At 30.6% G+C, this 70,227-nt stretch overlaps 8 protein-coding genes across 9 annotated transcripts in view; 4 read left to right on the top strand and 4 right to left on the bottom strand.

Annotated features, from left to right (window-relative positions):
* Positions 1-8,473: 8,473 nt before the first annotated feature.
* On the top strand, positions 8,474-9,623 carry LOC135120347 (parafibromin-like). The gene is made up of 7 exons (XM_064044651.1): positions 8,474-8,596; positions 8,678-8,780; positions 8,839-8,999; positions 9,084-9,160; positions 9,228-9,336; positions 9,387-9,488; positions 9,536-9,623. The coding sequence occupies exons 1-7, from the start codon at positions 8,474-8,476 to the stop codon at positions 9,545-9,547; spliced, it is 687 nt and encodes a 228-aa protein (XP_063900721.1). The 3' UTR covers positions 9,548-9,623.
* Positions 9,624-9,802: 179 nt separating this feature from the next.
* Positions 9,803-10,876, top strand: LOC135120348 (uncharacterized). The gene is made up of 7 exons (XM_064044652.1): positions 9,803-9,860; positions 9,923-9,996; positions 10,062-10,113; positions 10,184-10,280; positions 10,343-10,480; positions 10,543-10,717; positions 10,772-10,876. The coding sequence occupies exons 1-7, from the start codon at positions 9,806-9,808 to the stop codon at positions 10,874-10,876; spliced, it is 696 nt and encodes a 231-aa protein (XP_063900722.1). The 5' UTR covers positions 9,803-9,805.
* Positions 10,877-14,006: 3,130 nt separating this feature from the next.
* Positions 14,007-20,899, bottom strand: LOC135120349 (uncharacterized). The gene is made up of 14 exons (XM_064044653.1): positions 20,685-20,899; positions 20,487-20,622; positions 20,344-20,419; positions 20,236-20,287; positions 20,114-20,179; positions 19,659-19,818; positions 18,241-18,348; positions 17,660-17,747; positions 17,099-17,201; positions 16,663-16,740; positions 16,440-16,500; positions 16,152-16,283; positions 15,266-15,399; positions 14,007-14,156 (listed from the first exon to the last, which is right to left on the bottom strand). The coding sequence occupies exons 1-14, from the start codon at positions 20,883-20,885 to the stop codon at positions 14,007-14,009; spliced, it is 1,545 nt and encodes a 514-aa protein (XP_063900723.1). The 5' UTR covers positions 20,886-20,899.
* Positions 20,900-26,930: 6,031 nt separating this feature from the next.
* Positions 26,931-28,034, bottom strand: LOC135120350 (SAP30-binding protein-like). The gene is made up of 5 exons (XM_064044655.1): positions 27,729-28,034; positions 27,561-27,616; positions 27,414-27,509; positions 27,305-27,352; positions 26,931-27,239 (listed from the first exon to the last, which is right to left on the bottom strand). Exons 1-5 carry the CDS (start codon positions 27,910-27,912, stop codon positions 26,931-26,933), a joined length of 693 nt encoding a protein of 230 aa, XP_063900725.1. The 5' UTR covers positions 27,913-28,034.
* Positions 28,035-29,798: 1,764 nt separating this feature from the next.
* Positions 29,799-38,150, bottom strand: LOC135120335 (vacuolar protein sorting-associated protein 4B-like). The gene is made up of 14 exons (XM_064044638.1): positions 38,080-38,150; positions 37,868-38,026; positions 37,652-37,796; positions 37,380-37,477; positions 36,525-36,634; positions 36,163-36,278; positions 32,753-32,847; positions 31,493-31,546; positions 31,286-31,367; positions 30,989-31,120; positions 30,542-30,602; positions 30,104-30,194; positions 29,963-30,036; positions 29,799-29,900 (listed from the first exon to the last, which is right to left on the bottom strand). Exons 2-14 carry the CDS (start codon positions 38,004-38,006, stop codon positions 29,799-29,801), a joined length of 1,299 nt encoding a protein of 432 aa, XP_063900708.1. The 5' UTR covers positions 38,007-38,026; positions 38,080-38,150.
* A 15,994-nt stretch (positions 38,151-54,144) lies between these two features.
* On the top strand, positions 54,145-57,398 carry LOC135120351 (uncharacterized). Its single transcript, XM_064044656.1, has 18 exons — positions 54,145-54,193; positions 54,250-54,329; positions 54,461-54,537; positions 54,609-54,649; positions 54,726-54,760; positions 54,819-54,902; positions 54,952-55,074; positions 55,530-55,745; positions 55,894-56,079; positions 56,195-56,285; positions 56,342-56,415; positions 56,475-56,609; positions 56,666-56,729; positions 56,781-56,851; positions 56,899-56,945; positions 57,016-57,032; positions 57,083-57,177; positions 57,279-57,398. The coding sequence occupies exons 2-18, from the start codon at positions 54,306-54,308 to the stop codon at positions 57,396-57,398; spliced, it is 1,500 nt and encodes a 499-aa protein (XP_063900726.1). The 5' UTR covers positions 54,145-54,193; positions 54,250-54,305.
* Positions 57,399-57,505: 107 nt separating this feature from the next.
* Positions 57,506-59,490, top strand: LOC135120354 (cytospin-A-like). The gene is made up of 10 exons (XM_064044659.1): positions 57,506-57,692; positions 57,851-57,921; positions 58,005-58,067; positions 58,119-58,172; positions 58,230-58,310; positions 58,611-58,656; positions 58,806-58,901; positions 59,045-59,167; positions 59,222-59,262; positions 59,435-59,490. The coding sequence occupies exons 4-10, from the start codon at positions 58,164-58,166 to the stop codon at positions 59,471-59,473; spliced, it is 435 nt and encodes a 144-aa protein (XP_063900729.1). The 5' UTR covers positions 57,506-57,692; positions 57,851-57,921; positions 58,005-58,067; positions 58,119-58,163; the 3' UTR covers positions 59,474-59,490.
* A 5,557-nt stretch (positions 59,491-65,047) lies between these two features.
* LOC135120342 (cysteine desulfurase, mitochondrial-like) overlaps positions 65,048-70,227 on the bottom strand; it is an 11,229-nt gene continuing 6,049 nt past the window's right edge. For both annotated transcript variants that reach the window (XM_064044645.1, XM_064044644.1), the window contains exons 12-19: positions 69,113-69,192; positions 68,092-68,151; positions 67,869-67,914; positions 67,202-67,279; positions 66,955-67,008; positions 66,833-66,897; positions 66,124-66,198; positions 65,048-65,116 (exon numbers count right to left, since the gene is read on the bottom strand). In XM_064044645.1, the coding sequence (XP_063900715.1) occupies positions 65,069-65,116; positions 66,124-66,198; positions 66,833-66,897; positions 66,955-67,008; positions 67,202-67,279; positions 67,869-67,914; positions 68,092-68,151; positions 69,113-69,192 (506 nt within the window). In that variant the 3' untranslated portion in view covers positions 65,048-65,068. The remainder of the gene's footprint in view (positions 65,117-66,123; positions 66,199-66,832; positions 66,898-66,954; positions 67,009-67,201; positions 67,280-67,868; positions 67,915-68,091; positions 68,152-69,112; positions 69,193-70,227) is intronic.

A 70,227-nucleotide genomic window follows, 5' to 3' on the forward strand; every position in this document is an offset into this window, starting at 1 on the left:
AAACTGGTAAGCAGGCTTATGTACGGTCCTTGTCCAAATTTGAGCGCCACCCTACCTCCCTTTCCCTATGCATCATACTATCCTGGGGGATTTACAGGGTTACTTCCATTTTTGAAGACTCCATTGTCAAATTCTCGAAGTACGCGACCGTCTTCGAATCCTTTGAAAATTTCAAACTTAATATTCTTTATCACATCAGAAAAATTATTCTTAAAAAATGCCGTTCAAAGAGACAGCACATTGCAGGACGTGCCCTAGTGAAAGACTGGTCTTTAAGATGGTTATCAAAATTGTTAAATGAGATCTACTTTAGAAACTAAAATTAGAAAGATATAATCTTATAATCCCACCCACATTACTTTGTGGAAAATGCATTCTTACCTGGAAAAAAAAGGTCCTAGGTTTTGGAAAGGCCATCTACGGGAACTTTATAAAGCTGACGTCCTTCCTTACTGAACTTTTATACCGGCAGTGCTCGACGAACACATACACAAGGGCAAAATTTTTCCTCCGCTGTGCGAGCTCCATCACCTACTTTGGTATTTATTTTTATAAAGTTGAGGCCCCTGAGGTGAAAGATGCCATAGAGAATATGCATATTTTTTAAAGAACGAGTAAAGCTTTAAGTGCAAACATAGGGTGTTTTAAAACGACAATCACCTTTTGTTTTCTTGAGAAGCGGAATAAGTCGTTCTCTCTTTCTGTGTCCGCTATGTTCGATGGATGCAAACTATATAAACTGGGGTATTATTATGGCCAAAAACAGTTAAAATAGATATCAACCCGCTATGAATATTGCAAATGGAATGCCTACAGTAAACTTTTACATTATATTTTGTTATGGTTCAACTGACTGATGAAGTGATCCTTTTAAGATACCGCAAGAGGTCCTCGCATGCTAGTCGGACAAGCCTTGAGCGGTAAAAAGTTTATAGAATTTAAAAACAAAATAGTAAAGAGGCAATAGAGTTTTTGCGCAATGTAAGGGGTCAGGGGAGTATTAATGGTATGATACACTTACTGTGCGCAGTTAGATTCCACACAACCGAGAGCAAGCGCTTGCGTTTTATTTAATTTTAATTGGATAATTTTATCTATCAAGATCATCCTCAAAGTTATATATAATTATTTATAGCAAAGATTTGTTTTTTTTGTTTTGTGCATAAAGAATTTTCAGTTTTGTTGTCCGGAGGGCAAGTATATTGTATGATCTTGGTCTATAGGCCGAACAGAGTGTTGTCAACAACTATCTATAGGATGGTTTATTAGGAGCTTAAAATAACTTCTAGAGGTCGTGAGCATTATTCAAGAGCATAAAGCTCAAGAAATTTTTTGATCTATACTTGACAAACTTAACACTAGGAAAAGCGTGTGTCTTGATAAATTTCAAAATAAATGCTTAAAAATCTTCCTATTACAGCAAATATTTATCTTTCAGAGCTCATTAACTGGATTATTACACATGCTTATCTTGCATTAAAATATAACAGCTGATATTGTTTTTATACGAAAAACACTGTCCAAGCAACCACGCTAAATGTTATAACCCATACCCTTACATTCCTGCTTAAAAAAAGTCGCAGAAGCAGTGCCTTCTTCTAAGGTTACAAAGTTGTTGACGATGGTGCTATAATTATTTAAAATCTTAAAATTGGTGGAAAACTCAATTAACGCTTTCAACTACAAGAAAAAACTGTTTAGCATTTTGTAGAAAACTTTTAAGAAGGCACGGCACCATGGTATCTCATATAAAAGGATCAACTGCGCATTTCGCACATGTTTAATACGAGTTATAGAGTCCTACCTTAGCTGTAGATCCTCTTTGACCCAAAGAAATCCATGCTGGACTACCGGACTCTAAACTGCTTAAGCTGGGAAATTTAATTATCGTAAGTTCCCCTTTCGCTCAAAATTTTGGCGTTGTAGGCCGATGACGCTTTTATATATAGCAGCTCAAATTCTCCACCTCTTTCTATTATATACATATGCAGTCCTATTCTAACCTACTTGAATATTGATTAACAACTGACCAATTACCCTTTAAAACCCACGTATTACTTTTTCCTAGAAGAAGAAAGAAAATGATACCAGAAGATTTAGCTCTTTTTCAGATCCCCCTTCCCTGAAATAATTAAGTCATATAGCTTGGGTGTCATTAGAGAAAATAAACAAAGATAAAATACGCAGTTTACATATTTGTATCTTTATTCATTTCGCTTATAAATTAATGCAACCTTACATTAGTGCGTTGTTGCAGGTACCAATCCAGTAAGATTACTGCCATGCGCGTGTATATAAACCCTGACTATACAATAAAGTCGTGAGCTTTTGTTCTCCAGTTACTGGCCTCTTGTTCATAGTTCTAGGTTATAATGTCTGTCAGTCGGTATTGTTAAACTACAATTTTAACGAGAATGCTCACATTGTATATTTGGTTAAACTATTTTAAAATACGATGTACGCTTTATATATCCAAAGATAGTGCACTTAGCCTTGATAATTTTTTTTTACAAGCTATTTTGAGACTAGTAATAAGTACGCATTAGTAGTTTTCTTTAACATAGATAGATTGCCACTAATACAAAACTTTTTAAAAAATTTTAACTGGTGATCGCGTTATATGACCCAGTTGCATCGTGACTGCAAACTTGAATCATATTTGAGGTTTACCCAGCGCTAAGCAGAGAGTTGCATAGCATCTAAAAAATATTATAATGGATTACCAATTAATTAACCTAAATTTATGAACCACCACCACTTTTTTAAATACAGTGTACCGAAACACCTTCTTACAATGTTAGGTAATAACTTTAAAAAAAAGCAAGATTTTAAAGAGAAATAATAGAGAGTTCTAATTTAGTGGTAAACAAAATAGTAATTATACTTATTAATAATAGTATTAATTAGTAATAGTGCTAATACACTAGTAAAAATGTTTAATAATATAGCCATAGTTAAGCAATAATAACGTTAGTAAATTAGAGCAATTATGACATATCGATTGCTATAAAAATAATAGTGAATTACGTTTATTAATAAATCTTTTATAAAGATTTACCCACTTGTCCTAAATTAAAAAAAATGTCCTTATAGATGTAATTTTCTATATGGCACTTTCTCTTTTTAATTAGATACGGCTTTGAAGGCAGTATCTTGCAGGAAGAGAACTCTCCCGAACCTCACTTCGAATAATGTAGATTAAGCAGTTTAGATTATAAACTCATAATGACTGTAGCATGCCAGTACAATACTTGCTATTTATGAAATGATTTATCATTGTCTTATATCGCTGACTGGTTTTTTGTTTATTTTATCTACAACTTTTTTGTATATAAAACATATATAATACTTGGTTCCGTTAGATAACTCATACGCTCATAAATACTAACGAAATATTATATAAACGTAAATTTACCAAGTGTACACCTGTACTATAATTCTTTATAATATCTTTATAATAATAATAAAATTTATAATTTTAGCTTTGAGTATACTATACAATGTATTAGCTCCTTTACGTGCCCACCTTAAAAAAAATTTTAAATTACTTAACTCGTACAAGGTTAGTTGTGTTAGGAGCCTCTTTCACGGTGATTAAGCTGTTACAACAGTCAAATAATCAAGGAACCCCTATACAGTGTCAGGTGTGTGGACGAATTTTTTAAGCCATAAAATATTTATTATAATAAATAAAGTAAAAAAGGCAATGGTAGAACCTAAATAAGTTTTAAACGCCAACAATTTATAAACTTAATAATTTCGTTCTTTTCATAATGGAGGACATTAAATTTTTATAAATATTTTACGCCACTAGCGTTAAGTTCTTTATTAAGCTAATGTCAAGTTGTTAAAAAGGCGTAATCGTACCTTCAAATGACACTTCTAACACTATACCTACCAAAAGCTCAATTTATAGTATATTTGCTTTCAGTATCCGTCCGCTAAACTGTTTATTTTTTTTAACTGTCTTCATACTTCCGAAATGTTTTAGGTGTGCTCTATTGTGGTTGGGTCTTTTGAGATGTTGCTAATTATGTTGTTGCCTCTCCATATTGCAATAATATATTAGCAAGAAAGTATAAGTAGCTAAAAAAAAATGGTTTTTATGAAAAAGCAGTTCATCTATTTTTTTTTTAAAATGAAAGCAAGTGGTGTGTTTATCTGCGCTATAAGTGCGCGGTCATCACTTTGCTAACACTTCTATCATTTCGACTTTGTGAAATACAGGACACTCAGCAGTTTATTATAGGCGCAACTCTCATGTAAAAAATATATTGCCGACTTTAATTTTAAGAGCTTCTCTGCATAAAGTACATCTAGATTTGTTGAGTACCTTTTAGTATTTAATCGTAAGCAAAAATGTCGGCTGCACTTGATAATTACAACAGCGATGTCAATTCTTGGCAATGTACGAAAGCTACACTAATATTATAATGTCGAGTTACTAGTCCCGAAACGCTGAAAAGTTCTCCAAGGGGTTTTCCCCTAATAACTTTTTCCTTGCTCTGAAGCGTACATTACAATGTGTAATGCTCTATCGATAAACTATATTTTTTAGAACTATCAGGTTACCAAAATTATAAGGTTTCGTGCCACCTGAATTTAATTTTACAAAGGTTAGTATCTTAAAACTTAAAACGTTTTCAATACTTTTTTGAACAGCGCTTAATAGCTCTTAGACTTAACAGTGAACCTGTTAAAGACCTATTTAAGTGTTTAAGGTTTCTTTCATATTTGTATATTAATAGTATTTCCTAGTGCTTGCGCGGGTCTTATAAGAAAACACAGAATTTACGAGCTCCCAACAGGTGATAAAGTACATATTAGCTTTATGCTTGCGTTAAAGCAATCTCATATATATTAAAAAATTATTATACTAGTGACCTTTATTATATATAGAGCCCATCCCGAGGTCAGCAATAGCGTGCACCGCCCCAAATTTCGTAATTGACCTTGCTTGCCAGTAAAACGTTTGATGTGCTGATTATTCGTAGGGGGCGTTAGTATTGCGCCGAAAAACGTTACCCATAGGTTCAATCTGAAGGTCTTGGTGTAAGGCATCGTTGCGAACAAACCACTACGCACTCGTCGTAAGGCGTAGCGGCATGATTGTTTCACTTGATGCGAAGAGACATCGCCGGCGAGTCGTAGACCCCAAACAGTAAACGCGTATGGCATGATCGACCGGATACACAACACATACGCGTCGTTTCTTGTGCAACCAGAGTTTGCTTTGGGGATAAAGTGAAGGATAGAGAGGGTGAACCGCTGTCTTGACTTTGGCCGCAATATAATTTACGTTTTTGGTCACCATGAGAGCTTACTGAGAGTTACTGTCAATAATGACCCCTTATTTGGGAGGTCAGAGGCAGTAAAGGTGTGTTGCGCTTCTTCGTGATGAAAAAGGCTTTGCTCTTTTCCGCATTCATAGTAGTTTTCAACGACGACAACAGTTGGCAAGGGTCATTTGATAGTACTGCTGATGCTGGCGCAATAAGGGAGGGGCTCTGACGAGGTATAAATCGCCGTATGCTCCGCATAAAGTGCAAAGAAAAGGGGCGATAGAAGAGATCCCTGTGGAACTCCGGCTCTTAGTGGCCTTAGAGGTAAACGCACATCGCCCACACATATACTAAGGCCGCAGTAAAAAAAGGACAGGAAGGATTATGGCGCGCGATAATGAAGCAAGCCCTTGTGCCAAACTAGGTCAAAAGCTTTATCGAATTTAAGATAGATGCCCCTTTTTTAAAATTGAAGGCACGGGTCTTTCACTCTTTTAGGCGAAGGAACTATTGCGTCTTAGAGTGTCCTAGTCCAAATCCAAATTTGATCTCTGGCAGGGCGTGGCTTGTGTCGACAAACACCTACAAGTGACTGAGAAGCCTTATTTGCTTGGCATAGTTGCAGGTCTTGCCGTCTTCCAGAGCAATGGGAAGGTACCAAGAGCCATCAAAGAGTTGAGGAGAGCATAAACGTTCTACCGCCACCATTGGTAATTGCTTTAACATCACGTGATACCGTTCGGGGCTAGTTGCTTTTCGTCGATGAAGCGTTTATAATCTTGGTATCAGCTAATGGTGATTAACTCAAGCTGTTCCTCAGTATCAGCTGAGAAGTTTGATTTACAAAGCACCCTAACGCAACTAAATAATCAAGTACCATTCACTGTGTCGCATTGTCAGCCTCATTTACCGCCACAAAGTTGTCGTCTCGTATGGTAGGTAGTGGCAAAAATGCGCTCGATTTTTGTAATTCCTAATAAACTTATAGAAGAGTCGCGACCTCACCGTTATCTTCCGATATATTACTTAATTTTGTCCCAGATCGTTCCTAATGCGCCGGTGTGTCTATTAAGCGCTAATTCTTTTTTGGGGTGTGGTCACACACCGAGGCCACTCTACTAAGATATCGTCGCTCGAGATAAGGGCTTTCTTTTTTCAGTACATTGTCTTTGCGAAAAATGTTAGGGTGAGGTATGTCTACTCTTTTTCGGCTCTTTGTAACTACTCATTAAAACCTTCTTTCTCCGTTGTATGAGAGCGTTTGCAATTTATTTGAAATTAACATGTTTTACCTATCGCTGTACGGAATAATTACTTTTGGTCTCTACTTCTGTCACGACATAAAAGACTGAGTTTCCCCCTTATGCCCTCCTTGCTACTGTAAAACCTACTTCGCCCACCAATATTAGACTTCCCTTTTAATCCAACATAAGTCTTGAGTTCGTTTCGCAATAAATAAAACTTCCTTTAATAACATTTACTTTCTATTGAGTATTCAAGTTTGTCCTTTTTAATGAACAGTTTTATAAAGCCAAAATTCTATTTACGGTGCTTGACGAACCCATTGGCCAGCTGACTTTTAAAACGGCCATGACAGTTTCTTCAAGTAAGGAAAAAGTCTTCGTGCACCAAGGGGCGTACCTGATACTATAACACAACTATTAACGTACAAAGGGAAGTACACCTAGATTGTCTGCTTTATAGTTTTTCTCTTTATCGACCATAATAGCAACGTTTTTGCAGTATAACACTAAGTTCGACATAAGAATTTTTTTAACTGCTTTTACATAACCAGTCTTATAGACTAAAGTACTTTTTATTAATTAAAGTTGAAATAAGTTTATCTCGTATTTGAAATAAATTAGTACCCTAACACTTGCAGTGGCAGAGACAATGGTACCCGTAAAATTGTACTTAAATTCAGTCAAGCATCTGTTTTCAATTGACAACGATGCATTAGACAAAATTTGGAACCCCGGAAATTGTAAATTGTTAAATTAAATAATCGATCGCAAATTGTGTTGCGCTATTAAGTTCATAGAAATAAAAGTTGACAAAAAAAAAACTGAGATTTAGCATGCTGACGTGTGCGAGATAGCCGGAAGCTGATTTTATAAGTAACGCTTAAGGGTTTTAATTGGACAAATAAGTCAGGAATAATTTTTTTTACTATGCCGTATCTTTTAAACTTTTTAAAAATCAAACAGGATAGATATCGTGACAAGGGATTACGAAGATGTTTATTTAGTGTGTTGCAAGTGAAAAACAAAAAAAGCGTTTTATGACCTAATTGGAGAGGACAACTTTAAAAAATTCTTATTCCTGCAAAAATCCGTAGATTGGTTAGGAAAGGTTAATAAGGAATCAGGCAGTGTATAAACAAAAACAGGTTTTAAAAAGGAAGAGATTGATGGAGCGAGAACTGCTTAGAGGAGATGCAGCTTTGGGAATCACCTGCAGCGTCACAGCAGCGCGCCTTCTTAAGTTCACTGAAATAGTGCCGAGGGCCATTGTTAAGTTAAGAAGGCAGCTTAGACGTTTCATTGAAGCCAATGCCACGGGTTCCAACTTCGCATTGGTGTTAGAAAGCTCGGTTTAATGACTTACTCTATAACTTAAAAGTGCAAGTAGCACATCGAGAAGATCAAAAAGTTTTGCTTTGTCCGCGTTGCTCTCGGCTTTGCCTTAAGCAGAGATGGTAGAGATAAGATTTTATTGTACCTTTTAATAAACTGAAAAAAAAAAGGGCGACCGTCGTGGCCTTTTGGGCTTCCAACTGTTGGTTTTGTTGCGCTACTCTAGCGTCTATCAGATGTCAGCAATGACTCCATGGCTAACGTGGATAGACTTCGACACTCGCAGGTAAGAACCTTTAGTCCGTCAGTCAGAAGATTGGGAAAATATGTAACTTCGCGTATCTCCTGTAGTGCCAGACGTGGTAAAAGAGTCTTTCGAAGGTGTACAAGTCGATTCAAATTACAATATTAACGAAAGGGCTTCTAGAAATGTGGAACAGCAGGAAGAGGATGGTGATTGATGGTTGGCGCACCACCGTTGGATACACGACACACTCGTTTTGTGAATAGTTCGATTTTGTGAGCTGAAGTGCTTATATTATGATTAATGCTTAGTTATTGGTTTTGCTGTACTATTTTAGAGGTATATGTTTTACAAGTACATAAGAATTTATCATGACAGATCCCCTGTCTTTGCTACGAGAATTTAATATCAAAAAGAAAAAGGTATACGTGGATGGCACTCACTTAGTTTTTGGAAACTTAACCTGTCCCAGGTCCACAGAGACAAACTTTAAGGTCAATTTCTCTGTAAAATATTAAAGTTAAAAAGCTTTTTTTAGTTCATATCTTTTAAACTATACATACTCCTTCTTTTAGCAACAATCGCGTTCCAAATATTACACAATTGAGTCTATATGGTTTTTTTTAAAAAATATTGATGTCCCTCACTTAAAATACGTTCTTCTGGCATCTAACGAAAGTTATTTTCTTTTTTTACATTTTTACTTACATTTTTATATTAAATAAAATATTTTCAGAAATTAATCCAGTTAGTCTTCCGGACAGAAATTTACTTGCCCAATATTTAAGAGGGCAGATTTCTACTTGTAAAAGTATTGATCCCAATAAATTTCCGGGAGTGCTAACGAAAGTTTATAAGAGACAATCAAAAGATTTAACCGAGATTTCGGAGCCTCAGGTTTTCAATTGGTTATAGAGCTGGGTTTAAAAAAATTTATATAATTTTTCCTCAGATTTTATTCATATTTTTAAAATCATATAGGCCCCATCTCAGAAACTTCTAAAGGAAAAATTTTCACTTATTGAACAATCAGAGGATCAATCAGTTAGCACCGTTAAGTAATTTTGTTTGTGTTATATACGTTTGTCATTTTAGACTGCACTTTCTCTACTTTTTAATCTGAAGACCACTTAGTGAAAAGTTAACAGCAGAGAAAATCTTAGAGCTTAAGGCTCACCGGCAGGCTCGAAAGCAGTTAACTGGCGGGAAGACGGATGCAGAGGACTTAACAATAGTAACTGTATTATTTTTACTGCTGCTTAGTTAAATTTTTGTCTTTTGTAGGGGTCTAGTTTTATACAAACGGACGCCTCAATTTCGCAGAGGATCATATCTCTGGAGCGCTCTTTTCACACTCGCGATTCTGTTATGATGGCGCAAAGTTTGGTTCTCTTGTTCTCGCGCTTTTATTTAGTGATCACTTACGCTTGTAGTTAGCGGTTTGATAAAGATCTCCTTCCATTCCGGAAAAACCAACTGAAGGCAGAACCTGCGCCCCTCGCTGAAACCTGGAGTCTTAGCGGAGGAAGACGAGTATACTTAACTTGTATTTGTTTTTGGTCTAAATGTGACGGTCAGTACAACCTTTTTCGGTTGTGATTTTCTTTTAATACTCGCTTTGCTGATACCAAATTTCTTCTGGTTGTTTCTTACGACTTTTTAAGCTGATCTAACTGGAACCTATTCCCTTGAAGGTTAAGAAAATGTACGACAGATACGATGTTTCAGAGGATCGGCATTTTCAGGACAAAGGAATTGGTTTGTTTTGTTAATTTTAGAGTTTCTCCCTTTTTTTTACTTTAACTCTGCGTTGCTACAAGGCGTGGAAGACTTCCAAATTGATACCCGCGGATCGCACATGGCGCCGTTGAGCATCCTTTCGCCGCATAAAGAGGTGATCAAAACTTAATAGATATACAAGTTTTTGGGGAAGAAAAGGTTAAAGTGTTTGAGCTAAAGGATACTGCAGTACAGGAGTTTGCCGGGAACAAGAGCGACTCCGTTAAAAAAAGTAAAACCGGTGTAACAACCTGAATCGGCCCTTCAGTTTTTCTCCTATTGATCACTTTAAATTTATTAAGGTTCCCGGGAGAACACCATTCCGATTATTATTGTTCCGTCTGCTCCTACTTCATTGTTGACCATTTTCAACGTCAAGGATTTTCTGGAATCCGGCATGTTCGTTTAAAGCGCTTCCTATATCCTGCTGTCTCATATTGTAGTAACTGCTGCTTTTACAGCTTTACACCTTCCAGTGAAGCGAGGGCGGCTATGGGACAGAAGCCCCCGATGGTCGTTGTATACCGCAAAATGCATGGCGGGCGGACGGTGCCCTTCCATGTGTACGACCAGACCCATAAGTTCACTCAGGAGCAGTGGTGCTTGCGTTTATCTTTTCTACGCTTCTACCGCCGGTATATTTTTTCATTCTCCTTTCCAGGGACCGGGTGTGCGCCATCTTCATTGTGGGCATGGCCTGGCAGTTTAAGGGCTTTCCCTTTAATTCCGATGCAGTCAAAAACCTCAACAAGTTTCGCGGTTACTTCTTGGCCTTTAACGATCCTCTGTTTACTATTCCGGAAAACATCCACAAGTGGGACGTGTGCGTGCTGAAGGTGCCGCCTTCTTAGCACTCAAAGCTTTCCCAGCTATGAACTTTTGATTATTAGGTAAACAAACGCGATCGAGATATTGATGCAACCGCCTACACCGAATTCTGGGAAGACTTGGATAAGTTTTGGTCTCATCGGACGGGGAAACCCATTATGAATTGATTTTAATTATTAAACCTTTTCTTATTTTTTGTTTTTACACCTTAATTTTTTTGTAAAATTGTACTCCGAAGAATCTTTATTATGTAGCCGTGCGAGTATTTTGAACATTTTGGAATCACTTTATTTCCTGTCAATACTTGGCTCTTAATACTATTTTGAATTAAAACTAATTAGCCATAACAGTTTCACATGCCTTCAGTATTGTGAGTACCAAGCTTAAAGATTTAATGAATTAATTAGACAAGAATGGGCTGCTTCAATTGTATTTTGGCATTGCCATCCTTTGTTTAAATAATCTGCCCTAATCTTAGCTCCTTTAAGTTATTTGTACGAACAATTTCCGTCTATAAGAAGAAAACTTCAAAGAATGAACAGGATCGAAACCTTCTTCCGGCCTGGGTCGTTAAGTATTTAAGGTTAGATACAGTTTTCTTTTTTAAAAAAAGCTTTCTATCTAGGATAGGGTCTAGAGCCTTACTAACCTACTTTTTTTTACTAAAAGGGTCATCTTTTGGCTTAAGCTAGGTTCGCCTTTATTGGAGGAAGCCAGTTCTGTGCCTTCCAATTTTTAGGTTGGCTTTGTTAAACTAGTAAAATACTTCGCAAAATCGACAGAACTTCTGTTTTTTTTTATTCGAAATAAGTCTCAGTGAAACAAGCTCTCGATTACTGGTCATCTTTTTTTATACCATTGGGTCGGTTGAACTTCAGCAAAGTAACAGTATCCTTCGAGACACTCTTTTGAACCGAGATTATATGGGAGGTAAACCATCTGGGAAAGGTTGTAGAGGCTATAGATTTCTAATCAGCTGTGTTGTGTAACATCTATCTTCAAAAATACACACTTTCTCCTGATCCAACTAAAGGGGAGCCTAAATATTAGTAAACCTCAAAGGCATACTTATATGAGCAGGCAAACATCTTTTAATAACTTTATGTTAAAGGCGATTAACTAAACGGGATACAAAAACTTCGCTATAAAGTGTATGTAGTACAACCCAACTTTGACTGTAATAATTACTTTCGACAGTACCTCCTTCCTAGATATAATGACTTCAATTGATCCAGTTGATTAAACTAGAGTTTGAAGAAACCGTAACAGTTTAGCAGAAATTAATACATGCAAAATATAAGAATCGTTCCTGATAAGAGCAATTTTGACAGAAAAAAATATTTTGTAATATAATTTAAAAGTTTTTCTTTAGTTAAAAATCTTGGAAATAGTATTAAGAAAATATAGCTAGGGTTCTTTTGTTGAGTTTTGTCCATAAAACATGTATAAAGCTTTGGTTTTTGCCTAGTCTTCCCTAACTAAATAGCTGTATAAATACTGACCACTTTGTTGTAGCTTTGAATTTAGTTCACTTCCTTTCATATGTAAGTGTTGAAGTGCCTTCTTTCTTTCGATATAGGAATCTTGCGTGTTTGACTTTTAAATAAGGTAAATACAGCCGACCTAAAGCCCATAAAAAGCCTAATCAAACTAAGTTAAAAAACCAAATTTCAACTACTTTTACAAAGGATTCAAGAATAGCTTGAGTGTTTAGCTTAATTAAGTTAGTTCCTAATACTAGTAAGTAGCCTTATTACAAAATACCTTTCGCTCAGAATAGGAGTATAAGAAAAACTCAGTTATTGCTTGGTAGTACAATGTTAGAATTACTACACAGGAACTGGGTTCTTAGCCCTACTTAAAGAACCTAGAGAATGATTAACAGCATTGGGTGGCAACACTAACTTTTCTAAATTACCCTATATTGCGCGATTAAGGTTCACAGCACAATTACTCACACAGAGTAGAAAAAATAAATCATTCTATGTTGCGCTCGATCATTCCTTTGGGACTTAGGAACCTCGCTTAGACTGCAACCACCGCGAGGTAAGGTGGTAGCACCTTTATAGGTCAGGTCAACTGCGCAGATTTGGCTCTTATAGTAGTCTACTGTTTTGCTCATAACTTGGAAGCTTTTATTTAGCGGATACAATCTTTAGAGGAAAAAGAATTTTTTTTTTTTATTTAAAGTGGTCAAACGCAATACGCGTCAGCTTAAGTGGTTGTATCTTTGCGAAAGGGACATTAACAATTTGTTAACGTAGAACCTTCTTACCGGAGTCGAGAGTTGTCGCAGTAGCTCAGCAGTTAAGGGCACTGACGCGCATATTCAACACCGTAGGCCGATTCCAACCGACTCGACTCTCTTAAGACCTTGGATGTCCTATATCGCAGGTATAGATTTTAAGTTTTAAGTTTTCAACTTTAAGTATATACCTGCGAAATGAAACCCCCTTTCCTTGAGATGTAAGACCCCAAAAGGATAAACATCGTGTCTTTCATGAGCAAGAGATATGTCTATGTTTAGCTTTTAGATGGAAAGGCACGTATAAAGAGAGGAATTAACATTAACGTAGACTGAAAGTCTGTGACTTCATAGGGTTCATAGTTTCACTAGATGGATATTCCTTGCACTACAGCTTTTGTCCAACTTAGTACTTGAAACTGCCTTTGACACGAAACATTTTAATAAAGTTATCTTCTTAGTCAAGTCTTGGCTTTGGGTCAAAATATAATGCATTTAAATTAGGGTTCTTAAGCGCGGATCGAAAGGCTCACTTCAAGAATAATGTTAAGTTATTGTATTTTGCTAGAATTTTCGGCAGGTTCCACCATATTTGTGTAGCTACAAGGGCATTCTTGGGGTAAAGAACATTTTATATAACTTTTGTGGCATTTGTGTGATTTAGAGTACTCAAGAGTTTACCCTGCATCTTATTTATTTCAAACAGTGTTCTTTTAATAATATTAGAAATGGTTTATATCTGCCGTCCTCTAATGTGATAGTGAACCCGTTTATTCTATACCTTTGGACTACGGAAAGCACTCTGACCTACACAGAATATCTTTTATAACTAGACCTTGTAAAAAAAATTCGATTGAAATTTTTTATAAAAATCTCACTTTAGAAACGTATTTTTTTAATGGTCTTATTCTATAAGTTAAGAATAAAACTCAATATTACCTCGAGATAACATTTTTTTAATATTTAAAATTACTACACTTAACTTAAGCCAAGCAGTTTTATAAAAACAAATATTTAGAAATGTTATTATATATATAATTTTAAGAATCTGTTTATTTATTAAAAGCTTCCTTAATTTGCTTTTTCTTTTCATCTTTTAATTCGATCCCGCGGTGCCGTACTTTTTTGGCTAATTGTTGATGAGCTCTAATCACTCGGGTGAGTAATGCAAAGCCATCACCCATCAATTTTTCAAGGTGCTCCTAATTATGCAATATTTTTTTATTTTACTAATTAAAATCTTTTAATTAAATTTTTTTTAAAAAAACTTTTAGATTTAGTAAAAGCGTTAACTTGCAGGCTGCAAATCTTTTCATACTTTTACATAACTTATAGCAAGAGATTTAAAAATTGTTAAATAGTTTATAATACTGGAAATGTAAGATAAGTATTAAATTAATTATATAATTAGCGTTTACGGAACTTTTATACATAACTTAGAGAGATTTTTTGATTAGCACAAACGCTTTATAGCTATTAGTGAAAATTTAATTAAAAACTTAGCGAAAAATATAAATTACTGGGAGAATGCCCACAACGTAAAGACTTTATTTTTATAGAAATTCTGATTTACAAATATTTTTAAGCATTTTAATTAAAATTATAACTTTAACAAAGAAGCCTTACTAGCAATTAAATTTGGAAATAAAAGATTTTTACTAATTATATATAATAAATTAATTTTATTAATTATTAATTTTATAAAAAATCAAGTTATTAATCAATAATTAATTTACGAATGCATTATTTTTGCAATCTTTTCTAATTTTTTAGTAAATAGTTTCTTTTTAAACCAGTAATTATAAAATACTGCGGATCTAATTTTGGTTATCATTAGATTCTGTTAATATAATTACTATTTACTTAATTTTTAAAACTAATTTATAATAGTTAAAATCGATCAAGGCATTGAAATAAATAAATTTCCGTTGAAGTTATATTTATAAAAACAATTTCTTAATTTTTTTTGTTAATTTTGTTCTAATTCAATACTTGACAAACTTTTATCGTTTATAGTTTTAGAATATACTGATTATTTAAAATCTATAACATTCATTCGTAAAAGGATCAAAAAATTTAATTATATTTTTTTTAAAAGAAATATAAAAAAGGTAGTATTAATAATATGAACTTAAAAATTTTATTAAATTACAGTAACCACAAAAAGAAACGGATAAACCAGTTTAAAATTTTTTTAAAAGAAATTTTTAAGGAAAAAAATCTAAATTGTTATAATCTAGAAAGGTCTAAGGACTAAGTTAATATAAATCTACACAAAAAAGATTTTCAATTTTTTAAAAATTTTAAATACCGAAATGTTTCTTGAAACAGTTTCACGAAGAAGTGGATTTAACCAGCGGCTGAGGACGTTAAAAATTTTGTCGTTTTTGACATTCTCGTGAAAATTGACGTGCATGTCGTGTATCTTACAGATTACTTTTCCTCCTTAAAAAATTAATTTGAATTATTAAGAAATTACAAATAAAAAAATTTTTTATAGCGATTTTATACAATTTTTTTAAAAATTGAATTTACTGATTTTTAATTTTATTGAGTATAATTAAATTTAAAAATTAATATAACACTTTATCATATAGATTATATAGGTTTTGCTGCTAATAATAAAAAAATTTTAAAAAATAATAAAATTTAAATTTCTAACTGCTAAAAAATTTAAATTATCTCAATAATATATAAATAAACATTACTTTTTTAAAAAATTTAATAAATTAGTTATTAAATTTTTTAATACACTTTATTATAGTATCACAGAAAATATGAAATTATAATAGTTATGCATAAAGAGTAATAATTCAATTAAATTAAGTGTAAACATGAATTAAAATTATTTTATAAAGTTTAAAAATATCATTTTTTCATATTATGAAATAACAATAAAAAATATAAAAATATATAGAAAAATAAAATTGGGGTAAATTGCAGAAAATTGTTAAAAGTAAAATTTAATTTTAAATTAAGATTTAAAGCAAAAATAATTATTTCTGAATATTTCAGAAAATTTTGAATTTATCGTTAAATATATTTATTATTAATTAATTATTGCTCGTGTCTACTTAAAATTTCAAGCCCAAAATAAGTTTTATTACTAAATTACTACTCAAAATTTTCAACGTGTAAATTTTACTATTAAGTTGCTAATAACGGCCCAAAAGAAAATTTCTTAGAAAGTATCGAACCTTTAAAAGTCACAGGAACTTCTTTTCCTCGCACTTGCGTAATGATGACGCCAAACGACAAGTCGATTCCCGGCGGCAAAATTTTAATGTCCAAATCTCCGGAATTACTGAAAGGCGGGAAACTTTTCTTATCTTTTTTTTATATAAAGTTTTTTAAAAAAGTTATTGTGCTTTTTCTTGTAACTATAATTATTAAAAAGATATATATACTTTAATTGATACGATTTTTATTTTTTTAAATATAAATCTGTTCCACACTTTCATCATAAAAAATAATTATAATAGTACCGATAGAAAAGTTTGTAAAAAAGCAGTCCGCTGCTATCCCATTGGCGCTTAAAACGGCTGTCTGATTTGTAAAAATAAAAGTGAAATGAAAAATTGTATAAATACAAAAATAAAAAAACCCCACAAACACCAATAATATAACTTTTGCATACCACAATGGGCCAATTAAAAGCCTTTACATAGTAATCTGACCATACTTATTTTATGGGTTAAATAACGAAACCATTTCGCTGCCGCCATTGGACATATCGAAACCGTCGATGAGCATTTCGATGCAGGACCGCACGTCCAGCCGTACACTCTTTTATATATGATAATTAGTAAAACTTCTTTTGTATATTTTAAAAATATAATGAAAAGAGAAAAAAAATAGTTAGAAGTTTTGAAATATAAAGAAAATAAAATAAAAATGAAAGGAACGATAAATAAAAATAGTTTCCATATAAAACAATAATCGTGAAAAGTTTAAAAATCTGAAAGGAAACAAAAAATTTATTGAGTAGAGCAAAAAAAATTAATGGTATAAAAAAATTCCACAAACTTAAAAAAAAAAAGGGCCCCACAACACTATTAAATATATTAAACTTTTTTTATAAAGTAAATAATAACTGGAAACTCTTGATATTCATTATAAAAAATAAATCAAATCAGATATTAACTGTTGGAAAGTTTGTGACTTCGATAGTCATTTTTTGTATTGAGTAACTGTCTTTCTCAGTCTCTTCGTGAATATTTGGAATCTCAATCTTCGTTAAGTGTTCTCTAATTTGTTATTATTTAATAATTGTATAAGACTTAAAATATTTCTTTAAAAAAAAAATATTATAAACTTAACAAATAAAAGTAGAAGCTTAATTTTTTTAATATATTTAAAAAAAATATATAAAAATTATTATATTTATTATCTACTTTTATATTTTAAAATATTATTATAAATACTTGTATATATATATATTTATTGTTATTTACTTTACTATACATTGATAAATTTATTTATTTATTACTTTACTTCATACTATTATAATTGTTAATGGGACTGCAAGTACAAGTAATATTACGTATAATACGCTAAAAGCTAGACAAACATGCCCAGCGTTTTATGTGACGTTATCGGTTATAACCTTCACTAAAGTTCTAGGGCTTACTAGTCTAATTTATCCTTCTTGCAAGCAATAAAATAAAAATTAATAGTAGTAGTAATAATAATAACATAAGTATACTTTAATACGGGCCATAATACAAAGCGGACAAACTGCTCAGCAAAGTTTATGGGGTCTTGAGCAGCGATGCGAAGGAAGTCTTTATTTTCTTGCATAATCATAAAAAGTTGAAAAAGTTTAGAAAAATACAAATCCAAGTGTTATATAAGAACTTTAATAGGTTAAAGTATTTTTTAAACTTGACTTATTTGAAAAATTTTAAACGTGTAGTTTACAATATAAAATATAAAATAGCTAAAAGTAACCAAATTTTTGTTTGGACAGTGCGCGGTTTTTATTAATCTTTTTGACTAATGAAAGACTTTGGGAAATAATAACCAATGAAATGATAAATACAACTGGAAAACTGTCAATAAAAATTTAGAAAACTTTTCTTTTGTTAATAACAACAAATTACTTTCGCGCTCAATTAAATTAACTTTTAAAAAAAAATTAAAATTCAGCTTTTGGTAATTATATAATAAGTTATAAAAGTTTTTAAAATTTTATACATTTCTAAAACTTTCAAGATAACCAACGAAATTAAAAATGATTTTAATGCAACTTCCAAATAAATATGAACTTTTTTTTTACATCATCACCTTTTTTAAATATGTCTCCAAACTTCTTTAAAATCTTTGAAATCAACGAGTGTTGGTCACTCAAAGTTCGCATCTGGTTGGCGAGATCCTTGACGGCCTGTATACAACCTTGAAAAATATTGAGTATTTGTCAAAAAAAATATAAACTTGCTAAAATTTATAATATAATTATGTACTTTCTTTAGTAAAAGTTGTAAATTTCGTTTATTGCGTTTAAATTTTATCTTTTTATTATAAATTAAAAATTAAAATTAGTATGTGCATTTTTGGAATAATAATTCATAATTCTTTTTAATAATAGTTTATAAAAAATGTGAAACTTTAAAATTTTTCCAAGTTAGAATCAAAATTTAAAACTTATAGTTCTAATTTAACTTTTAATATTTTCGTTACTATTGAAAACCTTTTTTCTAAAAATTTTAAAAAAATTGCTCTTTATTTCTATTTTTTAAAATATCTTCAGTTTAAAAACATTTAAACTTAATTAACTTCTGCTTTAGAAAATTATAAATTTAAAATAAATAAATTATTTGCAGTGAATACCAGTTTTTCAAAGTTTTATGAATTTGAATAGCTCAATATAAATATTATACTTTTAATAATATTTATAAAATATATATAAAAAGGTTTTAAAAGTATTTATTTATGCGCATAAAATTATATATAAAAAACTTTATTACTAAATTTAAAAAAAAAAGTTAAATTAGTTTTTACTTTACATTTAAAAATTTAAGTTTTATAAAGTTTTATAAAAATTTGGAAAATATTTTACTGGTTAAAAAAAAAGTATATAAATAACTAGTTCTTCACGTTCAATTTTAAATTAGTAAAGAATAATTATAAAAAAATTTTAAAATTAAATTTAGAAAACATATTTTTTTAAACTATGATTTAATTTAAATTATAAATTTACTACTAAAAATAAATTCTTAATAAAATTTTAGTATTGCTTAATCCAATCATTTCTTGTTAAAAAATATAATTAATATTATTAACACACGAAAAATATAATTTATTAAATGTACTTTTGTTTAGACATTTAAGAGAATCTCAATTATTTTTTAATTTAAATTTAATTATATTATTATTCATTACTTTTTATTTTATTTTTTTTGTAAAGATAAAAAGTTTTATAGTAATTAATGTTTACTCATTATTATTACATACTTCAAAGTATTATTTTTTTATTATTTATATAACAAAGTAAATGTTTTTTTAATTAGTTATTATTATGAAATGTTCATAATAATTATTACTTCTTATATTTTAAAAAAATTCATAGTATTAACTAATTTTAATACCGTTTTTCAAGCGCATATATACTTAAAATTTAAATATTACAAAATCATTAAAAACATATTTCCTTGCTTAATTAAAAAATTAAAAAAATTTACTTCAACTATATTTTATAAGAAAACCTGAATGCTTTTTAAAAACACGAACAATCTCATCAACAGCAGCAGAAACTTTATCTTTATTGGCTTCTTCCAGAGACTTTATAAAGTTTTGAAGGGAAGAAGTTACTTCGGGATCCTTTAAAGCTTCGCAGAATAATTGTTTGGCTCTTTCATGAAGGCCCTTCAAAATTTCCAAAAGAAAAAATTATAATTTAAAAAAAAATTATAAAGTTTGGCTCAGAAAAAGTATTCACTTTATATGAAAAAATTAGAGAAAAATTATAATTTAAAACATTTTAAAAAAGGGAGAGGAGCAAAAAGAATCTAATTTATATATTTGCATTTATCAATTTGCAGTTAAAACTAAATCATCAGTTATTTGAAAGTATAATTTTGAGTTTTTTTTTTATATGAATATATACTTTTTAAGTTAAAGAAAATTTATTAACTGATTATACAATAAAAAAACAAAGTACTTTCGTTCCCTCGGCCGCGCCTGCCTCGGAAATGCTAAGGACGCAATCTATAAAGTGTTCAGCTTCCTATAGTTCTATATTAAGAAAAATATTTCTATTTTAAATTTATTATAAAGGCAAACCTCAGTTCCTTGAGCGCATTTCAAAAAGTTTAGGATCTTGAACAACGCAGAGCTTTTATTGTATTCAAAATAAAACTATAAACCAGCAATAACGAAAAAAACTTGGACCGAGTTTTTCTTCCTTCTTCTTTTTCGCTAGCCGAACAAATTGCGTCAAGCCATTCTTCTTTAGACCTTCCCGCATCTTTTAAGTAAAGTATTATTTAATAAAGCAAAATTTAGAAGTTCTCTAAAAGATTTATAAACAAAACCCAAAAACTTCTTAGCGCTTTCTTTAGTGCGCATGTAGGCTGTTTCCGAAGAAGTGGCTTGAACTGGTTTGGAATCAGGTTGCTGAATCTTCACAGCAATGGTTTGAAAAAGGTGGAATATAGCAATACGAGTTGTCTAGCAATTGTTTAAGTTTATTAAAACATAATAAACACCCACCTTCAAATAGCACACTATACTTCAGAAAGTAAAATATCATTCAGTAAGGATAGCGCAGAGTATTTCTCTCCCTTGCTTTCCTCTTCACCTTTGGGAGAGTGGGTTGAATTTTTATCTTCAATACCAGAAGGGTTATTATTCTCATTTTCTCGACCTTCAGAACTCTTTTTAGAATGATTTCCTTGAGAAACTGTGTTGTTACTCTTATCTTCCTTATCCATTTTAATGAGATACTAAACGGAAGTCTCTTCTGGTGGTTGTAAACTGACCTACCTTATCCCAGTGCAGCTTGCCTAACATGGACTTATAAAATTTATTTTCTACTTTTGTACAAGCTTTGTGGTCAAATTAAAAAATAGAAACTCGTTTTTTCGTGTCCTTTTCAAGTTTGCTTAATAATTTTCAGGTTATTAAAAGTAAAATGGTAGCTTAGATAACAAAATAACTTCCTCTATATATGCTAAAATTATTACTCTGCAAGGTTATGTGAAGGGGGCATCGCATCTTAGCTGAACGTATCATTCTAATTACCTTAGGCGTTCAGAAATGCTCTTCTTATTTACTTAATAAAACGTGCATTTAAGTTTAGTATCCGAGTGATTTGCCGTTAAATGTAAGCTTGGTCAATATTTAAATTATTGAGCGTTTAAAGTTTCATAAATAAAGCGAGGACCTTCAATATCTCTTCTACGATTAATTTTGCTCTAGCAGGAAGGAGAATTTTGGCTTCACCATACTTATTTGTCATTTCATACCTGTACTAAAATTAGTATTCTAATTGTGTTGTTTGTATGCGTACCAGATTATTTTAGTTGTTAGTGGGTCAACTTTTTAATAATTAAAACAGGTAGATGGGCAATTTTTTTCACTCTTCCATAAGAAAAGCACAATGTCCGATGAATTAACCAAATTATGATTGAGAGAGTGCTTTTAATAGTTTACAAAAAGTGGTATTAGGAAAATATGTGCTAATATGTGTAGGTCACTTTTTATGCCTGTCACTTACATATTTTTCTGCGAATAAACATATTTTTGCTGGTCTACAAGTAAATAAGCCAAAGGAGACGACACTTCAAGCTTTTCAGATATTTTATACTTAGGGGTCATACTTAACAAAAAAGTGAGTTAGAATAAACGTATAGCTTATACTATTATCAAAACTAAAGAGGTAGTGTCTTATTTCTACCCAATAAAATCCAAAAAGCAGAGAAAAGTTCTTGGTATACAAAACGGCTAGAGGCTCACATCGCTACCCACTGCGGTTGTAAGGGTTACCCACCTACTTTAGATCTTAACTTTACCCCAACTATTATTTAAGCGGCGTATGTGAGGGGGAAAAACTCATTAAGGAAAATCTTCAATTGCTAATGCTAACCACGTTAATATGCAAAAAAGCTACTTTGCGATGGCAAAACAAGAGTAATGGTTAAATCAAACATATTTCAAGACGAATTTCTAAACTATGCTCTAACCATAAAAAAGTTTTTTACTGGTTATTTTTATCAGGTCGCCACATCTGATTATGTTCTTTAATAAGAGTTCATGAAATGCTATAGGTTAGATACCTGTGTCGTCAGCGAAAAATTCTTTTTAAATATGTATTTAACTTCTGCAGCTCTACTTCGTATCGTCAGAATCGGCTTTATACTAGCACGGAAGTGTACCAATCCAGATTGAATGAAGCAAAAAACAGTATTAAGGTAGTTAAAATTACCTTTTATTAGGTCAGGCAGGGGCCCATGTGGCTCCAGCAAACTGATAGCATCCGCTCTTAGAGTCCTTTCTGTACTTGCCTCCACTAGCTTCTTATGCGGTGTTCTACTGCAAATACCCTACGTGAACACCCAGAAACGCAAACCGAAACAGATAAACCCTTTCTGGCTACGCTATAGAACGAGGATTAAGAGTTCAGGGTCACAGCTGCCGGAACATATGGTGAAGAAGACGGGAGTAGTAAACGTACAAGGTATCGTTATAGACAGGATATATACTTTATAACCACTATTGATGTGCTGGATATTGTAGGATATTGTTTATCCTGCTCTATTTAAGGAAAAGAGGAGCATATAGGGCATTCTCTCGGCCTCTTAGGGAACTGAAGCATATTCGCTTAAATAGCTCTAGTAATCCCTCCTTCACCCACACTACTGGTATTCCCCACTTTACTAAACAACGTTGTTGCCGACTTTGAACTTGCAATGATAGGAGTTCAAATATAAGCAGCGACGAAATGTAGATACGAATTTTATTAGCCGTCTTCCTGCGTGGTAAAGGCGATATGTATGCGAGCGTCGGCGCCTCTTTTGCGTGGCCTTCCCAAGGGCGCTTTGGTTACGTGCACGCAAATTGTCGACATGGGGACCATTTTTTGTAGTGTTTTTAGTATCATTAATTTGGATCCTTTTTCAAAAACTGTTTAAGTGTATATCACTTATTAAGTTGCATTTCCCTATTATACTTGATAATAAAAACAAAAACGAAAGGAGGTGAAGAACGGGGCTACAGGTGTTGTACCGTGCCTAAAGACATGAATGTGAGGTTTCTAATTTTAATTTGATGACAACAAGGTCTTTAGGGATGCTTGCATTTCAACAACATCGTGAACCGTTATAGTTTGCTTCAGGTCAAGTTTAGTAAAGTTATCTGTAAATTTAAGAAATGAAAAAGGGTAGGGTATGTGGCTTTTACTCCACTACAAAGAAAATATATAAATTTGTATCTGAAGGCTGCTTGTGTTTTTCTTCGTTGGGTAACAACTTGAAGTGTGTAGCTAATGTTTCAAGAAAATTACCAGTTGTACTTTACTATTTTAATCTAGAGTATTATATTAAATTTGAAAAAAAACGATATTCTTTTTGATGGGTCATTGATCTACTTGTCAAGTTACTTCTAAACTGAGGGTGAGCTGGGGTAGGGGTAGAAGCTGAGCTTAAAATTTTTTTAAAAACTAATGCTTTCAGAAATAGTTCCATTGATTGCCAGGATACACCTTTTGGTTGAAGTAATTGTCAGGAAAGGTACTTTGGCCTTAAGTTTAAAAAATTATAGAATTTACTTGGGTAGCAGTTAATTGAGGATAGAGTTGTGGTCGGAAGAAAGCTAGTGCCACACAAAAAGAAAAATATGAGATGGTACATCTTTAAATTTGAGGTGTTAAAGGCGTTTTCTGTCCTCACGGCCGACAAGAGTACAGGTTCTTTCTCTTTTCTATAACAATGATGCTATTTTATGCTATTCAAACAAAGAGGGTATTAGACTTCCCTCTACGCCAAAAAATGGACGCCACCTTACGGGGGCAAAAAGTCATTTATTAAGGCATCACTCCGCTACTTTGATGTATATCCTTACAGCTTCGTGAACTTCCCGGAAATGTTCTTTGAAACTTTCTGACCTGACTTCACAGCTGGGAAGTTATGTTGAGGCACGTAGCCATACGCCGGTAGCTTTAATAGTCTTATCTTTTTAATTTAACTAATGCGTGAGGAATGTCTGCTGATGCGGAGTGCTACGCTCTTATCCATTATTTTTACAATCTTGGTTGTATACATTGGAATGAGTACGGTAATTAGTTACTGTATATAAATTGGGCCTTAATGAGTCTAACTATGTAAATATTTAGTTGCATCATTAACTCGTGCAGTCCATCTTTCTTTTTACAAATTCCATCGGCATAGTAGTAATTATTGAGAGGTCAATTTAAGTTTAGTATTTTAATCGCTATATGCTGTTATTAGTGAGAATATAACCTGTTTTATAAAAATTTTAAGCAGAGAAATATGTACATCTCTGAGGACTCCGTTAAATTGGCACTTACTCGGTTTAGTGAAGTTATCCCGCCTCTTTATAAAGGGGAAACTCTTAGGAACAAAAACAGCCGCTGCAGTTAATAGTGTAGCTTCTTCCTTGGTGCAAAACTTAGCGAAATGAGCCTCGCTATATTTACATAGCGGTTGCATTACTAATTTGCTTCGTCTTTAAATCCATGTTTTTAGTATTAATACCACGGAACTCCAAAAATAAAACTTAATTCTAACGTTTATTAATAAAAAGAGTACCTGAATATTAACGTCATTCCGTCATACCGGGAATGGGAGTGTCTTCGTAGCCAAGCGATTAAGAGCTTTAACGCGTAAACTCAGCCCGAGATCTTCAGTTGATATCTTGGGGAGCCCATTAGTTTAGCATATGACAGAGTTCGTGCTTATAAGGCAGCTGAATGTACGAAGGCGAGGTTGCGAAGACCTCAGAAAGACCCGCTGCGTATGGTATTTTGAACTCAAGGCCTTGAGCTCACACACGTCAATGCTTCTAACGACTGAGCTGCGATTGACAACTCTAATTCCCTGAACTAATAAATTTTTTTAGTGGTTCTGACTGCCCTAGGTTGAATGGCGGGAGCCCGAGTTCAACATGCCTTCGCTTTCCCTAAGTCTTTTAGAATGACAAGTGAAAACGTGGCTACAAACTTTATCCGACAAAGCCCTACAACATCCAGTTAAACCGCTGAACCAGCGCTTTGAATGTCTACTTCTTTTTCTTACGATCAAACAATTTCGTACGCCTCTCGCTTACACACACAGACGACTCATCGGAATAACAATTGAAACAGCAGCCTCTAACCCTATGGCAACTGCTTCACGTATTAACAACAAAAAATTTAACAACAACGCTTGTAGTAGTTAGGGACCTAAAATCAGTTTGCAATGTTTTTAGCCATTGGAACATCCGCTCTATTCAGCTTCTGTTTTATTATGCTGATTAGTTTTTCAAGCATGGGCTACACAAGTTAGTGTAGCACGAAAGAACAAAGCTGAGTGTTATTAAAGGTAGCAACCTTTTTCTCAGTGTCTCATTATAGTTCTGAAACGTCCAGGCTACTACCAGAAAAAACTTGTTAGGGGCAGTAAAAGAACAGCTATTTTAGCCTGTCGTAACATTTAACGCCCTAAAAAGCATAGAGTTAGTTGGGGCTTCCCTCAGCTTAACAAGTCATTTATTTGTGTAGGTGATCGCAGCTTATGAGCCTCCCAGCAAGCAATCGGGTATCCAGATCTCCATGCTCTCTTTATAAACAGCTCTAGAACTGTTTTATGTAAGGAGATTAACTGCAAGCTTACGAGTGAAAGCTAAGCACTAACGTTAAACTACCGCCGAAGGGCAACGATCACATGGCGAAGATTGGCACATGACGGTGCTGGGAATCGCCGTTTCATAATTAGACAACGAACTTCCGTAGGACCATCTGGAGAAGGTAACAACCAAGACATTCACCCGGACCTTTAAAGGCTGGTTTAATTTCTCGAGTTATCCGACTGAAGATGCCCACTCTCTGTGAAAATAAAACGTGTCGATGAGGACCGCCATAACCCCCAATCTTATGAACTAAAGACCCTTCCTGCGAGTGTTGACGCTTTGTCAGGGTGGTTAGACAAAGTAGAGGGTTAATTTACTACAAACGACGCTTAAGAAAAGAGAGCCGCTGGAGCCACACGTATCGGAGGCTACCGATGATGGTCCGCCTCTCTGGCAGTTTATAAAGAACCCCCTTGCGAAACGGTAACTTTGTGGCGAAAGACGACATAGACGGAGGACATTTTTTGCTGATTATATTTGCTGCTAAACGTGTATTACAGCTTCTTTATCTGCAAATAAAATACTTAATACGCAAACTCCCTCGCTGATGCCGAAGAGCAGCTTAAGGCTAACTACCACAGTCGAAATTATTATATAGCTTCAGCCTTGACAGTATCACCCACGCGCTACTGAAGCAATTGTAGTTCAGGAACCCTCTTCAGCTCAACGGTAAACCTCCAGCCCCTCCCTGTTGCAAGGGAAGGGAATTACCGTGATGTTCCCCAAGATACCGCGAACCGCCTGTGCGCCGGACAAACCCCAAATCTACCAGCCCCTTGTCGACAGTTGCCTAAGTGGCTGAAGGCAGCGATTCTGCGCTTCTTAAGAGTTTGTTTACGCAAACCACGTCTCACAAGGTTCTCAGTATAAAATTCAGAGATCTTTGTTATTTTTAATTTTTCCTTCGTTAAAGTGCACTGCAAAAGAATTACTGCGTATGCATACGACAAAAAACAAAAGCCTGTTTTAAACAAAAAAAGAGTTCAAAAAGAGGCGCTAGTAGTGTATTTAACGTTTTATTAAAAAATGATAAGTAGTTTTTCAATCAAATCCAAGTTAATGTAGCATAAAATATAATTGTAATATCGGAAGCTATAATAACTAAAAAAATAAACCGAAAATTTTTCATTGTATTAATTTGTTTGAGGACCCCATTTAGTTTTTCTAGTAGTGGACCGGGAAGATGTTACTGGCTTCACTGCAGTAAAAGAAGTAGGACTTTTACTAGGTGGTGCCATAACGGAGATGGTTTCGCAAATCTTCTTTGAGTTTTGGTTCTGCAAAGCAATTCTTTTTGCAATTTCATCATAAGAAGCTTCAGGCCCAAACTCACTGGGATCAAAAACTTCTTTGGGGTAATTAGAGCCAAATTCTTCCAAATGCCACTTTTTTACCATCACCTCGCAAATATAAGGATTTTGGTAGCGCTGACGTGTTTTTAGCTATTTTAATTAAATAATTAACCAACTGTAAGGTAAAATGTATAACGACACAATTAATAAAAAACCGCTTTATTCAAGTTTTCACCGCTGGTTAAAATTTTCTCAACTTTACGCTTAATTTGTTATAATAATTTACAATAATCACGGCATTACTGAAAAGAGTATATGATAAACCTGAAGTTCTTTAGAACAAGGCGCTGTGGGAGGAGGTGGAAGAGTAACGCTTTCGTAATCAAGAGCAAACAATTCGGTGAGATTTATATCCTCTTCCTGTCCAAACTCTTTCAGAAAAACCTAAACGTCGTGAAAAAAAATTGTAACCGGTTCTGCAGGGTCAACAGAAGAAATAACAGGCTGAGGAATAGAGACTTGCGGTCCTAATATTTACGTGTATTCACAGAAAGTATCATTTTATTGTACATTAAAAATTTAAAAATTACCCTCAAACCTATCAAAGATGTATTTATCAAATAAAAAATAAAAAATTACCGGTAAGGTCAACTGTAGGTGAAAAGGGCTTGCTTTCTAACACTGTAAAAGAACTAAAGTTCTCTGAACTGGATTGCAACTTCTCTTCTTCACTATATTCTAAAGAACTTTGTTGAATACTGCTCTCTGATTCTGAATCTGATCCGTAGCCCACAAGAGAATTAAAGGAGGTAATGTGGCTCATTAGAGTTCTCAGTTTACATATTAACTAGATATACATCAAGCGACAGTAAAACCCAAAAATACATCCAAAAGGGGTTTAGTATATTAATGTTTAATAAACTAATATATAGCCTTCCACAAAAAAAAAAAAGGCCCGTCCGTCCAAGAAGCACTAACCACCAAATAGTATGATGTTATGAATTTGAGGGTGTATACATGTTACACTGTGGTAAGCCTCATTTAAAAGGTGGGGCTATCACGGTCTGAGTTGGAATAAGAATTTTTTATAGATGTTATGTTATTACAATAAATACATTAAAAATATCAGGTTTATAAATTTAAATGTTAGAAAACTGTATGTTGTGTAACCAATACACTTGTTTAATGCTAAAAAGCAAAAGTAATTTTTCTATTAAGTCACTTCAGTGGTTATGAAAAAAGTATTGCTACGGTCACTTTTCGAAAAATTCTACTGAGCTTTTTTTCAATAGAATTCATTTCTCTTATTAGAATCCTAACGAGACGACAGTTTCCATGAAAGAAGTACACGTTGCTTGCCTGATTTTAATGGCCTACAACCCCGTTTACCTCGCAAAGCTGTTAACATCAAGCTTTATAACGATCATTATTCAAAATCATACGTTTTTTAAAATAGTATTTCTTAAATTTTATTCTAATACGATAAAGTAAAGGTTTAGTTTTACTAATCTATTACCGATATTTTATTATGTTTGGGGGTCATCTCTCGCTTTATTTTATTTTTTCATATGCATATTGTTTGAAAATTACTTTTCACGAACAAAGATGAAGAATTTAAAATACCGCGTGACCTTTCAAGGGCTTTTTTTATTCTCATAATAACCTAAGCGGCGCAGGACTATTATTAATTTCGGTATTCCCACCATGAAGTGTACTGTATCTATACTTTTCATTAAATAGTTACTTTGTATGATTTATCCTCTATTTTACAATTATAAATATTTTAATATAAATTTAAAAAATTGTATATTAAAACTTAAGCTTAAACAAATAAGTCTAACCTCAGTTGCCCAAGTTATGTTATCGGCCTAGTTACTTTACTGCGTTGCATTGAGAGTCAAGAAAAGCCATCAAGAATCGTTATTACTAAGCCAAGTTAACAATTTTTTTTTCTGTACAAAACATTTATTTGTTTTTACCCGCTCTGAGAAAAATTTTAAACCATAGACGTACTGCCTTGTCAAACGCTTTAGTTACTTCAAGAGCTATCTTTTTTTTTATTCTAACCAGCCTGGAATTTGCCTAACCTTTTATTATACCCCTCGTAAAGTCAAAATTCAAATAAACTATAATTAAAATTAACTGCCTACGTGCAATAGAGAGAGCTGTGCAATATTACAAACTTGCGGTTACTTACCTAAAACTTTTCAGAAAACATCATTTTAAATCACACGGACTGCTTATTACGTAACATAATAACACAGTATAACTGAATCTCAACGTAAACTCTACAAATTTTTAGTTTGTCTCTTTTCAGTGCGTTAGTAACACTTCGCCAAATAATAGTAATTTTTTGCAACTCAACAGTGGATATGTAATAGTGTTATTTAGTATCACTGATATGCAAATCTTATTAATAAACTTAAATAATATTAAAACAGTAACTCCATGCTAATAAAATTTAAAGCATAAATCACCAAACGTAGAAAACTTATCTTCGGTTATACTTTTATAAATAAAAAAGGCCGCAATTATTGTTATGGATGATATTATAATAATTTTTAGTTTTGTATAAAGGCAACGACCTAAATTAATCAAAGCTGCGCCGGTTAACTTATTTTACTATAAGATGTAAGAAGTATTAAACTTTTAGCCTATATTATATTTTTGCACAGAATATTAATATCTTTAATAAACAAAAGATTCCCCTCAGCCTTCAACGCCAAAAAAGTTCGTAAACTCAATATGTTTTTTGAGATCCTCTTCGCTAACGCTCGGCTTTACGTGCTGTAACGAAAGAAGCACATCCGCCTATTATAAAAAAAGCAAAAATCAGCAAGTAGTTAAATTTATTAGTTAAATTCATCACACACCCTACAAACTTTAGGCTCCAGGAGTTGTTCACCATCAACGTCCATCCAATTCATTTCAATAGCTTCGGGATCGCCTTAATTTTATCATAACAGTATAAAGTTATATAATAAAAAATAATAAAAATCAAAAATCAGGGAAACCGGGAGAGCAGGGAGTGAGATACATAAAGTTTTTTGTTTTTCCGTCACGCGAAACGCCGTAGATCTTTTTAAAATGAGTAGCGGATTGAACCTGGAAAAGTTATAATTATAAAGATTAAAACTACGCTAATGTTTTCAGCCTAATTAATAGTAGAAAGATGAGAAAGACTAATTTATAATGAACAGAAACAAAAATTTTTGAAAAGCTGCAACAAATATTTATTAACTGATTTAGAGATGAGAAAAATAAACAACAAAGTTGTCACGTCTACTTAGCTCTTTAGAAGCCGATGATCAAAGAACTTATTTTAAAACTATCTTCAAATATTAAACAAGATTATTTTATAAGCGCAAAAGTATGTAAAGCAAAATGTTATAATTTTTCAAGATAGAGAATAATTTTTTCAAATAAAGAGTAGGCTGAAAAGCCGTAATTACCTTTCTTACTGGTTGAAACAAGGCGTCTCTAACAACAATATTAATATCAGCGCCAGAATATCTATGTTAATTATAAAAATAAAAAAAATAAACTTTCAATAATAATAATAAAAATTTTATAATATATAAAATTAAGGTGCCAAAGCAATAAAAAAATGTTGGCGTAAAGATTGTGGCCAACAGTTACAATGTGTCTTATTTTCGCTCCAAGAAAGTTAAATTGATTGGCGCCAATTAATGCAATTATGCAAACAAAACTTATAAGGCACCAAAGCGAAATAAAAAAGCGTTTTTTTTCGCCCGCCAAAAAGAGTGGTAAAAATTGCGCAAAAAAATGCGCTTAGGCAAACCCCCAACTATAGCGCCCCAGCATTATAGTAAAGGCGCTACGTAAGTATTTCGTCATTAATATAATTGCTAAGCGTTTATTATTAATATAGTCGCAACCCTTCAGACATTTCGCCAAAGTGACGAAAATCCTTTAGAGTTAAAGTGTGCGGCGTGTCGCCAATGTACATCTCAAACATACAAGTACGAGCCTGAACGTCCGGGAGTGATATGTAGATTCGCTTTTCAAACCTAAAAGGGAGCAACGTTTCTAAGCGAAATGTGAGAGCATGAGATGCTAGCAAAACAATTTACAATGCTTTACTGGTTAAAGTTTCAACTAACCGCTACCACCATAATATATTAGAATTTTCCAAAATAAAATTTTTAATAACTATAAAAGTATAACATACTGACCTCCTCCGGACGGCCGAATCCAGGATCCAAGGGATATTCGTAGCCCCCAAAACTAAAATTCCTCTAGTATCGTACCCAACGCCTTCAGTAGCAAAAAAATAGTTTCATAGTCGTTTTTATTACATATTTTTGATTAATAAGTAATAACTTCCACTAACTTTCGTTAGTTAAAAAAAAGAAAAATCTAAAAAAATTATCTTTTTGTACCATTCATCTGCACAAGAAATTCTGTTTTCACGCGCTTGGCGCTTTCACTTTCCCCTACAACAAAAATATGTTAAAAGCTGCAACTAAAAAATTCTTACCAAACAACATTTTGAAAATTAAGAAACAGTTTAATTTAATTTGATAAAATAAAAGTCAAAAATTATATATACTAAATCAAAGCTTTATAATATAAAATATTTGCTAATTTTATATATAATTAATGTAAGCCAAAAAAATTATAAATTAATTAATTAATTTAAAAAAATCTTTTACTTGCCAAGAAAAAGTAATGCAAAAAGGCGCAAGCTATTAAAAATATCTTTAAAAAAATAGTAGTAGTAAACATATTACATCTAATAAAAAACATTAAATTTAAAAGTCAAAACAAATTTGCTCATCAATTTAGCATGAACTAAAAAAAGTTTTTTTTATAAAAAAGTCAAATCACAAAAAAAAGTTAAAGTTGATTACTTTTCTAACAAACAGAAAGAAGAAAAAAAAACATTTCCACAAGAGTAAAGCTTCGAAGAATTTAAAAAAAATTGTAGTGAAGTTTTATTATTATTAAATAGAGGTAAATTAATGAATTTAATTGTAAAAAAAATTAGTAAAAAAAAAGATGAAAGCAGTAAAAATTGTTTTACAAAATACAAATGAAAAATTATAAATAAAAGCAAAAAACAAATTAATAATTTTATTTGTAAAAAAAAAGTTAGTAAAAACATAATGCTGTTCAAATTGTTTTACAAAAAATCTACCAATTAAAAATTTATAAGTAAAGGAATTAATATTGAATTAATAAATTTATTAAAAAAAAAAAAGAGAAAAGATAAAAACTGTTCTAATTTTTTACATGAAATCTTTACCACTTGAAAATTTATAAACAATAAAGTCAAAATCGTATTAATAAATTAACTAAAAAAGGAATAGTAAAGAATAAAGCTGTTTATATTGGTTTACAAAAAATTCTTTACTAATCAAAAATTTATAAGTAAACGAAGTAAAGTAAACTGATAATTTATTAAAAATAGAAAAAGGAAAGATGAAAGGTGTTCATACTGTTTTACTTAAAAATCTTTATTACCAACTAAAAAAATAAAATTAAAGCAAAAATAATAAAGTTTAATTAATGTTATAAAAAAAATCTTTATAACAAAAAAGTTTTTAAGTAAATTTAGTAATAGCAGGGAAACTATTTTTAAAAAAAAATTAATAAAAGGGAAGATGAAAGCTGTTCGGTGTTCATTACAAAAGTCTAACCTTCAGAGCGAGCGCTGCACAACGAATCGATTTCATCAATAAATATAATGGCTGGACGCCGCTCGCGTGCCATTTCAAATAAGTTCTTCACTAATCTAATTTCAAAATTGTAAAAAAAAAATTAAAGTATAAAGGTATAATAAACTTTTATACTCTTAATTTAAAAATATCAGTAAAAATAATATTTTAACAAGAAAAAAGTTAAAAAATTTGGAAACAAAAATTTGACACGTATAAAATTAGATCAAAAATTTATATAATAAAAGTTTTGAAATAACTTTATACGCTAAATATAAAATTGAAATTTAAAATAAAATTATAATTTAAATAACAGTTCAAAAAACATAAAAATAAGAAAATTAAGACATAAACAGGATAAAACATAAAATTAAAGGAAAAATTTACAAATCTAACTCATCTAAAAAAATAAAGAGCCATTAGTATAAAAAATATAATTGAAGAAAATTCAAAGGATTCTCAAATCATAATTTAATAGAAATTTAAAAAATCAATTCAAAAATTATAACTGAAAAAATAATTGTTGTAAAGCTTAAAAAAATTTGCCAAAAAGTTTAGTTAATAATACTGTTATAGATCAAAACATAAAAGAAATTTTTTAATTAATTAAGTTTAATAAATTTAAATTTTGGCTGAATATAATTTAAAGTAGTCAAAATTGAAATCATAATTGCTATGAAGAATCTTTAATTTAATAATAATTAAAAAAATATATTATATATAAAAATCAACTTCGACTTGCATTAATTTATATATTTTTCTACTCTTAGCAAATATGAAGTAAGCATAATTATAAATTCCTTATAATTGGAATAAATTCTATATTTAATTTATTTTTAAATTATTAATTTTTTAATGATTTATAAAAATTGACATTGGTATAATAATAAATTTACTTCAAAAATTTACTAATTATATAATAAATAATATAAAAAAATTCAGATAGAAAAATTATTAACAACGCGATCATAAAAAACCACTAATGGAAATTTTAGAGATCCAATTATAATTTTTAACAAATCACAAAGTAAATAAAAAAGCCAACTAACTTTGTAAAAATAATAATTATACTAAAAGTTATTAGTAAAAAAAAAATAATTTACATATAAATTTAAAAAAATTTAGTCTTGCAAAAAAAAAGTAAAAATTTGTTTTTTACATTAAACTTTTCTAACATAAACGCTTTTTTTCTAATAATAATGCGATTGATATATAAAAAATTATAATCACCCAATCTGAAAATTAAAACAAATACGCTAAACTTAAAGAATTTTATAAAAAAACAAAATTCTAATTATTATGTTCACAACAAATTATGAGTATTATAAAATTTACAAAAAATAAATTCTGTTAAGGAAGTTAGTAATGCTGTAAATTTTCATGAATTCGCAATAAGGGCTTCAAAAATAAATTAAAACATTTATATAACTATAAAAAAAAAATTAAAAAAAGAGGAAAAATTAATAACAATAATAGTAATAATGAGACAAAAAAAATTATAAAAAAAAGTTAATAAATTAAATTACTTTAATAAAAAACTTAATTTTCACAACGATAAAATAATAATTAAATTAAATTTTTTAACGAAGTTTCTCAAAATAAATATAAAAAGTAAATATCGCTATAAAATTAAAAAATGAATTTCAAATTATAAATCAATAATATATAAAAGCTTGCAAACCTGGAAGTAAAGAATGTTATATACTTACTAAATTACACGAAATGGAAAAAAACGCCACAAAAAAAATTCGTCACTGAAATTTATTATAAATTTTTCAGTATATTGAATATAATTTTCACAATAATTTTTTAAAATAAATTTATTACTTTAAAATTCAATCAGTAAAAATTAAATAGAATTTCATATTTCATATATTATAATAAAAGTAGAACAAATTTATAATTTCAGGCTTTAAAAAATTCTTAAATACTAAAAAAATAATTTAAATTTTACATAAAAACTTTTTGCTTTATAAAAAAATTTAACAAAAAGTATTAAAAACCGCAAAATATAAATAACTAAAAAGTTTTAGAGTTTTAAACTTTTATAAAAATATTACAATTTACTATAATTACATTTTTTTTTAAAAAAAATTTTAAAAGTCAACGAATAAATTTTGATTTCCAAGCAAATCAAAAAAAAATTATTTAAAATTTTTTTAATATAAATTATACAATTATAATTTTCTTATTTATACATTTTTTTTTCTTATTTAAAGGAGACAACGTTGCTACTAAACTCGAGATCAATAAGAAGTAAAAACTTAATAATATTCATAATAATAAAAAACGACTAACTTAGAACTTTCTTTATAAATTTAATTAATATAATATTTATTTTTAAAAATCAAAAAATTTTATGAATAACATTAAAAAATATTAAATATCAACAATTATAAAATATTTAAATTATATTTTAGTAAAGCAAAAAAATAAATTGAAATAAATTCCTAAAAAATTGTAATATATTTTTGAAGGTTTCAAGATTAAATTTTTTAATAATATTTATTTAAAATTCTTTCAACTAACTAATTATTAATTTTTAATCCAATAATTTCAAAATATTAACTAACCTCGAAAAATTCCTGAAAATAACAAATATTTATAAAAATATAATTTTCTTTAGATTTACAATTACTATATAAAATTAATTTATATAAATATATTATTTAATATATTCTAATATAAAATTTTCGCTCAAGATTTTAAACGTTAAAAATAATTAAATATATAAATTGGAGTAGATATAAAAATAAAATTTCTTTATATATTTTAAAGGACCACTACAAAAATTTAAATTATTCACGTAAAAAAAATTGCTCAACAGGTTTTAATTTTGTTATAAATAATTATGAATCAATAAATTAGTTAATATATATTAATAATTACTGTTACTTGTAATAATTACTAAAATTTATAAAACTTACAATAGTAATTTTTATAAATAATTATAAAAGTTAGTTTCCTAGTAAAATTATATTAATTATTTTAAAATATTATAGACTTTAACAAAGTTTATAAAATTAAATCGTCCAAGTTTAGAATCATGAAAGATTATAAATTTAAACTGTAAAAAAACTTTAAGACCTGGCTAAAAAAATTTTATTAACTTAAATTTATATTTGTTATAAAAATCTTATACATACTTGAAAAAATTATAATTTTATCCTTTTAAAACTTAATAAAATCTTTAAGAAAAAAATAAATTAAACTAAATAAAAATAAACTTTTAAAAATAAAATTTAACTGTAAAGAAAAAAATTAAGAAATCTTAATAAATATTTTAGCAAAAAGGAATCAAACAAATAAATTTTCTTTCTTAAAGAAATAAATAAGCAAAAAAAAGAAAACTAAAAATAAAACGTATTTAAAAATAATTAAGCGAAGAATACTTTTCTGACTGACCAAGCCATTTCGAGATCAAAGAAGAAGAAGAAATAGAAAAAAAAGTAGATTTTGCCTCTGTAGCAACGGCCTTAGCTAGAAAAGATTTCCCTGTGCCCGGAGGCTGGAAGATGTAAAAAAAGAGGTTAACATTGAACTTCTGTTAAGCCTTTATAAAGAGTATGAAAGTGAAACATATAAAAATATAAAACTAGTTATTAACTAAAAAAGTAAAAACTAATAAAACTTATTATGAGTAGAAAAGAATAATAAAAAGAATCTTTAATTGTAAACTCTTTTTATATTTTTTAGTTAAAATTATTTGATTATAAAAAATAAATATAAAGAATCAAGCCCAAAGAAGACTTACACCGTAGAGCAGAATACCACTCCAGGGAGTGCGGTTCCCAGTAAAAAGATGCGGAAATTTCAAAGGCAGGATGACGGCTTCTTTTAAAGCTTCCTTGGCCATTTCAAGTCCTTAAAAATATATTTATATACTAATTTAACGATATAATATCTTAATGTAAATGTGAAGTTTTTTAGGATAACGCGATTTAGTAAGTGTGGTAAAAAAAAATAAAATTTAACAATGCCTTCGTGGAAAGTTATACACTTTGGCCAGCCAAATTGTTTAGGCAAAGCAAAATACCGAAGGGTGCCAAGTCCGTGAATAAAAATGGTGAAAATTTAAAATAACTTCTACTACGTAAAACTTTTTATTATTGCGAATGCGGAAGAAGTGCCTTCGCTCACATATCTTTTAACAGCGCGAAGTCCACAACTTGTTCTTTTCAATTTACTTAATCAACAATAAATATTTTTTAATAATCACAGCAGTGGTCATCTTCCAAAGAGTCAACAAAACTTTAGTCACTACTTCTTTAAAGAAGTTTCACTAATCCTTTTTAATTATAAACTAGTGAATGTCCAGTACAACTCATTAGATTCGCTAAGGACTACCTCAAACTGCGATTTTAAGCCCTTTTTCAAGAGTCAACACCGCATTAATTAATGTAACATTTAAATTTCTCGCAAAAAATATATTAGAAAATAAAGTGTTCATTGAGCCGGCATTGAAGTACAGCAACTTTCTGTTACAAATTATTAACTTTCAAAACGAATTCCCTTAAAGTTATATCCAAAAGTTAACCAACTTTCACCACACTTACCAAACCGCTCAGCATAATCATAAATAGCTATTTTTACAGTAAACGTAGACAACCAGCGACATCTTCCCACTTGACATTAGGAATCTCCGAAACAATCGCATCCATGAGTCCTTTTTGCAAGTCCCTTTTTTCATCATCGTCACTCGCCTTACTGTATGAATGAAACAGTTGGCATTCAATTATACGAATAGAAATAGTAAAAAAAAAATACTAGTAAAGTTCTACAAATGGTATAAAAAGATAATTAGAATAAAAATATCTCAAGGAAGTAAAATTATTCTATTAATTTTCGCCAGAAAAAAAAAGAAGTTTCCTTGCAACTTACCCATTACCGGTAGCGCCACCAGAGCCTTGAGCCATCGGCGTTTTTTTTTGTTTCTTATCAAGATATTCTTTAAGCTGTTCTGCTCTGGTAAGATACTGGTTGACTTTGCTACTTATAGTTTCTTTCATTTTAACATTTTTTTCATCTATAGGTTGACGAACCGAAAGCATTAATATGTAATATAAGCTTATTAATAAGTAAAGGAATAATATGAACATTTAATGGCATAAGTAAAATATTCTAATGCTTGAACATAAAGCTGATAAGCTTCGGAATAGTTCTCACTGCGGTCTTCGGTAGCAGCCCTGTTAACCAGTTCTTTAGCCTTTTCTATGAAATTAATGGAACTTGACATGGCAAGTTAGCGATATGGCCCTAATGGATTTGTACTATTTTGAAAATAATATTTATATATTATAAAATTATACTCAAATAGTGCTACTCCAACTAAACTTCTTTAAAGTTCTCCAACCGGGCACAGAAGCAATAATTTACGAAGAATGAAAAAGAAAGAACCAAATCTTAAAAGGAAGGGGGCCACCCTATATTTTGCACGACCGACGTGGTTTTTAAATGCCAAGCGAATGGGATTACAGACACATACTTAAATAAAAGATAACCCCACTTCCAAAGCCTATGCATTTAGCAGTAAATGCAAAGAGTATTCATTAAAAGTAGAAAAAAAAATTATAAACTTAATTTAACTTCATAATATGCCCCTAAAATTTCATAATTACTGAAAGAATTCTAAATTTTTTAAATAAGATCAACGAAAAAAAACCCATCTTCAGTTATAATTCCACCTTCTAATAGAAAACTAACTTAAGATTTAGTAAAAGCTAAATTTTTGTTCCTTTGTTAAAAAGAATATGAATATTATTTACCTTGTCATAAAGTTAAAAATGGAACGAGGAAGGTATCTAATTCCATATGTAAATGTGGATCATTATTTTTTGGGTGTTGAACACGGGTTTTTTGCAGGCTTTTTTACTACAAGCTCTATAAAGTTGTAAACTGGTAGCTTAGTATACTATTAGAAATAAATGTTAACCTTTTAAGTTATTTTATTATACTATTAGTGGTAATATAATAGCTAGTGTTGAAAGGCTCAGCAACACCTTAAGAAAAAATATTATACTGCGTTTTGGGTAATACTCAATGTTAGCCGTAAACAGATAATATTTGGTAGTGGAAATTTGTAGAGTACTCTGACTTATTATTAATAGGGAGTGAGTTGGAATAGGTTTGACCAAGATCCTCTTATACCAACATGCGCGCACAGTCGAAAGCCAATTTGTTACTATTAAAATAAATTATTAAACAAACAAATCTTAAAAAATGTGTAAAGACAACAATTTGTTGAGGTATAAACAACTTTAAAAACATCCATGAACACTAAGAATAACAGCTCTTAAACATAATGTAATGCTCTCAGTAAGTAATTGATATATTTACTAGGGTAATTCTTTATGAGATTCAAACCCTAAAGCTTGCACTTCTGGTGCATAGTGTTAATTAGTAAGCCCACCATTATAAGTATAACAAAATAATGGTGCTACCTTGGCCAAATTTAAAACTGGTGTTATGTTAACCAATAAACTTTATAAAATTTTTTATTTATATAGATTTCCTGTTCTTAGATTCGAATCATACTGGTCTCCATCTCTTTCTGTGGGTGGTTTTATATGGATTTCCACCACTCCTAACAGAATGGCGTGCGTCCGGGTTTTGTTTTCGCCAAGCCTTAGCTACTCCATACAATGATCCTTCCTCGGGTTCGTAGCGCAATGGGCTCGCCGTGATATATATATATACTAGTAAATAGCACTATTTCCTAATAGTACAATACCTATTACTATAGTACTAGCGCTCCTAGTCTCCGGTGAGTCGAATGTACTTGTAGTTACTATACTATTCATATAGTACTAGTATAATTCTATCGGTTTGCTTCAGAAGTTGTTTCCCATCAAGGGTTAGTTCCTAAAAAACCGGAGGCCTATGGACGTAGGCTAGTGCTATTTAAGTCACTCATCATACAAGCCTATGCAGCGAACTCTTTCGAAAGGAGTTATGAGCTAGAATCCGCAGTACTTGTAGGATTTAGCTGATTCTGTCAACATATATAGCCGTATAAGTTGAGTTCCACAGCTCATCTTGTGTCAAATTACAGGGAACGTACACACAAGATGGCAACCCTAGTATACATCGCGCCAGATTGAGAATAAGAAGTTACACCAATAGGTCAATAGGATTCAGCTGTGTGCAAAACTCTAGTTTCGATACTAGTACCTGAGTTCATCGTATGATTCCTTCAGGCTGAGATAAGGCAACATCCTACCTGATCAGGGAGGTTAACACCAGCCTCAAGAACCTATCTGCTGCGTGGTTTTTACCATTTTTAAGAGTATGCTTATTCAACATGCGTCCAACCTACGTCTCTCCATTGTAGTACGCATGTTTCCACATGGTTAGATCGTGAAGAGCAACCATATTCAGACCAAGCGTTTTAACTTTCAATACAGAGCTAATCGCTTAAGTTTACTTAAGATATTTTCGACAAAAGTCACCGAAAGCGTCTGATATTAGAGGGTTCTTAACCACCACAAGGTTGTATTTAGTTTATACATGCATACTAATCCATTTATAGATGGCAACCTTTAGTCAACGATGGCTATTTCTAGTTACCGGAAGACACCAGGAATAACCAACACAGCGGGGCTTATATATATAGAGGCCAATCTTTTTTGGCCGCTTTACGGTGGCAAACGTCTAGGTGATACCGCATCTCAGAAGTTAAACCAAAGAATGTGTCTAAACTTACCGAGAGTCTCAAGACTTGACTAATAGTCGAAGGAATTTTATTACTCCTAACGATCCCACTAAGGTTGCCAACCTCTTGCAGTTAGCTTTAGTTGTAGATGGCCAGCAGCTAACGACCTTACTTTCTGCAGTCGCAGCTAAGTTTATCGAGAAATTTTAAAATTCTCTTATACTTAAAAATTCGAGTGCTTAAATATTCTATATAATAGCTCTTTTTTTGATGATTTTAAAAAAAATAACATAAAATGTCAAAAAACTGCTAGTATATATAAAAATAACATAACAAGTTTTTTTATTCATTTAATTTATTATTATATTATATTATTATTACATTGTATTATTTATTAAATTCTTTATGCTCTACTTTAAAGTAAGCACTAGATTTACTGCAAGTTAAGTTCTCACAGCCGTCGAGGATCATAGTCGAGGCTATAAGTAGGATTTAATTAAAATATTTTCCTTTAATAAGGATTTAAGAAAAAAGCTAGCTTAATTTTTAATCTGTTTTATTAACTTTAGTATGATGAGCTATTTTGGTAAAGATAACGATAAAATAATACTGTTATAATTTCTAAAGCCAGCTATTCACATAAAAGATCATTTCAGGCGTGTACCTAACTACTATTGTTATAAACAATATTGAGCTTCAGTGTCTAAGCTTATTTGAATTATTTTACTTGTACTACATTTATAAAGCTTATCTGAGTAACTTTAGCTACAAATTAGAGTTCTTTCTCTTGGGTCTATCAATCTTAGGATTAATAGGCTTTACTTTAATAAAGTAAAATTCGTTAGGACAAAGCTAATACTTCCCATAATTGTTATTTCACTTCTTTTTACCAGTCATTTTGAGTTAATTAGCCTGTGTTTAGACAACTAAGTAAAAGACCAGGAGGCTTTTATAAGACAAAGGTACTACCAAAGGGTACGTCCCAACATTAGATTTCATGCTCTATTTAACTCCCATAGGGGCCTCTTTCACCTGCACTTCACAGTGGTTTTGCATATACCTGTTATCTCTTTAGTTAGCTTAACCTAGATAAAGGTATACAAGGCTTCGTAGCTATTTGCTATGGACGTTTCTTTACTCAATGCTAAGTCCCTGTCAATGATTATTTGTATATTAGCTTTTGCTGAATAAATAGTCTTTAGAGCAGTTAGTCAGATGGCGTTAGCCACTAGGATAGAGGAAACAGGTGAGGAATTAGCCTATTGTTCGATAACCAAGGTCACTTCCTAGTTTTGATATCATTACTAGTTTCTTCCTAATAGATTTAAGAGTTTAGAAGTAAGTTATTTAACCTTGGAAAAGTTTATACTTTTGTATAACAAAACTAACAATCTAGAAATGCTAGCTCATTAAAGGTTCTACCAAAGTAGAACGAAAAAAAGTCAAAGTTAAGATTATCTTCTTGCTCTCACTGTTAGACCCTTTGGGCGACTACAAGCCGTCCCAGAGGCAAAATGTCTGCCTTTCCTGGGCTCCGAGCGTAATAGAAAGAAGGTTAATCTTAATTCTTTACTTTGACTTTTTTTCATTCTACTTTGGTAGAACCTTTAATTAGCTAACATTTCTAAATTGTTAGTTTTTTTGTACAAATTTATTTAAACTTTACAGTTGTAATAAAGTGCAACATAACCAAAACGAGCTGGCTAATTTAAGGAAGCTATAAAACTTAACCAGCTCGGTCGATAATCCCCCCTTCTCATTAGAAGGGTAAAAGTGACAGGAAATTTAATATCTTTTCCCACACTGTTAGGTCCAACCGTTATGGTTGGATGACTTGTTTAACAAGTCTCCTTAGGGGCTAAAGCCTTGCCTAAGGTCCAAGGGACATTGAAGCTTTAATTTCCTTAGTTACTTATACCTTTCTAATGAGAAGGGGGATTATCGACCGAGCTGGTTAAATTTTATAGCTTTCTTAAATTAGCCAGCTCGCTTTGGTTACTTTGCACTCTATTACCACTACAAAGTTTAGATAAATTAATATAATTTGCTTTGAAGCACCAGTACTCTATTATTAACTACCTTAGAAATGGTTTAAATGAAATAAAATAAGATCAAATCAAATAAAATCTAATAATAAATTGTTAACTAGTTAGTACTTAACTTATTACCAGGTTTACACTAACAAGATGTTACTTGGTCTACGGTTAATATAGACTGCGCTAGAGTGTCGAATGTTCTATTCATTTACTTAAAACTCTTGTGTTCATGGAATGTAAGATTGTTCTATTACTGTACAATTATTCTATTGCGGTAGCATTCTTATAGTTACTTTGAATGAGTCATAGTGCTATGAAATACAACTTGATTAGAGCTCTATGTCAACTGTACCGTGACTAAGTATATGACATCGTTAGGGGGCTAAGCTTGACTATCAAGAACACAGCAACCCTAACAACAGAACTCAAGAACATGACCTAACTTTACCCTAAGTATTAAAATCTATTTACTAGGTAATTACGCCATTGTATAATTTAGATTATTAATTAAGTACAATGTTGCACAGTAGTTGAGAGGTAATATAACAGCCTTTAGAACCCTGACTAAGGTGCCTTACTTTGGGGTTCAGTAAATTCAGTGTAGGCATGTAGTACGTAAAGCTGCAAGTGATGTCTTAAATATAATTCAATATTCCACCGTCATAGGTAATTGATCTTGAATGGTAAACATTTTAGGTAAACTAAAGTCTAAAAATAAGTGATTCTTAGTGTTCTTAGAGGCTAACTCACCGTCTATGTCTTATAAAGGTGAGGTAAAGTTGAGACTTTGAATGGTTTTTTTCACTTCTATTCAAGGAACAAGCTAATTTTAGCTGGTGGATGAGTACTCGCTTCACAGAAATAATGCAGTAAGGGTACACTTTTTATCGCAAAGTAGCGGATTTAACCAGAATAAATCTGAGTAATTGCTACTGGTTAATGACACGATAATTGTAAATAATTCAATATTTTCGTGCCTTTTATTAATAAAAATGCAAAAATTTATTATTTATTTATTTATTTATCAATTTAACATAACTTAACACAATCATGTAACATAACACAACCAAATACAATTATATAGCATAATTAAACACGACCATAAAACATAGCGCATAGCATAATAATTTGGATTCAGTAAGGTATGTTCTACTTAAATAGTGAAATTTCCAAGCTTTTACTCAATAAGTTAGCTTCAGTAAAATCTTGCTAAGTTTAGTAAAAAATGGATAATTCTCAACATCCAGATCTAAATTACTACTATGGATAACTTTTTGTGAGTAGCAAATTGCCTTCATTTGACTGGTTTAGGATATTTTCTGCAATAAAAATGATAAACGAGCTAAATTGTCTCAAAAATGCCCAAAAATAAGCTAAATTAACTAAGGATGAGCTCTAATTAACTGAAAATGAGCGAAAACAATTCAAAAATAGCAACAAAGAGCAGTATATTTAGCCAAATTGAATAGCTTGAATTTAGTCTGACAACTTGTTGTATAATTAGCCCCTCGATGTCGATACTATTTTTAGATAAAGTGGTAACTTTTTTAAATCATAATAACGGTTAAAACAATGTGACATTAATCAACCTTAATTGCATCGAATTATAGATGTCTGTTATAAGTTAAATATGCCTTTTTTGGATTGATCTTAGTAAGGCAATCTAAGAATGTGACAACATTTATCCAAGCATTCCACCTTAAAATAGTGACACCAATAAAAATGGAACAATTTTCCGGAATTAAAATGAATCTGAAGGATGTTTAGAGTATAAAAATAATGACCTTAGTTAGGTAATTGGCTTGGAGTTAAAGACATAAGAGAGCCATAATGCCATAATGAGAACTATAACAATACTCAGCACGATCTTATAACAGAACATAGTTCAACACAAGCATTGAAAAATTTACCAAATTTAGTCAAAAATGAAGAATTGTTTACATTAAACCTAAGAAATAGGCTAAATAACCTACACTAAATAACATAATTTAAAGAAGTTACATAATTTAATTTAATTTAAACAGTCACTTAACATAAAATAATTTGATAACTTAACGTAATTAGCATAACGCTATTATCTACAATAACTTTGTTAAACCTGACCAAAGCCTTAGCGCTTGATTTAGTGTTGATTCTTATAAAACTTGGTAAAATGTTTGTACCTTTTCTTGGTGTTAGCAATATTTTGTCAATTTATCATGGTTGTCACCATAAAAATACCCAAATTTTTATAACAAACAAATAAATAAATAAATAAATAAAAGTAACTTTAATAAACTACAAACATGTAAACTAAAATTCATTAACACAATTCAATAACATGACGTAACATTACATAATAATTAGTGTAGGTTTAAAGATAAAATTATATAACATTCTAATTAGTTAAACTGTTGCATTTATCATTTTTGAAAATGACTTAAAAGAGTGCTATTATTTACAATAGTTAAGCCTCGCAAAATGTCGTATGTAGAGAGCGAGCTAGTTAAATTTCTCACGTACACCGAACTTGTCTTCATAGGCACACGAGCTTGTGTCGCAGCCTAAACTAATTTCTGATTTCAGCAAGTAAGTCCATGGTCTGAAATAGCTAATTGACTTTGGCACCTAAATAGATTGAATATTAATGGTTAGGCTTTGGCGCATTTAGATGCCTTTGAATGTCGGGTAGAACCTTGTGATCCTTCGGTTAGTTTAGTACATTCTTTGTAGGAGCGAAGTTTGCTTTTTGACCCTAGACTGACCTCGTACAGCGTCCGAAAAAGAACGGACCCTTTCTAGACGCGACTGCTGCTCTTCTTATTCCATCACTCTCTCGGTAATTGGAAACAGCCACTTAAGACTGCTTGCTACCATACTAAGACGGACTAGCATGTATGTGTAAACTACATAAAACCTTGTGTTGTTTAGTAACCCTCTATGATGGTCGGGTCCTGTGAACTGAGGCTAATAATGAGTACTTGAAACTCAGGAATGCTTACCAAACAACCCTTGTGAATACGGTTGCACGGCTCTATCTAACCATGTTGAGGTATGCATGTTACTTAGGAGGGAGGCAGGTTGATTCGTGTCGAAAGACATGCTCTTAAAATTAGTAAAAAGGGCGCAGCAGCTAGGTTCTTAGGCAGATTCTATATTACCTGTATCAGGTAGGATATTGTCTTATCTCAGCCTGACCAAATCTCATGATGAAATCAGGTACTAGTATCGAAACTAAAGTTCTGTATAATAACTAAATCCGGATAACCTAGTAGACTTGTACTTCATTGTCTATTGTGATAGTCTGCTAGCGTTGCCTGCCGGTACGTGACCTCAGACGCCTAGACAGAGCTGCGGAACTCAATTGGTTAACTATTAACTTTTTGACGGAAACGGCTGGGTCATACAGATACTACAGCCTCTAGCCACTGACTGCGTGCGAAGGCGTTCGCATGCATAGGTCTGTATGATTATCAATATAATGGCACTAGTCCAAGTCCATGGGTCGCCGGTCTCTTCAAGAGACCAACTAATTAAAAATCATTGATTGGTTGAAAATTCTAAAGCATGACTAGAGAATAGTGCTGGTACCATTCTGTACGTTATGTACTGTATTAGCATTCTTGTCTCGTCGGCCGGTAAGTATAGCGCTACTAGCAGGCTGCCTTTCCCTAGGTATGCTACTAGTTCTATACTAGATAGTGATATTAGCTAGTATATACCTAGAGTGACTGCGGTGGGCAACACGACACCTAACCTCAAGCATGGTGTTCAGTGTTTAAAGAAAAATATAATTTAATTTCGCTCTAACTGTTTAATTTTTAAAAATTTTTTTTACCCAAAGAGTGGTGTTCTTTACCTTATTGGCATTAAGTATTGTTCATAAACTAATATATTGCTTGATCTAAAATATATTTTAATATATATATACTTTACGCTAAACTTTCTTTTTATTTATTGTTTTATTATTATTACTAGATAATTTATTTATAGCTGGTGCACATATTTTTTTAACAGTTAAATTTATTTTTATTCATTAATATATAATTTTAATAAAAAAAAGTTGCTGCAAATATCAAATTAAAATTACATCTATTCAAGCTGTAATTTAGTAAATTTCATGCTTTGAAGCGCATCATCTGCAGTACCAATATAAAATATATAGCTATTTTAAGGATGGTAGTTACCGATCATTGCCAATTATACAATACTAAGTAGTCCGCAAGAGTAAAAGCAACCAATAAAAAAAGTAAATATATTAAAGTGATAAGAAAATACTATATTTGGGCTGAATTGGATAAAGTTTAAAAAATTACATTCCAAATAATTTACTTATACAACTTGAAAGGTTACTTATAATGGAAGTTGAGGTTTTTGGCAGATAAGCTTAGTTGTCCTTCTGAAATAGGGTTCTTTCTAATAGTTATGATTAACAATGTTTTCTGTACTTAATGTGTGGTCGAAGTTTAGAATTACTCGAGTAATATCGTTTATCGTTTAATCTCTAACTTACAGTTCTATGATGCTATTATGACATACCGCCTGTTAATAAATATATAAGGTAAAGCTAATTACAAAAATGAGGTAGGTTTCTTTAATATAATCACAGTGTATATTACTTAATTTTGTTATTAATCAGCGCTACCGAGCAATTAAAAACAAATATTATAGATGAAGAGTTAAAAAACCCAGCTCTCAGCAAGACTGAGCGCATTGCTCTATATCACAAAAAATTTAACTCGCAAAAGTATTGTTACATAATTATCTTTTCATACTTGGGCATTTTCATAATATATCTGGTGTCTTTCTTGCTGGCTATAGGAAAGACATCAAAACATGGCTTATATTATAAGGTAAAACTATGAAATGAAATAAATAATTATGATATTCATGGCTTATACCCTAAAGGAGGATATAATAGAACTTATGGAAAATTCCCAAAGTGTACAATCTCAGAATAACATTGATGAGGTTTGATAATAGTAGAGTGCTTTAACTTAACTTTTAAATATATTATAGTTATATAATGAAGGTAGGTTTATGGAAAGTTTTTATTATGCCAGACTAATGGGACTGGGAAGCTTACTGTTTTTCACTTTGAATAGCATAATATACATCGTTTTGTATAGAAACAAATATTTAAGGAGTGGTACAAATTATTAAAAGTTAACGCTATTCAATATATGATATTTTTAATTTAGTGAATAGGAAAAGAAAATATATATCATTATGGAGTGCTATTTTATTTATTGCGATCCTCACTTCCCTGCTTCAAGCAGGATTTTTTTTGCTGATTTATTTTACTAATGAGAACAAGACCAGAAGTATTAAAGTAAAGTGCGTAGCGCGTTTAATACCCTCGAAGTTCATTTTTCTTATATCAGGGAAGAAAATTTTCTTTTCAGTTTACAATTGCACTCTGTTTTCACGCTGTTTTTGGTTTGCTTTACTTATTTAAAGTTAGCTAGATTCATATTTGAAATTGTACATTTATATAGGACTTCATATTTGCAAGCAGTTAAGTATTCGCCTGCAAAAGCCAGAGTCGAAAACATACAAAAAAGGCTCGTATTGGTGTCCAGTGATCCTCATCGGGTTTTTATTTTTGATAGGTGAAATACCTAGTATCCTGTATTATTTTTCAAATGCCAACATATGGATCAAATCTGGTTTTAATTACTCAGCGATGATTAATCTTTTGCTTTTTTTACTCGCCTACCCAGTCTGGTACTGTTATCAAATGTACCTTATAAAAAAATTAGCATTAAACTTACCCGGAGACTACTTCATCAACAACAGAACCTTTTTCTTATTTTCTGTGTTAAGTTTAGTCTCATGTATTATGTCTGCCACCAGACCAGAAGACTTATCATCAGTTTTGCTACCCCTTTTAACCTTTTGCTATGTGTCGGTAATGAACACCGTTGACGTAGATCTACTTATACTCTTCAGTATGTTTTTTGAACACAAACGAAAATTGACGTTTTACGATGGGCCCGGTCAATTAGGAGGCTCACTAGTAACCTGTTCAACAGCCCCTCACAAGGACGAAAAAACCAATAAAAGTAAGAATAGTATTAATAAAAAAAGTATCTACATATAGTAATAGTGAATAATAACTATGATTATAAAGCTGTTTTTTGACACAACGCTGTTGTAACTAGGATTATTGGATTCTAAAGGCCTTTCTCTCGAAGATGCGCTTAACTTGGGTCTTGGGTCAGTAGAGGATCTTACTGCTGTTTAAAATATAGGTCGGCTCCAATGGGTCTTCTGCCAGCCTTTAAAAAAGTATTATAAAAAATGTTATGAAATGCAATAGTACTTTTAGCTACCTCCGGGTGAAGTCATTTCCAACCTTGTAGAAACTCCGACCCTAATAATAAAAACTTAGCTATTTGTGGTGTGCTTCCCCTTCACACTTGATTATTTATTTAAAATGTAAAGCAACTATAACTTTATTAAAATTTGGACAGTGGTTTATTCGCTTACATTAAGTATTTTCTTTGAAAAAATAAATTTTATTTACATTTACGACATTATTAGTTTTAGTATTAAAGCACGTAGTTTCTATTTTGAACCATTACATCTACATCCTAAACCTACGTTTAAGTCATTAACCTGTCTGCCCTCTGTTAACTGCTAATATAATGAATTATTTATAAATCTAATCAAGCTCCAAAAGAGAGAAAGGAACTTTCCACTAGGCTAACAAGAGTTTGGCACTTTCCATAAATCTACTAAGCTAAAATAAAGATAAATAATATTTTCTACTTCAATTAAATATAGAGTCCCAGAAGTACGAGCATTCCTTTCAGTCGGAGGCAATAGTGACTAAAGATTTATTGGAGAACGTATGATTGGCTCTAAATTACCGAACCTTAAAGAGCATTTTAAAATGATAACTTAATAATGATCGAAGCTATTAATTAAACCAAATAAGAGTAGGCTTTATCTGGGTACCTTTAATTTTACAAAAGGTTTACGGTGCTTGCGAAAATTTTAAAAAGTCTTGAAAGACCATTAAAATAATATTTAAAAGGTTATATTTCTCTATTAAATATAAATAAGTTATTATTCTAGACATTATAGCTTCAACAAAAGAGTGTGTACATTTTGTTTATAAAGAGAGACATAGCATTAGAAAGGTAGAAATGAGTAGAGCTTAAAAGCATTTTTAGTAAAAAAAATTAAAGTTTTTTAAAAAATACCCCATCTTAATATAAATGAAGAATTAAAACTGTTAGAGCTCGTCACAACGTAAGGCATATTTTAGCTTTAGGTAGTATTAAAAGAAATTAATATAATAAATCACTTACTAGTATAATTTGGCTAAGTCAATATTCATGAAAACAAAGGCTTGGTAAGTAGATATACGGAAAGACCTCACTAACCCTCTTGGTATTATTTTATAATATAAATATAACTTTTACTGCATAATACTATTCTATACCCTTTGACTTAGCTTCTCCTTGTATATACGATCGAGAGCGTTGCTATTATAGTCGGTCCGCTAAGACTTAAAAACGGAAAAGCTAAAGCAGCATTATAGTAGGTACTGGTATTATTTTTCCCTCAAAGTGAAAGTCTTAGGCTTGCTATAGTAAATTGAATGAGAAGATTGCTATACACAAAGTGCTGATTAACGCATGATGTCTGGGTTAACTTTAGTAGTGAAGCTAATAAAAGAATATTGTTCAAATGGCTCTTGTGTTAGCTTAAAATAAAATAATAGAATTCCAAAAAAGTATAGTTAAAAAGGTTTTAAATTTTTAAGCAAAATTAAGGTAGTTTATAAGTTTAAGGACTGGCCCTACTTTTTAATTCGGAAACCTTTCAATTTCAGAGTCCCTTTACACAGTTTTCAGTCAATTGATTTTAAATTTTTATAATTAAATCGCATTATTATTAGAAAATAATTTTATGGTACAAAAGTATGTGTAAAAAAAAAATTTTTTTTTAACTTTAGACCTCTTGAACATACCGTTTTTCAAAGACGCACCAGTCGGTATCAATCGCAGAGCTCCATGAGCTTTCATCGCACCACCTGCCCGTCTTATTGGAGTCTGGCGAAGGCAAGGCTACATCGAAACTCTGGACACGGCCTTTCACGGACAAGACAAAATTTACAGCTCCATCTCCCCCTGCGACTTCTTCTCTGTTAGGAGACGCAGTCGATAGTTTTGAGGGCGCATTGACAGCTGCCTATGCTGCCGCGACAACCAGTCTCGAAGTCGCGTATCGCCATGCTCGTCTACCGAATTTTTTAATGAGCTTTATTCGCCAGTTAATTTGTCTGGCCGCTGCAACCCGAGGCCCCCACGAAAAATGAATGTGTGTATGTATGGTATTGGCACTATATTTACTGGAATGCTTAGAATGCCAGCGAGGAACCCGTGATTTGAAACCTTCTTCACCGACACAATAGAAAGGAGCTGGCTGCCTTTCACAAAAACCACAGGGAGGCGACCGAGGAAGGACGGCTAACTTTTCGGCGCTTCGTCAAACGTATTGAAAATCGTTGCCACTTAATAATGGTGTGATAGTGGCGGAAAGCGACGAAGACAAGTCATCTTTGCCAATCATTTAGCTGCTTAATACCTAACTCCAACTTGGCGACCTTTGAGGACGAAGACAAGAAATCGAAAGACCTCGCGATTCTTGTTAAAGGGCTTATTATACCGAGCTCACCCGATGAAATGACTGATATTGTTTCTGTCTTTTATGACGGAAAGCGCCGGGTCCTGACAGTGTTACTAACGTCATGCTAAAAAATGCTGTCCAGTGGCGGTCAACCATCTCTCCTGTTTAGCAACTTATGCAAAGTCGCTTGAATCCTTCCAAAGCGATAGCAGACGAACACGGTCATGATGCTACCTATAACTCATCGGGTTTCGTGGACCCCTGCTAATATCACCCCATTAGCCTTCTTTCGGCGGTGGGCAAAACCGTGGAGGCGGTTCTACTATACAGACTGGAAGAGTTTGTAGAAACACGCAAAGAAGCGATTCCACAATTCCAATTTGAATTTAGAAGAGACCACTTGACGACACAACAACTTTGCGCTTGTTGAGTGGACAACTCGAATTTTCAATTTTAAGCGTTTTCTTTCTCGACATTGAAAGGCCTTTGACCGTGTATGTCACGAGGGAGGGGTCTTCTACGTGAACTACGCACATTAGGTACTCCGTTAGCCCTCTGCAGCATACTTGCGTCGTTTCTATGCGGCGTACCTTTCTATTGAGAGTTGGATTGCGCTACCTCCATACCAGTGACTGACAGTTGTGTTCCGCAAGGCTCTCCGCTTTTGCCCCTACTCTTCACTCTCTGCATGCTTGATATCCCCTCCCTGCGGCCCTCACACCCGCGTTGCACTCTCTGCCGATGACAATACAGTTTATGTTCCTCAAAGAACCTCTCATTTCTATGGCAACACCTGCAGAGTTATTTGGAAACATTTGCCACCTAGCGTCGTTCGTGGGAGTAAATATTAAGGGAACGAAGGGCAAAGCAATTCTGAAGCCACACCTCTAACCCTCGAATATGTTAAGAACCCTTGGGACACTAAGTCAAATACTTGGGCGTCATCACCGACAAGCGACTAACTTAAAGGCGACACATAGAGTTTGTTACGACTAAAGTCTAAGCAGTACTCCACCCGCTGCTGAGTGCTAAAAGCACAATGTCACTGCGCAATAAAATGCACCTTAATCAAGTATGCCTGCGCCCTATTATGGCCTACGCACCTGTTGCTTGGACCTATAAACCGATGACGATTGCACTCCTCTAGACGCAGCAAAACAAGCTTATGCGACTAACGACTGGTACACTTATCTGGTACGAAACGATACGTTACATGGAGACTGGGTTTGGAACGACTTGAAGCCTTTTTCCGAAAAGCACTTCAATTTCTTTTGAACGAGTTAGTAGGCATTCAAACCACCCATGGATTCAAGAACTTACATACGAAACCCTGCAAAGGTTTACGATATCGAGGGCCCCGCGATGAAAAGCGCACAGTTACAGTTTTGTTATACCTTGAAAACATATGTAGAAAGTTTCTTATAAGATGTCCTGCCAAAAATGAATATACCATCTAAGCCTAATAGTATTAATTATTTGCGAGATCACTCCGCACAATTCATAAATAATAACAATAAAAAGTTGTAAGCTTTTGCTTTTTCAGTTGTGTGCATCTTGTTCTTTGTTCCTCTCAGTAGACGCCATCAGTCAATTTATAAAGTCTGCATACTATCAGTCGGTTAGGACAATCTATATTACTTTTAAGACTTAGTCTTTAAGCAAGCTCAAAAGTTCAATTTTAGCATTCTCAAGAGGTTAGAAACACCATGAACTTGCTTAACTCCGGAAATTGGACCAAAAATTCTAATCTTTTGGAAGTATACCTTTATATCCAAGTAAACTGCATTAAAAAAAATATATTTTTTATCTTATATATTTGTTGTAAACTAAAATTGTAACATAAAATAAACTGTTACACTTATTTAATTTTTTTTTATTATATATATAGTTCCGTTAAAAAAATTCCATCTACAGTCATACAATGCTAGAAGAGTTTTACCCTGTTAATTTAGGTTTATACACAATAAATGTCATGCCATCTTGTTGCTCGTAATGCAGAAGGTAGCGTTATCACCGCAGCTTCATATCAGTGCTCTGTAAGGCCTTATTAGAATTATTAGTTTATCTTAAAAAGAAACTAAACGAGGACACTGGATATTAAGCTCGTTAAAATAGAGCTAAGAGGTAACAGAAAAATAATCAAGAAAAAAAGAACTTTAAACGTAAAGGTGGCACTTTTTTATATAGAATATAGCAAAATTCGTTCCCTCACAGGGGAAGACGTTTACTTTATATACCTGCAAGAGAAGAAGAGAAAAAATTTAATTGCGTGCTCATTAAACTAAATAAAGTTAATATATATTGTAGGCGCTTGACAGCGTCACATAGACTGAAACCACCAAATTATTTTTCTTCGATCTAGTTCTATGTGTTTTGATACGTAGCTTAAAGCATTAATAACTCTCATAATTAGTTACTTCGATTACACATTTTTGCGCTTTTTATCTTTAAAGGACTTTTTAACCGGCTCTATTATAACAGGAACCTTTGAAACCTCACCACTTGATTACTGGCGGATTCCTTTTTCGGTATGTTAACACCCTATAAGTAAAGGTTACTATTTTACCACTTGTCGCCTAGGTTTAAGTTGCAAGAGTAAGCCCTATGGAAAGTGACCCCAACGACAGGCTCACACTCTGAAACAATCTCTGGTCTCTTTGAGTGCCATATTCTAAAGAATTAGGCAGCAACCAACAAAGCAAAAAAGTGGTAAATTTAGTTACCAGGGAATGTAAAACAAATCTATTTTAAGCCCCAGAGTTTTGCCCGTTAAAGGGTTAAAACAATATAAATCCAAGTACTTCTAAATTAAATAGTCGTATCTTTAAGGAGGTCGTAGGTACCATAAAATATATATAATTTGTAGTAATATAGTAATTATCAATAAAAAGATAACTAAAATATACTATTTTAGTTTAATGGTCATAAAGTCAAGCAGAACTTTGAATAAAAAAGATTGGTAGGTATGAGTTGATAAACTAAATTTAGGTTCCTTTATATGGTAGTTTGCTCGATATTTTTAGAAGGCTCAGTTACTAGCTTATTAAAAACCTGCACTACTGCAGACAAGGCTTAAATTAATACATAACTTTAACCAGAGGAACTTTGCATAAAGTAACCCTTCTGTTCTCCTTTTATTTCTCTTAAAATACTTTTATTATTTACTTTAGGCGAAAAGTTGATGTTTTTCAAGGAAATACTCTCAGTATTTATTAAGGCGCTCTAAATGGATCTTAAGGAGAAACTTTTGGTGATGACCGTTTATTTAATTATAAGATCCTCTTCGCTTCCATTTGTATAATAACTTATTACTATATATTATCTTGTGTTTACACCACTTTGTTTAAGCTTGATTTAAACTCACACGCTTTATTGTTCTAGGCAGAAGAGAAAAAGTTAAAAGAACTAACTCTTGCTCGCGAGGAAAGACGTCGGAAAAGACAGCAGGCTCGGGAACAGTTCCTTTATTTTTTTTGCTTAAGTTAGTGTTTTTACTTTTTTATTACTAAAGACATCTCACTTTTGGTAGCCAAGAAGATACGAATTCTCCTCTTAATGAAGAATTTAAGGGTTTTAGTTTTGTTTATTCGTTATATACTTTATTTTCTTTTCTAAATTATTTAAAATTTATCCAAAATTTTGGAAGATGAAACTAGTACAAGTGGAATTAACGTTGACTCGGTAAGCTTCTAAGCTTTTATATAACTCTACGTTTAATTAGTTAACCTTTTAAAATAAGAATGGGAGAAAGCAAAAAGATGAGGATTTAATAACTGAAAAGATTCAGGCCACTACAAATGAACCAGAAGCAGAATCAAGGAAAGTAAGCTCATTCAGCTGACTTCTTTAATTTGAAACTAACTATTAGCAAGTGGAGTAACGACGATATTAAGGAAAAGGAAGCAGAGGTGCTAACAATTTCCGATATAGACGATTTAGAAAGGACATTAAGAAATCTTGAAGCAGTATGCAACGACACAAATCTTTCTTACGAAGTTAAGTTTATAAAAAACGAGTTAAGATAATATGAGGATTGAGTTCATTTAAACTGATCGGGAGTGCTACCTATATAGCTTAAGTAACTACAGTACTTTACATATTCCTACGAAGTATAAAATTAAAGAGACTAAAATGGTTAGAGAATTTTAAATAAAGACGTTAAAAAAAAAGTTAATAAAGTAATAAACGAAGGAGCCAAGTTTTACTCAGCACTATAAAAATAATTTTTAAGTTCCAACAAAATTATTTACTTTGTTGTTAAACTGAACTGTAGTTATTTGTCATAAAAAAACCTAAAACGGAGCTTTTTACGTGCTTTATAAAACAATTGACTATAAAAAAAAATAAGATATTTGCAACTAAAAGACAAGAAACATCTTCACCTCACTACAGGAAGTGTTTTATTAGTAAACAAAAAAATTCTTCATTTATTTACTTTTTTCCATTTAAGGAGCGCTCAGCCGTTAGAAGACGCATTCGTAAACTTAAAAGTGAAGCCATAACATATCAGGATGTGTGCTCGGAGAATAAAAAAGATGCAAGCGGAAAAGAAAATTATAAGAATAAAAAAGAAATGTTTAAAACTTCAATGGCCTCTAACGAGGGTGGCAATTACCCTCGTCCAGGGTTTACTAGAAAAACTGTGGAATCCATAAAGGATAAACAGGTCAAGCATCTAGCAATTTATAACAATGAGGGTGGAAGTAAACTTTTAACTGTGACTATTAATAATAATACCAATATATACTTAGAAAGTAAAGCATAAGACTGTGTTTAGGTTGCTGCAAAAAATTATTATTGTATTCATTTTCTAGGAAGAAGAGAGAGCCGCTGAGTTCGTTAATAACCAGGATGTCTGCAAAAAGAATAAAAAGGATGCGACCGAAGATAAATATTTTGAGAAAAAGGCGTCCAAAACCTTAATGGGCTCTCATAAGGGTGGCAGTTACCCTCTTCAGGAGTCATCTAGAAAATCTGTGGAACCCAAACAAGATAAACAGGTCATGCTTTTAGCTATTATAATCAATAAGGGTGCGGAAGAAACTTACTTAGAAAATTGTGCATAAGACGGTATTTAGATTGCTGCAAAAATTATTTATTGTATTCATTTTTTAGAAAGAAGAGAGAATCGCTGAGTTCGTTGAAACTAAAAAGCAGGCGCCTGAAGTTAAGGCGAATGACGCTTCAGATAATTTATTGAATAAAGGTGAACAGAGTTATCTTTATTTTAAAGAAGCGTATATATTACTTAAAAAACTTTAGGTTTGCCTCAAAACCATGAAATCCTTTTAAAAGAACTTGAATCTGTTCGAGACGATCCAAAAGCTACATATAATGTTTCGAATATGTTGCATTCCATCAAACCTACTCTGTGCATTGATTTTATTATAAAAAGGAGCGTTCAGAGGCTCGAAGAAAGATTCGAGAACTTAAGAGGGATGGTTATTTAATGCCCGATAAAGGAGTGAAAGTCGATCAAAAAATACCTACAAAGGAAATAGAAAAACAGTCAACCAAAATGCAGTCGCAAGTAAAACTTAAATTTTCAAAAAAAAAAATTTTTTTAATAGTTATTTAATAAAATAGCTTAAATTAAACGAGGAAGTTGGAAGTAGAAAAAGTAATGAAAGTATTAACGAAAAATATTCTGGTTTGATAGTATTAATTTTTTTTTGTATTTGTGTTATTTTTTTTAAAAAAGGAAGTAAGCCCAGTAAGCAAAGTAAAACAAACGCTGGCGCTGCTATTACAAAAACACCGGAAAAAAAAGAGGTGTTCTGGTTGAATATTTTGTAATAGAAACTAACTATAAATTTTAGGGAAAGTCGAAAACTTTAGAAAGCCCCACTTTGCAAGTCTCCAAAAAGTTATAATAATTATTACTATTATTAATGCCAACTATTTATTTCATGGTTATATCCTGATGAAATTTAAAGCGTTTTTAAACCGGCTGGTAACTTTTGCAGGCTATTTTATTAGTATATTTTAAATTTCATTTTTTAGAAGGAAATCTTTTGAAGGCCACCGTTGCCCTCTTAAATAAAGCCTTTCATAAAAATATTCAGTGTAGTGAGAGGGATTTGCTTACCGCCATCAAAGTATTGTTAATGTTAATTTTATTTCCGTGAATGTCTATATTTCTTTTGTAATCTACTCTCACTAACATAAAGTTTTGGATATTTTTATTGATTTTTAAAAGGATGGAGTTTTATTGAATCAGTTTTTAAATTATTGCGTTCCTGATGCGATTGACGAGCGCGTAATTAATAGGAATGCTGGAAATAACGCTGGCATATTTTATTTTATAGATATAAATTAATAACTTTTAATATAAAAAAAGCAGAAATATAATATAAAGTATTAACTTTCTATAGTTGACTAAAAATAAAAAATGCAGGGAACCACAAACAACTTATTTTTGGCGTAAACAGTTTTAAGGACCAATTATAAGAGCCTCATTGTTTTTTAATAGAAAAAATTAAGGAAAACTTTACTTTGCTAATTCAATCCTGCTACGGGATTGGCTGCAACATTACTGTAACTGAAAATGATTTGTTGAGAGCTGAGACTATAGAACCTTTTCTTTGTTTAATACAACGCATACTGAAAGAAGGCAACGTTATCTTCATTATACAACCATTCTTTATATAAACTACACGTATTTTTAACCCTTTTTTTAAAGTTATATATACTAGATTTATTTATTTGCCTTAATATTTTGCTTAAGTAATTTATTTTATAACTATTTTTTACCCTTTATATTTATTTTAGGAGTACTGAGGGGAGCGAAGCTGACAGAAAAGAAAAGCCCACCTCTTGATGCTTGTCAGAATTGTAACAGGGCATGTTTTATATAAGAATCACTTTTATATTTTAATATTAAAAGTTTATTTATGGCATTCACTTTATATTTATAAACCTTTAGAGCCTCGATAAGCCGTATTATATTCTTCAACACTTGACGATTTGCAAAAACTGCATTGAAAATGTATTTATTATCAAATTTATAATTTTTTTTTATGTATAAATACTTTTTCAGGAGTACATTCAGTTCTTATATTATGGAATAAATATTTCGGATATAATGGAAAAAGTACACTTCGTAGTACAACTATTTTAATTTTTCTTTAATAAATATAAAATGCTAAAGAAAAGTGATAACCGACCCATAAAGCCGACGCCCAAAAAAGAATTCAGCGTGAAAGATAATATTTTTAAACAGAAAGATAAAGTTTGTCATAAAAATATACAGTTTTATATTTTTGTAAGAAAGGAATTTCAAAGACAAAACAAGCTTAGCATTTCACAAAAAATGTTGAGCTGCTAACTAAAAAAATATTGGTTCATTAATAATAATGAATTTGCTTGCAGTTGTACTACTTTATTTAAAAATATGCAGTACAAGCTAACATTGAATAGTTTTTTTTCAGTCTCAACACCACGTGAAAAAGCGTGGCACTAGTCATGTGGTGTTGAGAATGGTAGTTTACTATTTTTGCACCTAAGTTTTTGATACGTTATACTTAAATAGGGGTCTCCCTCCTCAAAAAAATCGTACGGCTCGGAGAGCCCCAAGGGTCTATTATTATTATTATGATATTTGTTTCTACTACTTTCAAGCTAAATAATATAATTTATTGAATTGTACTAAATTAGTTTAAAGGTTACTTGTTTTAATTTTTTCTTATTTAAATATAATTTTCTGATATACACTTATCGCTTTAAGTCCCCGGAAAGCTCGATAATTTACTGCGTTGGGCACAATTGAGAACGGTTGGTTTCAACGTTCCCATTGAAAATTTGACGACCTCGTGGAACGACGGTTGTTTATTGGGTCTTTATTTAGAACTGTGCTTGAAGATTTTATTCTGTTTGTGTAAAAGTTGGTGTTGGGTGCAGTAATTATAATAAATATTATATCAATTTCTTCCTTTTTTAAAACTATTTATATTACTTTCCCAAAAGGGTTAGCCTTTTGCGCTTTACTTTCATCGCTGGGGCTTGAGGACGAGATCCACTTTCACACGTTAAGTAAAAATGATAAAAGGCATAATTTACAATTGGCTTTCACAGTCGCTGAGAAAAATGGTTCAAATATTGAAACTCTGCTATTTGTCTTTTTTATGTAAAGAATAAAAAAAGGAGTTGCACCTATGCTTGACGTAGACGACATGTGCTCAACAGTAATCCCTTCTTTTCTTGGCTAGCAAAAACTTTTCTTATTTAGTTTATGATAATTAATTTTGTTGTTTAAGATATTTATAGAGCCGTTTCTTTTTTAATAAGTAATTTATAGCTCGAAACAGTTTAAAAACCTTTTTTAAATAATAATAGATTAATAACATTTTGTTGAAGTCTATATATATTAGCATGGCTTACTTGAAAACTCATTAGGATGTCCCCGACAAGATGTCTATCTGCACTTATTTATCAACTATTTACAAAACTTTGACTCCTTAATAAAAGTGCAAACCTTAAAAAAAGTTATAATTTACTTTTTTTTTTAATTAGTGTTCTTGGAAAAAAGGGGAACACAGTAGAGGAGGGAGATTTACACTTTCAAAGAGCTTAAGAGATAAACAAAAATATGGGACAGACCCCCAGCAAAGGCTTACCACGTGATAATTCACGTGGTTTAACCAAATAATATGGGTTTCCACGAAGTATCAGAGCACGTGATTGATCAGCGTTCATTTCCACAAATCTGTACTTGTTGAACGGCGACGTGTTTCGCTGTTAACAATTTTTACAGTTAGCAAGCAAAGTGAAGAAAAATGTGAAGACCAACAACGTATCGATGCAGGCCGTAGCGCGCAAAGTGTGTTGGTGAAAGAAAATTATAAAATCAGAATTTTTCTAAAAAATTACGACTATAAATAAAATAAATTATTGACGAAAGTAATTCGTTGATCACTGATCAAAACAAAGTCGATGCATATAAAGTCTGACGAGCCCACTTTCAAATTTTTGGACTATTTTATATTAAATTCCATAAAAGTACAACTCTCTTAGTAGTGTAGTGGCAGAAGGACAGAACTTTGGCCGTCCCAGGGTAGGCAAAAACTAACTACTACTCTAGAAATGATAATTAGATTGATCTACCAAAGTAGAACGAAAAAAAAGTAAAAAATGATTAAATTAACTTTTGTATACTTCCCTGACCCAAAGAGCTACTTTGTTGTCCAAGCATGCCTTGATCCTAGGGAAAAGTGCTGCTGGCCGTCCCTTAGGGATGATATAGCCCCCTCCACCGAGTCCGAGGTAAACAGCGGATTAAGAGTTAATTTAATCATTTTTACTTTTTTTTCCGTTCTACTTGGTAGAACAATCTAATCATTTCTAAAGTGGTAGTTAGTTTTGTGCTACCAAAGTGTAACTTTTTTATTGAGATAATTACCTATTTAATTTCTTGTACCTTAAAAAAATGATAAAAATTAGGTTATAGCGAACATTGAACAGGTTTTAGCAAATGACTAATGTTTTTACAATCAGGATGCTTCGATTTGTTGTTCCCTAGGTTCAATAGGGTTTTGGTTAATAAATAATGTTTAACACTGGGCAATAACTTTACTTGCTCAGCCTTCCTCTGAATGGTTCAACTGAAGAGAGCTCAATGGCTTGACCGTGTAGAGCATTATATCAATGACTATCTACCTTATTCGTGGTGCACGCTTGTGTTTGCACTTTTTAATGTTAAACTTTATCTACGAGCGACCATGTGCGCTGGCTTTTTATTTATATCAAACATTTGTCCTTGGTTCTAGGGGCTTTCGTCCTAACTTAAAGCTGGTTATAAAATGGATGTATAATTCCATAGTGATATGCTAGAGCTATCGAGTGCTGATGGTAACTTACATTAACACTATTTAATCCGAAAAAGGGTTATTTTTTAATTAAGTACTAGTGGCAGTTCCTTTTTGGGCCTTAATAAAGATCAAGGGTACTTTATATAGTCCTCTGTTGGTTAGACAATGCAGATACTAAACTTAAAACCAGATCAGGTGTCAACACGATTGAAAGTGTTAGCAAAACGATACTAATTATTTAGTTACCTAGTATAAAACCATCACCTGTATTTTTTTCAACGAAGCGTACTTACTTTATAACCGTGCGGACTACTTTATATCGTTATTTTCTAACTGGGTTCTTTGTTATTAGCACAGAGGCCTTTAAGCTGCCTATGACCTTTTTATTTTTATCTTTTAGAATTAGCATTCATAAGTCACACTCGAATGAAAATATCCATTAAGCTTCTCGTAGGATCATTGACTTTAAGTATTATCGCTTTATTGGCCTCTGTTTTAGGTAAGGTACCATAATCAATGCCTCTCTATGGTTATTGACTCTAAATTTGCAACAGTGCGACATGAAAGCCTTGAGCACAGGTTAAACTTGCAAAGCAAATCAAATAAGCTACCTTCCTATTCAAGTAGTAGACTAAGGGGCAAGGACTATAGTGTGCTACCGCGTAAATAATTAACAAATCTGGCTAGAGAGGCAGTAAATACTTACAAATTAATAATAATAAAGTAACGACCAAACCTGGAGAAAGGTTTTGATACGTAATAAAGCAAGCCGCTAAGTTATTATCGACTTAACACCAGATGAATAACCAGCTAGATAAACTTAGATTTAAAATAGACGAAAGATTACGTTATATTGTGAATAAATAAATAGAAGAAACAACTAATTAGGAAACTTTCTACTTACATTGCTTTGTCCCTGGGCTTAGCGGGGGTTTAGATAGACACCTTTAGCTTAAAATAAACCTGCTCGTCATACAAACAAATAACATGTAACCAAAGTGACTTTTTATTAGTAAACTATACTATTGAAGAATAAACGTTTCCGGATAATACTTTCACTATTAAAGGGTTCGAAATGATGACTTTCGAACCTTCAGAGACCTGATGGTACAAACAAGAACACAATAATCATTGGCTCATAAAATCTAAAGAATAGTTATTTGACTAGGGGTTCTGACGTATTGTGATATTGAAAGAAATTTTGGCTAATTAACTTAACTTAAGTTACATCTAGTTTTATTTGATTTGAATATCAAGGGTATCACGACTTACTTCTAAGAAGGTGTCAAGAGTCACAACTTATTATTAGAAAGACACCATAACCACTTTAACTCCAACCATAACCTTTATACTAGTAAACAACATGTTTGTGCATTTTTGTGACATAAATATCCCACTGCTAAGCAGTACTATTTTTAAAGTAATTAAGGTCTTTCAAACACCATAATAAGAGACGGTAATCTTCCGACTCGAGGCGTATTTTTTTTTCGCCTCCATCTCTGGGCTGTTACCGCAGCAAGATAGACCTGCCTGGGCAATCTTTCCTGAACTAACCAGGCGATTGCGTAAGTCGCTCTCCTAGTGGAACGTGCGCGACCGTTGGTTACATTTAGTCTTCGTCCAGCATTGTACTCTCTTTATGCTCGTAAGGATTCATGTCCCGTCCCCAGAAGCATAATAGTAATAATGGCCGAGCAAGATCGGTCCCATCTTTGCATGCCCGCCGTGGTTTTCCTTGCTTCTGCTAATAGGTAGATAATATCGATGGTGGACACTAGTTTGCCATCCGGAGGTAGACTAGCGTGTTAGTCTATTCTTATACTAGCCTTGTGGTGTTCAGTAACCCTCTAGTAATGAAGACTTTCGAGGCTTTACTTGAAAAATTATATAGTAACCTAGAGCACTGATTTATGTCTATTTACTGAAAGATTGACTTTATATTATGCATATGATTACCCTGCGAGGTTGAAACGTTACTTCGGAGAATCATTGGAGTCTCTGCTTAATGACTTCAAAAACCTCGGGTCGGAAGATCTGCACTTAAAACTAATAAAAACTGCACAGTGGCTTGAATGTAGAGGTAAGTGATATCTTTTGTCAAACGAGTATGGTTCGTTGTCTCCGGCTGAAATTAGATTTATTAAGCTTTAAATTTTCCATACTTCGAGCAAATGTCATGTTTGCACTGATGATTCTCGTTGCTTGATTTAACCTTTACTTTTTATTTCTAAGTTTGCGTGGTATATATTAGTGTTGCCGTCAGATGCTATTTCTTCTGAGAGGTACCTAACGTTGAGCTGGTCGAGTCTTTGATTGAATCATTGAGATTATTCTGAAAGCGGTCGCTCGAAAAAGCTTATGGAATGAATAACACAATAACACTATACACTGATGCCCTGGTCATTAGTGGGGATTGAATTAAGTTTGGCTAACTGATTAGTGTGGATCCCCGCCGAAGTGTATGGTGCTTATTGCTATGTATTGGGTGTGATATGTAGTAACGAGTACTGTCCTATATAGTGTTATTAGCTAGTGTATCACAAGGTAAGCGCACGGCTCGGTCAAAAAAAAAAAAGGTTTACAGTAGAGCAGTATATTTCTAAATGGAATATATACTATTGAAATTGAAAATAAAATTGTATACTATATTTTATTTATAAGTTGGGGCCTTTGAACGCATTTGAAATCAACTTATTTATCGCACAGCTTCTCCAAAACTTCAATTTTACGCGAAATTAATCGTTAGACTGTTAAACAACTATTCTTATAATTACTGTATAAAAATTAAGTTTTAATAATAACGGAGACAAGTAGTTATATATTTAAGTTAAAAATAATATATTTACTTTAAGTTTTATTTTTTTTGCTTTAGTATTTTTTTTTGTTATAAAAAACCATTAATTTGTATGCAAGTATAATAACTAAATCTAAGCAATGAGTTGCAGAAGTTGTGGCAGCGCGAAAGAATAAAAGCTTTATGAAGAGACTCTTTTGTCAACATCACAAGCTAACGTCAGGACTGACTCTATTTAGGCGGTGGAAATTCACTACTAAAATTTATTATGTAGTCAAAAAATCTTGAGCAAAGCAAAAGCAGAAACAGGTTGCATGTTAACAACGATTTTTTATAGTTCGGCATTGGGTAGCCCCCTCTTAGCGCAGGATTTTCTATACTCTTTTTGTTACGGTGTTATACGAAATGAAAGGGTACCATATTCAAGTTGATGAGAAGGGCTTTACTTTACGTGTAAACAAATACAAGTAAACTATTAACTTTAATATTTGCTTAGTCATGCGTTAACACCCCCATATTAAAGTATTTTTTATGTCGTGGTGAAAAATAAATGAAAGACAAACTATAGCGCAACTAAGGTGGGGCGCCTCATATTAAAGTTTTTTTTGTAAACGTGGGGTAGCCCTATGTGGCTGAGCGCAAAGATATAAAACTAACCCGATATTTAATGAGATAGCTGAAGTTTATGTTCATAGAGGTGCCTTCTCTGGCAGACAATGGAGAGAGTCGCTCAATCTCTAGTCTTTTTATTATAACTATGCCACATGGCAGCTCGAAGAGAGTTTGCTGTCTGTAATAAGTGCTAGGAAGAATTTTAATCGGCTGCGTTTTTGAGGGGTACAGTACATAGCAAATAATCTTTGCGAAAACGAAGGGTCGATCCTTTCAACGTATTTGCACGTATAATAAAGATTATTTTATTTTAATAATGGCCACGAGCACTTATTAATTAACCCGTTGGTCGTGTATAAATAAGCTTTTCTGCTAAGTGATACGAGTTTTGCTATAAACAAAGACTAAAAATTTTGTAGATCGTATATTTTATATAATAAACGTATATATATTTCATCAATCTATAAGCATATATATAGTTATTTACGCCTCTTACAGCCACTCACCTGGAATAGTACTTATTTTAAAAGTAACACTAATACGAATCACTAAATTGTAAATAGGCATACCAAGATTTCTTTTCCCATTATAATATAAGTATTTTTTAATATAAAAAGAACTGGACTCATATTAATAAACGCGACAACTAAAAATAGTTAATAATTTAATAATTAAAAATTAAAAAAAAATTAAAAAACTTAAAAAAAAAAATTTTTTTTCATGATATAAAAAAACCATTATATTTTTTAATTTTATCGTCAGCGTTATATATAAAACTTAATTCTGACTCCACTGAATAGTTTTCAAATCAACTCCTTCATTCACCTAAAAAGAAGCGAGAAAAGAAGTGAATAATAAAAATAGATTAGTAGTATGCAAAAATAATAATATAATGATATTTACAAATATTATTACAATTATAAAAATTTTAAATAAAAAATCATATCAACTATTAAAAAAATAGCATTTATAAGAATGATAAAATAAGAAAAATTTTAAGCCCTTAAAAAATATTTAGTTAAACAACAAATAAAAAAAAGGAAAAATAAATTTAAATATAAATTCAATATAAAAATAATATAAATATTAATATAAAAAAATAAAGAAAAAAATATTTGACAAAAAATAATTCATATAAATAAATTAATACAAAACTAATAATTCAAAAAAAAATCTAAAATTTTAAATTCTTTTTTTTAATAATAATTATAAAATTAGTTTCACTTATAAAATATAACAAAAAAGATATTTCACCAAAAAAAATAGAAAACAGTAAATCTTGAAAATTTTAATAAAAAAAGTTAAAACAAAATTATTTTTAAAAATAAATAAATCAACACAAAAAATAAAAAAAATTAAAAGAAAAAAGTTAAAAATTTTTAAATATAAAATATAAAATTTTAAAAATAAATAGAAAGAATTTAAGTAGTAATAAAAATAAAAATTCATGAATATATATTTATTTATAATAAGAAATTGATTTTGACTAAAAAATAATATAAAGTTTTACATAAAATTAAAATAAATAAATCAACGAAGAAAAAAAATATAATACAAACAATTTTATAACTAAAAATAAAAGAAATTAATTAAAAAATTTGTTTAATAAATAAAAATTAAAAAAAAATTAGTTAATTTAGAAAATAATAATTATATAAATATAAAAATTATTGTAATATAATAAAGTTCGTATTAAAACCCAAACATTATTATTTAAAAGGAAAACATATTTATTTAAACAATGAAATAATAAAATTAACATTAAAAAAAGTATAATCAAAAAAATATAATTTTACGAAAATAATAACAAAGGTTTTAAAAAAATTGTTGACCATTTCCCAAAGAGGCGACATATCACGAAGGCGTTGCACATGCTCTGCACATTTCGAAACTACAAAGTCAATTTCCTGAAGTTTTCATATATAAAATATTTAAATTTCATAAGATAATAATAAAAAAGTAAAGTTATTATATGAAACAATTTTTTAATGAAGTTGCGTTAATGCTTATATAATATATAAATATAAGTTTATTATACAGAAGAAAAAAGATGATTATAGTATAAAAATAAAAAAATAAATAAAAAAAACTTTATAAGCAGAATAAAGAATATTTCTTTTTTCTTTCTTTTATGTAAAAGTATTTACTTTTATAATAAATAATAATAAAAATTCAAAAATCGATAAAACATTTTATTTTTTGGTTATATCAACTATTTTATATCATTATAAATATATACTTATAAAATATCAAACTTATTATTTTTATATTCATTTTAAATTTTAAAATAATTTTATAACAATTTAAATATTATTGTTATTATTTATTTATTTTTGACTCAAGAAGTGTGATTACTTCTATTATATATATTTTTAGTTAATTATTTTTGTTTATTAATTTTTAAATTTATTTAGTTTCAAAAATATAATATTCTAATAATAAAAATATAAAAATAGTAACACCAATTCAAAACTATTCGTCAGTAAAAATAAATAATAATTATTAACTAAAAATATCATTTTATTATTAAATATCATAAACTTTTTCTGTAGTGAACCGGCCAATCCCAAAACGAATGGATGAGTGCGCCAAATCTTCGTCAGTTCCTAATAAGGATATAAAAAATAACTGAAATTCTAAAGAGTCACCAACAAGAAGCGAACCCAAAGCCCTCAAAACATAGGAGGGCTCTAAACTTGCAGATGTGCAAGCCGATCCTAATAATATAATAATAATAAAGTATAGTTAACAAAATTTATAAATATATTAAAAATATATTTAACTTTCCATATAAAACTTTTTATATAAACTTTTAAAAAAAATACTTATAATTAAAAAGTTTACATTGATATAAAAAGAACTTTCAATAGTTTACAAAACTAATTTTGCGCGCAATATAATAATAATAACCTGAGCTGAGTGCAATTTCTTTCAGCGCCATTAAAAGTGATTCGCCTTCGACGAATGAAAACGACAAGTTAACACAACCTTTTAAAAAACAGTTATAATAATAAAAAATAATAATAATAGATAATAAATATTTATTGTTATAAAAGATAATATATTTTAAAAATAATAATAAAAAAAAATCAAAGTGCATATATATATTAATTATTATATTTATTAATATTAATAAAACTCATTCGAATCTTCATAAATGATAATATAAAAAATATTAAACGCAGTAAATGTAAAACGTTTGAAAATGTTAAAATATATTTATAATAAAAGTGAATTTTTTATATTAAATATTACTTTCACAGTAATAGTAAGTAAATTTAGTAAAATATAAACTTTTTATTATTACCTAAAAAAAATTCAAATTTCTTTTCTTATTTTACTTATTATTATATTAATAAAAAACTTTATATTATATATATTTTATATTTTTCTTATTTTAATTATTATTATTAAAAAGAAATTTCTGTAATAAGCTTTTCAAATAAACTTTTTTTTAATTTTATTATTATTGTTATTAAAAAAGAAAAACTTCATTATATATTTATTTTTTGATAAGAATAAACATAAGTTTATTTTGCTATTTTTAAAACAATGATAAGTAAAAGTAAAAAAAAGCCTGGATAGGAAAACTTGGAATCTCCGTTTCGAACGACGTGCGAAATCTACATAAAAATAGTAACAAGTTACTAATATAAAAAAAAAATAATGAAATTATACTTAGTTTATTATTATTTACAAAAAACTTTAACATGAAACTTTATAAATATTTTTATTTCTGCAAATAATAATAGTAATAATAATAATAAATTAGAAAAAAGTTAAAAATAAAAAATATATACTCTTGATTGAATTCCATTCACCAGTTTATTGGATAACGCTTCAATTCGCATGGAATCGTACTAGTTTCATAATAATAATAATAATAATAATAATAATAATAATAATAATAATAATAATAATAATAATAATAATAGTAATAATAATACTAATAATAATGATAAATAAACTAAAAAAATTTATTACATATAAAATTCCATATAAATAATTATATATAACTTTTATATTTTTTCTAAAAAAAATTAATTTCGTAATTATATATTGAAATTCTATTTATATTATTTATTATGTTAATAAAAGTAATATTCAAATATATATAATATAATTATTATTTACTATTATTAAAACAAGAAAAAAGTAAAATTATAAATATATAAAATAGTAATAAATATCAAAGGTTAAAAAAATAATAAAAAGTGTTTAATATAAAAAAATTATTGGTAGAATTTGTAATCAATTTTTTATATAAATAATAGTAATTAAAAAGTTAAACAAAATCTCAAAATTGTAAAAAAATTAATAAAACTTTATAATAAATATTAATCTTTAAAAAAATCTTTTATTTTCTTATAAAAAGATTAATATAAAAGTAAACAAAAAAAATTTAATAATAATCATAATAAAAATAAAAAGTTTATAAGTAAAACTTTGTTTTTTTTTTTAAATATTGAATATAAATTGAATTATTATTATTATAATAAAAATGTAGTAAGTAAACCCTTAGATAATTATAATATTAGCTATAAATTAATATGAAATTATTAATAATCATAAAATATATAAAATTTTAAACTTTATTACTTTAACTTTTTAGTAATAAAATTTACAATATAATTAATAACAAATGAACAATAAAGTAAAATAAAACTTTATAATGAAAACTTTCCATATTTAAATAGTTATATCAAAAAAAAACTTTATTAATTTATATATATTATAATAATAAAACTTTAAAACATATACAGAAAATATATAAATATTCTTCAAATTTACTAAAAACAAAAAAAAGGATAGAAACGGGACCTGCATTTCTTCTAATGCGACTTTGCAGGCCTCTCCCAGCCCGACGATAAGCGGAGTTGGGAGTGTTCCACTGCGAATGCCTTGGAAAATATATATCATCTTATTAATAAAAACTTATAAAGTTTTTATTAAAAAATTCCATTTTAAAAAAAAATAAAATAATACAAAAAAAATAAAAAAAATTATTTATCTTATTATAAATATTTTTTTATAAAAAATTAAAAACTGTAAAAATTTTATTAAATTTATTAAATTTACAGGTATATATATGTTATAATAAAATAACTTTCATTTAAAAATTTCATATAAATTATAGTAAAAACTACAAATTTTTATACAATAAACCATTATTTACATAAACTTAGTTAATTTTTTTTATTAAAATATATTTTTATTTAAATTTTAATATGTTGATAATAAAAACTTTGAAAGTTTTATAAGATAAACAAAAATATATAAATGTAAGTAGAGTAATTCTTTTACATAATAAAATTTTTTATAAAAATTAAAAATATACAAGTTTTTAATACTTTTCTTTAACTTTAATAAGAAAAATTTATATATAAATAATAAAATTATACGTTAAAAAAATTTAAAAATTTAAAATTATATAAATTTGTACATAATTTTTTTATGATATAAAAAAATAAAAGTAATATTAAAAAAATTAATTAAATAATAATTATATATTATAATAATAAAAACTTAAAAATTAAATTTTAGTTAAATTTATATTTTTTTAAAAACAAAAAATAAAAAGTGTAATAAAGATATAAAAGTATGAAAATTAATTTTAATATATTTTTCTATTAAAAAGCAAATAATAAAAACGTAATAAAATAATATATACATAAGATATATTTTCTCAACTTTTTCATATTTTTATATAGTAATTAAAAAAGTTGTATTAAATTTTTATTTTTTTTAAAACTATTGTAAATAAATTATACGAAAGCTTCAATATTAATAGTATTAAATAATTTTTAGCGCTATAAAAAAAAATAAAATAAAAAAATCGTTATAAAAAAGAATATACCGTAAATTTTTTAAATATATTTTATAACGACTTTATAAGAAAAATATGAAAAAATTAAAAAAAAAATTTCAAGCAAGAT

The sequence above is a fragment of the Zophobas morio genome, unplaced genomic scaffold (genome assembly GCF_036711695.1).
Source record: "Zophobas morio isolate AGI-343-1 ecotype UQ-CSIRO unplaced genomic scaffold, CSIRO_AGI_Zmor_V1 ptg000376l, whole genome shotgun sequence".
Taxonomy (NCBI): domain Eukaryota; kingdom Metazoa; phylum Arthropoda; class Insecta; order Coleoptera; family Tenebrionidae; genus Zophobas; species Zophobas morio.

Coding starts and splice junctions, on each gene's coding strand:
- LOC135120347 (XM_064044651.1), top strand. CDS start 8,474: ATGACAGATCCCCTGTCTTTGCTACGAGAATTTAATATCAAAAAGAAA. Junction 8,597..8,677: donor CCACAGAGACAAACTTTAAG/GTCAATTTCTCT, acceptor TCCTTCTTTTAG/CAACAATCGCGTTCCAAATA. Junction 9,161..9,227: donor CAATCAGTTAGCACCGTTAA/GTAATTTTGTTT, acceptor TTTAATCTGAAG/ACCACTTAGTGAAAAGTTAA.
- LOC135120348 (XM_064044652.1), top strand. CDS start 9,806: ATGTACGACAGATACGATGTTTCAGAGGATCGGCATTTTCAGGACAAA. Junction 9,861..9,922: donor TTTTCAGGACAAAGGAATTG/GTTTGTTTTGTT, acceptor CGTTGCTACAAG/GCGTGGAAGACTTCCAAATT. Junction 9,997..10,061: donor TCCTTTCGCCGCATAAAGAG/GTGATCAAAACT, acceptor TTTGAGCTAAAG/GATACTGCAGTACAGGAGTT.
- LOC135120349 (XM_064044653.1), bottom strand. CDS start 20,885: ATGGATAAGGAAGATAAGAGTAACAACACAGTTTCTCAAGGAAATCAT. Junction 19,819..20,113: donor GCGCGGCCGAGGGAACGAAA/GTACTTTGTTTT, acceptor GAAATTTTGAAG/GGCCTTCATGAAAGAGCCAA. Junction 16,501..16,662: donor CCAATGGCGGCAGCGAAATG/GTTTCGTTATTT, acceptor TTTACAAATCAG/ACAGCCGTTTTAAGCGCCAA.
- LOC135120350 (XM_064044655.1), bottom strand. CDS start 27,912: ATGAGCCACATTACCTCCTTTAATTCTCTTGTGGGCTACGGATCAGAT. Junction 27,617..27,728: donor ACCTACAGTTGACCTTACCG/GTAATTTTTTAT, acceptor CGTAAATATTAG/GACCGCAAGTCTCTATTCCT. Junction 27,353..27,413: donor CTTGTTCTAAAGAACTTCAG/GTTTATCATATA, acceptor TAACAAATTAAG/CGTAAAGTTGAGAAAATTTT.
- LOC135120335 (XM_064044638.1), bottom strand. CDS start 38,006: ATGTCAAGTTCCATTAATTTCATAGAAAAGGCTAAAGAACTGGTTAAC. Junction 30,195..30,541: donor TGTTTCAACCAGTAAGAAAG/GTAATTACGGCT, acceptor TAACTTTTCCAG/GTTCAATCCGCTACTCATTT. Junction 30,037..30,103: donor TCTCACTCCCTGCTCTCCCG/GTTTCCCTGATT, acceptor GATAAAATTAAG/GCGATCCCGAAGCTATTGAA.
- LOC135120351 (XM_064044656.1), top strand. CDS start 54,306: ATGGATCTTAAGGAGAAACTTTTG. Junction 56,080..56,194: donor AACCCAAACAAGATAAACAG/GTCATGCTTTTA, acceptor TTCATTTTTTAG/AAAGAAGAGAGAATCGCTGA. Junction 56,730..56,780: donor TATTAACGAAAAATATTCTG/GTTTGATAGTAT, acceptor TTTTTAAAAAAG/GAAGTAAGCCCAGTAAGCAA.
- LOC135120354 (XM_064044659.1), top strand. Junction 58,657..58,805: donor CGGCTCGGAGAGCCCCAAGG/GTCTATTATTAT, acceptor TATCGCTTTAAG/TCCCCGGAAAGCTCGATAAT. Junction 58,902..59,044: donor GACGACCTCGTGGAACGACG/GTTGTTTATTGG, acceptor CTTTCCCAAAAG/GGTTAGCCTTTTGCGCTTTA.